The 62,701-nt window shown below is 29.7% G+C and overlaps 2 protein-coding genes across 4 annotated transcripts; both read right to left on the minus strand.

Annotated features, from left to right (window-relative positions):
* Nucleotides 1-27,743: 27,743 nt before the first annotated feature.
* Nucleotides 27,744-29,686, minus strand: LOC107452581 (intraflagellar transport protein 52 homolog). Its single transcript, XM_043045897.2, has one exon. The coding sequence runs from the start codon at nucleotides 29,005-29,007 to the stop codon at nucleotides 27,769-27,771; it is 1,239 nt and encodes a 412-aa protein (XP_042901831.1). The 5' UTR covers nucleotides 29,008-29,686; the 3' UTR covers nucleotides 27,744-27,768.
* Nucleotides 29,687-36,077: 6,391 nt separating this feature from the next.
* On the minus strand, nucleotides 36,078-57,853 carry LOC107448971 (dual specificity mitogen-activated protein kinase kinase lic). Of its 3 annotated transcripts, XM_043045883.2 has the most exons (10): nucleotides 57,309-57,623; nucleotides 56,541-56,579; nucleotides 55,499-55,578; nucleotides 52,822-52,987; nucleotides 52,608-52,727; nucleotides 50,828-50,944; nucleotides 49,334-49,513; nucleotides 46,255-46,332; nucleotides 44,122-44,261; nucleotides 36,078-41,706 (listed from the first exon to the last, which is right to left on the minus strand). In XM_043045883.2, the coding sequence occupies exons 3-10, from the start codon at nucleotides 55,564-55,566 to the stop codon at nucleotides 41,568-41,570; spliced, it is 1,008 nt and encodes a 335-aa protein (XP_042901817.1). In that variant the 5' UTR covers nucleotides 55,567-55,578; nucleotides 56,541-56,579; nucleotides 57,309-57,623; the 3' UTR covers nucleotides 36,078-41,567. The 3 variants fall into 3 exon arrangements, with proteins under 3 accessions (XP_042901817.1, XP_042901818.1, XP_042901816.1); XM_043045884.2 differs by lacking the exons at nucleotides 56,541-56,579; nucleotides 57,309-57,623 and adding an exon at nucleotides 57,712-57,853; XM_043045882.2 differs by lacking the exon at nucleotides 56,541-56,579 and having other exon boundaries at nucleotides 57,309-57,729.
* Nucleotides 57,854-62,701: the final 4,848 nt, after the last annotated feature.

The raw sequence follows: 62,701 nt of genomic DNA on the forward strand, positions 1-62,701 counted from the left end.
CATTTTAACCCGTTTTATCCCGACTTTTTATATTGAAGTGGCGCAAAAAGTGGATTTATGAAAGAAGTGGTATAATATGTTATTCAACTAAATGGCTAATATCAACTATTTGTTACCATTTCAGTTCGAAATACCCCTGCACCTTATAGTGATACATCTAGTGATAGAATCACTATCACTAATACTACTAATTTTTTTTAAATATTATTTCCTTATTAATAATGTGGGGTGATTAAATGAATCATCCCAATAAACTATAACCGTAAGATATTATCTGATTAAAAACTTCATTCGCTTCAAAAATATATAAATAGGAAGTATCAGTCGACACGTTTCAAGCGCTCAAAAACAGAAGCCTATTTTCGTGACTCACCAGACTTAAATAGAAATTTAAAAGAAGTGATTTGATATAAAACGTAAAGTTGCCAACAAAAAATGGAAAAATAAAAGTGAGAAACGAAACTGGAAAAACATCCGTAGCCAAGAGAGAAAATAGTTGAAAAACAGATGGAAAAAAACCGCAGTGGCCAAGAGGGGAAAATTAAAAAAGAATACATTTCCCCGCATTATGGGGAGGTGGTGAGGAACTCCCTTGCTAACGACATTGGTTAATCATCACCTTTTCATTAGGGGTGGAAATGCATTTTTCCCTGATTTGCCCCTTTCAACCACTGTGGTTTTCCTTGTTCTGTCTTTCATCTTTTTTCTCTCTTGGTTACTGTTGTTTTTCTAGTTTTGTTTCTCACCTTTACTTTTTCAATTTTCGTTGATAATTTTACATTTTATATTTCAAATCAGTTTTGTCTCTTTTCGTTCAAGTCAGGCAAGTCGTGAAAATTAACTCCTGTTTTGAGCGAAGGTTACGAATGAAGGTCTTTAATCGGATAAGGTGGGAATCTGCTTAGGAAAATACAGGTTAGAATTATAGAAGAATTAGATTCTATATTTAAAAGAATGCAGATTGAAATTAAACGCTCCGTGTGCATGACTGCCAGAAGATTAAAAAATATTGATGATTTAATTATCTTTAATTCTCAGGATTATATTATTTTATTAAATTATGTTTACCCCGAGGAATTAATCTTCCTTCGTAATCCTGATGATAATATTAATTTCAATTTTTTGGATTTGAAAGAAGAAAATATCTGCTTTGTTGATTTACACGATAAAAGAAAATGAATAGAATTAAAAGAATATGTAGTAATATTTATTTATCCAAAAAGCAAATCGATAAACTCTTTCAAAATTTGTTAAATAACAATGGATACCCAACTAAAGTAATAAAATTCTATATAAAATCATTGAGTTAATCGTATATTATTGTAGATATATTTACAAAAAATTTTCTTTGTTAATTTATATAGTTTTCCTATGTGTAAATCCATTTCGGCCAAATCCGTGGTTAAAATTATTTACCCAAAAAATTTTTTCTTTGTTAATTTATATAATTTTTCCATGGGCAAAACCATGGCTAAAATTATTTACTAAAAAGATTTCTTTGTTAATTTACATAATTTTTACATGTGCAAATCCATTTTGGGCAAATCCGTGGTTAAAATTATATGCGAAACAGGCAATTCATGTTTCTTTCTCTTTTATATTTTATATTTTTTTTTCTTAAATAATTATTTATTTTCTAAATTTATATTAATTATTAAAATTATAGTCAACTTCTTCAAATTATCCAGTAAAATATTACCTTGCGCACATCCATTTTCGGGCCCATCCTTGGTAACTAACAAATCAAACGCACTTCAGTAATGCAGTAAGAACGCACTTTAAAACAAAACTCTCCTAGTTACGCCTCTATCTCAATTTGTTTGCCCTCTTTTGTTTTCATATTTTGCAATCTGGCAATCATGTTACGAAAATATTTTAAATCATTCTCAAAAAATTTCCCGTTCATGTAAGTTCATTTGATTTCGCTACTCGCTTTATAGATTATGTTTTATTTTTTATTCTGTTTTTTTTCTTTATATTTTATTTTCTGTTTTTACGTGTTATTTTTACTTTTTTGTGTTCTATTTTATTTGTTGTAACTTTTGTAAAAAATTTTTGAGCGCTCCTCACACTGTTGTATTGATATATTTTGCTTTTGCTATATTGATACAATATTGGAAAGCATTTTTTTTTTTTTGCGGATATAATCGTGTGGGCTGATAAAGAGATTTAATCTTTTATTTTCCGGATTTTTTTAAAAGAATTCTCACATTATTAATATTAAAAGTTTCTTTAATCGCTTAAAATTTCAATTTTTGAGAAAAAGTGCCCGCATGTTTTGAAAAATGATTACTGTTAANTATATATATATATATATATTGAGAGAGAGAGCTTCGTCATCATATAGTTTTAATACGGTGACATACATTTAAAAAATGAAATACTCTCACTGACGGGAACCATTTTTTTTTAAATAAATGTTAGAAGAAATATTTTAAAGATCTTTTTCTCCAATGCCCACCCGATTGACACTCGTCATTCAGGTATCAATTGGGCAAATTTGTTGGCCACACTCTTTCAGGGGCACCATATTAAGGGAGCCAAGTTGCTCCTACAACAAGGACTAATAGTACAGTAAATGAAAGAATATCCATGCCTTGCCCAGGATTTGAACCCAGAACAATTTTGTCGCAAGGTCGACTCCCTAACCACTACACACAGGGGACCCCATCAGGGGGGAAGGTGGGCGCACGATGCGCCCACTTAAAACTTGGGGGGGGGGGATTTTTACACTAAATAAAACGAATAGTTTGGGGGGGGGATTTAGACGAGAGATTTTTTTTAAAGTACATAAATAAAAGAAATAACGTAGCACTATTTCGAACAAACTAACATGGAAGGGGGAAGTCATTAAATTTTTTGGGGGGGATGAATGCGCCTAAGAGCTTGGGGGGGGAAGGGGGCCACTGACTACACAACCCGATCGGCATATTTTAAAGGTAGCATCAGGGATATTTGCTAGCGTATATCTCTAATCAAAATTTGTTTATTCAGCGTTCTGTAATACTTAATTATTTTTTATTCGTTATGCCAGGTTATCTGAATCATCACCATGGTTACATAAGTGAACTACATCACCAAATTAGTATTCCTAATGTTATCTGAAACTCCGTGGTAATTTTGCTTATAGTTATGCTTTTAAAGATTGTTACTACAAATCTAAGTAATTTAAAATCAACAGTAAAGGAAATATAAAAAAAGTAAGCTCAGTACTGAAAAGTGAAATTAATAGAGAAATGGAACTAATTCGTTTTATAAACATAAAAAAAAACAATATTTATTGACGTCAATGCTAATTAATTTTGGTAATAGTTACTAATTGAAGTAAATTAATAAACTACGTACTGAAAAGCAAAATGAATGGAGAAATACTACTAATTCGTAAATAATCGGCGTAATTCGTAAATAATAGCAGCGTAAAAAATCGGCAAACTACTATTGACCTCAATGATACTTAAATAAGATTGGTAATAGGTGCTAATTGAAATTTCAAAAAAAATGAGTTAAGAATGAAAAAGCAAAATTAATGGAGAAAATGTACTTATACGTTATGGGGAGCAGTAAAAAGTCTCCATACTATTAATGACACCAATGATGCTTAATTTTGGTAAAAGGCTCACTGGATTCATGGTAACAGGTGCAGTTTCAATAGGTATCAAATATACTCTTATTTTGGTACAAAATATTTTATGAGTAAATTTGGTGCGGACCAAAGTAAATTTGGTGCACCAATACTGTATAGTATTATAATCGATTTGTTACTGCCCCTCGAAAGTATAAATTCGGGAGAGAATTGCTGGATGGAGGTAAATTTTATATGTCACAAGCAGTCTCGAGCAACAGCCCTTTGCCAGATGATACTGAATACAATTAATACTTATTTTTATGGGATGAACTACTAAATACGTGCTTTGCTGAATCTAATAACGTAAATCCACTGAGAAGGACTTTAAACAATAATAAATAAATAAAAAAAACATTGGAATTATCTTAGCTTTATTATCTGTGCCGGTATTTGTTTTAAAATTTTGTGCACTGTCTTGTAGAGTTTTACAGTACTGATTAATTGATGCTTAATTTTTCCCCCCATACGAAAAACGGGTATTCAGCTAGTATTTATACGAAATGCAAACTGTTAAACACATCGTTGTTCGGGTAAAAAAGTTATGTTAATAGGTTATCTGTACTAACAGTACGCATTACTTAAATTAAATGCATGGGTAATTATAGGTTATAGGGACCATGAAGTCAAGCTCACCAACACGTAAGAACAACACTAGATTCTGAATTTTACAGGTCACCGAGCAATAATGATAACTGCGCATATCGAAAACAAAAATATAGCCATAATATTGCGATCAATATAAGTAACATAGCATATCAAAAAATAGAATATTATACCTAATGATAATTATTGATATTATATGTTTATAGGTTATCTGTACTAACAATACGCATAACTCAAATTAAATGCTTGGGTTATTATCGGTTATAGGGACCATGAAGCCTAGTTCACCAACTCGTAAGAACAACACCAAATTCTGATTTTTACCGGTTACCGTTAATACTCATAAGTGTATCAAATACGACAGTATCTAGATCAGTACTGATAACAATGCATGTCGAAAATAAAAATATGGTGATCATTATTGCTCACCATAATTATAGAATATGATAATATTGCGATCAATATAAGTAGCATAACATATAAAAAAATAGAATATTGTACATAATGATAATTATTGATATTATATAAGAACATTATGAGTGCTTATAAATTTCTTGCGTTGTGAAATTATTAACTATTCTAAAGATATAAATTAATTAAATTGGAAATAAAATTGTTGTATAGTGTTTAAACAACGATATTTTTTGACGGTACATAGCGATATTAAAATTTGGCACTTACCGAACTATAGGGACCACTCGCGTTGGAGACAGTTCGCAAAAGTAATCGCTAATACGTGATCAGTATGACCGATAACTACACAGACTTGTGATTTTAATGTTTTATAAATATTTTGGTGAACAAAGCTATAGATACAGCTTTTTTGACTAGCTATAAATTTCTATCCTAAATCGGTATTATTTACTTAAAGTCTTTAATTTTTATTAATAAAGTTACGCTTTTCTTTGCCTAGACTTATATACATTTATAAAAACGCAGTTTATAAGGGAAATTATCACTGAAAACTTTAAGTGCGACTTTTAAACTTTTTACAAATTATCCGTCTGAATTAAGACTTAAAATATTTTAAGAATCTTTTCTTTTTATCAGCTGTTGCTCTTCCCAGAAACGAAAAAGCTACTTGCTTTTCCTTAAAACTCCTGAAAAAAATTGAGCTATGAAATTCCATCATAAATGTTTTAGTTTAATTAAGAAAATTAATTAGAATTTTAAAATTAAATATTCATGTTAATATGCAATTAAGTTTCTTTGAGCTTTCGAATATATTTCCCATACCAGTAAACTGCATTCTTTTATATTATTAGAGATATTATTTATGTAATTTTGTCCGTTATAGAACATTTTTTGAGGAATATTCTTATCTCTTTATTAAGCTTTAAAAAAATAAGTGTAATTACAGTACATTTCGACCCAACATATTCTTTTGCCAAATAATCGCCAGAGCTTAAAAATCTCATTCGGAAAGTTAAATATTGACAAAGTAACAAATTTTTTTTGCATTTTTTTTTTTTAAGAATGAAATCGTAATCCAAAATGAAGTCCCATTTTAGCCGGAAGTACCAAACAATTCTTCATTTCCGTTCGTATTAATTATGACTTCTGGATGGAGTTAATCGTTGCTATGGTAACAGATTACGAATTTGTAATGCTCGAATAATGCTCTTTTCATCTGGAATTCGAAGATATACAAAATGCCAGTCTCGTCAACCAAATCAATAAATTCTTTAAACTCAAAAGAGACTTTCAAAGTACAAATAAAGTAAATATACCGACAAACAAAATGTTTCTTCATTATCATATAAGTAAGAAGGTATTTTCGCATTGCAAAAAAAAAAAGAATAATTCACAAAAGATACATAATTCTTGCTTTAATCAAATGCCACTTCATGATGTGCTGCCACCAATTTTTAGAGATGCAGGAGGTTAAAGAACATTAGAATATAAAGAACAAGAATAAAAAACATTCCAGAACAAGCCATCAAATTCCACTCGATTGCTTGTTCTGGAATTTAGAAGTTCTTATTTCGTCTATTTATTCTAATTTTTGCCTTGATGGATATTATCCAATATGTTAACTTAAATGTGTTTTATGACCTTTTGTCGATCTTATGTGTTACCTGACCTTACATCAAATGTGTCTTAAAAGGAAACCAAAGCACATAAGAACAATAACTTCTGTTTAGAAGGCCCTGACAAATGATTTCAGGGTGATACCAATCTTAGTGCGTCGTTTACGAAGAATTTTTTAATCTGCAAGTAAATAGCGCGAAAGCAAAATAGCTTCGTGTGTAAAAAACAGATTATGAAGAAAAAAAAACAAGTTACGAAAAATTGTGGCTAAAAAAATAATGTCGTAAGAAAGTAAGGAAAGAATTATTATTAACATAGAAACGAGATTAAAAATTCAACTATCCAGTTAAACTTTTTTAAATCATCGAAAATAAAATTTTAAAAAAAACTTTATCTTAATTTATTCATCTTAAATTTTTAACTCAAAGCAAACTATTATGGTAATTCAATATTATTTTTTAAATTCCAGCAAATGACGAGTTTAACTTCACATCTGTGGTTTTTAGAAGAAAAAAACTCTGAGCTTAAATAAAAAAATTTCATATGGGCTAAGTATTCAATTTTATAACTGATCTGACAAATCAATGAAAATGTGTAATATGAGCATGAGTATATGATCTATCGTATGCATTTCTGATATTTAACACGTACATTGTGCCAAAAAGCGGACAACTCTGAATAACTTCTGATTTTAATGATCGGATTTTTACGTTGTAAGACTCATTCCTAATTGTTCAAAGGGATGACCTCAAATATGCTAATAAGTGCCGACGACATTATAAGATGCGGAATCAAACACAAAAACGTATTTTCTCTGTATAAACGTATCTTTTTTTGACGGTTTTGGATTTCTGACCCCAAAAATATAGGGGGTAACCGCAATATGGGAAATATGGTCCCAATAATTTGGTCAGGAGAGCGATTCAAAGTTCCTTAATATTAATTTTACTTTTTACGTTTTTCGCCATATCTCGAGTAATTTTTAAGCGAATAGAAAAGTTTTCGCGCTCAATTATAAAATGCTTTTATCCAAAGGTAATTCCATACGAGAAATAAATTTTAGTAAATATTTTTTTTATTACTATTTTATATAATAATTGTCGAAAATATTTGAATTGTCAGGGATATATATTTTTACATCATTTTGAAGAATGTAATTTAATACCGCAAAATACAAAATTTGAGCGAAGTCGGGTGAATAGCTGCTGAGAAATCGAATTTCAAATATACGACTTCTTTGAAATTCGATTTCTCAGGAACTATTCGACCGATTTCGCTCAAATTTTTCATTTTGCCATGTAAAAATACATACTTTAAAATTATGTAAAAAAATTTTATACTTTACAAATCAAAATTTTTACACTATTATTTAATAAAATAATAAAAAATAATAAATACTTACTAAAATTTATTTTTTCCATAGAATTATCTTTGAATAAACGAATTTTATAATTATGCTTAAAAAATTTCAGTTCGCTTAAAAAGAACTCTGGATTTGACCGAAATACGCAAAAAGTAAAACTAATATTAAGGGGATGAAACTCTTGACCAAACTATGGGAACCATAATTCCCAGACAACGGATACCATCTATACCTCGGTGGTCAAAAATTCGAATCCGTCGAAAAAAAGATATGCTTATTCAGAGAAGGTACGTTTTTGTGCCTGATTTCGTAACTTAAAATATCGTCTGCACTAAATAATTAGCATATTTTAGGTAACCCCCTCGAACCAATTAAGATTGAGTTCTAAAACATGAAGATCAGATCATTAAATCAAACGTTATTCAAGGTAATCCGTTTTTTTTTTTTTTTTTTTTTTTTTTTTTTTTTTTTTTTTTTTTTTTTTTTGAGCAATGTATATGAAATTGCACACAATGGAACACGATTTAAAAAATTTAAACATGATTTCTCGTATTATGATTTAACTTTTCCATTACCCAGTTTCTCCATAAAACCTCATATATATATATAGAATGTATGTCCACCAACACAATCGTTGCACAGTTTTCTTTTTTCTTACTTTCTTAAATCATGTAAAATGTCGAAAGCGAAACTTATTGAATAAATACTATTGTTTTGCTTCCCGTAAAATTATGGAGTTGCATCATAGTTAAATAATACTTTTAGTTCGCATTTAAAGAAACGGATGAAAGAATAATAAACATTGTTTCTTGCAGACAATTTTTTAACAGCGAAACAAAAGTGAAACTCTTTATCTCGCATTTGATTTGTTAAGGGCAAGCCAGCGTAAGACGCGATATTTTTAGTTGTCCAATCAAATCCAATGCACTTGCTACGCCATAGAGTTGTGTCTTTTTCAAGAACAAATATTCTCCTTATTTATCGGAAAGTGTCGCCAAGCCTAGGATTCCAGTAAAAACTACGAAACTATAACCTCTTTTTAAAAAAAAAATCCATGATATATATCCTAAAAAATAACATGAATTGAAATTATGCCATACATGTTTAACTTTTAAAAGCTTTTATATTGCTTTAAAAGCATATTTGTGTAATTTGATAATGACATAAAACGGAACTATATTCTGTCGTGGATGATTATTTAAATTCTATACAGCAATGGTTTTTTCTTGACTTGCAACGGAGTACAGAAGGGCATATCCTTCGATTTCTATGCAACCCCTTTCCAACCATTTAAAAAGTAATTGAAAAAGCTGCTTAAATTGGGTAAGAGACTTTATAATAGTTTTTCAAACTATTTCAATAAACTTAGAAAGAATTGTAAGATTAAATTTCTAAAATCAAAAAGTCAAAAATGGTAAAATTTCAAAATATTAAAAACTTTAACAATTTCATATTTTAAACAATTTCTTTTAACAAAAAGCATTTTTTTTAAAAATTAAATAAGAAGAGTAGTTTGTAAGTAGTAATTCCAAGGAAAAAATTGAAAATAAAGTCACTACAATTTTATTATAAAATTTCAAAAGTGTTAAACTTCAAGAGTATCTGATTTTAAAAATTATAAGAATTCAGCTAAATGTGCTCGAATCTTTTGATTTTTAAAACTAACTGAGACAATATTGTTCTTAATAAGACTTAAGAAATATTAAGTTATTATGAATTGATATAAAATTTAATTTTAAGCATAGCACATAGAGAGAGTATCATTGCAAAAATTTTTAAAATTACTTTTTAGTGATTTCGTTTGGTGAGACGTTCGACTTTAAAAAATGTTTTAAAGGTTTTAGTAGGTAGAGCCTATTATTAATAATGCTAAAAGTTACCTTTTTCGATGTACCTTTTCTAAGAAACTACTCATTTTCTATGGATATTTGTGATTGTATCACTTCAATGCTGTGATAATGTTTTAGTGTTAACAGGAATATTTTTTGAGTAATGAAATATTTTTGCTCAAATATGATAAAACTTTTTTTTAAAAAATTAAAAGTTTTCAGTTCATAATTTTTTTTAAAACTTTTCTGCCAAAGATATGTATTAACATTTATCGCAGTGTAAACATGCATATGAAAATATTCCATGAAGAAAAAAAACTGTAGCAATATCTTGTTTAGATGCTGAAAAAAGGTACATCGGAAAAGATCAGTTTTAGTGTTATTGTTGCATGCTCTACCGTCTCTCCTTAAAAATATGATAATAATGTATGGGATACATTTTTTTAGTGCTGATATGATCATTAGCTTCAAAACAGGATATCTTTTGATAAATATTTTTAGTTAAAAAAATTTATTTTTATATAAACTTTTTTCCTTGCATCTCAAATCTTAAGGTTTCCGATTACTAATTTTATTTTTTTTTTTCAAATATGCCTGAACTTACAAGACACTTGTTGCTCCCTCCCCGAAAAAAATGAATACTTAAACTATTAGAAATTCTTGAATTAGGTTGAAGAGTCCTTTAAAAAATAAGATGATCAAAAAACATCAAAGACTTTTTGTTGCCTCGCTATAGGATTTCCTGTAAAAGAGTTTATTCTACACATTCATTGTTTTCTCAATTTTCAATATTAGATAAAATTGTTTAAGGCCCTATCTCACACTTATTGCACCTTATTAAGGGTCTACTTCAGACAAGAAAGAGATTTACTTCCTCCATTTTAAACCTATGGAGAATTATCTGTCTAGAATTTTCTTTTTTCTTCAGTAACTAATTTATATTCTAAATAATTTTTGTTTCAATTTATTCGTTGAAAATGCATTCGTCTGAACTTAGTTAGCATTTTTTAAGCTTGTAAGTATTTTTAAAACTTGAACTTTGAAAGGGTTTTAAAACACGTTTGGGAATTGCAAATTAATACTTAACCAACGAGAAAGCAAAAAAAGCTATTACAGAAATTACAAATTACAGAAAATGACGGCGGATGTAATAAACAGCAGAACAATTTTAATTGAAAGTTGAAGCTTGAAGGTATTTCTACTCATAGTCTTTTAACTACTCTTTGCTACCTCTCTCATCAAAAACAGTTTTTCTGTTTATTATTGTCAACTTCCTGTACCGTGAAAGCGTTTTTAAATTTCCTTCGGTTCAATATTAATTATTAAAATTCATATCAAGGGTGTTCTTTACGAAGCACCCTGTATATCATGATCATTAAAAATAACCCGGTGTTCATCCTTAAAAATTTTAAAAAAAAAATTTAAAATAAAACTGATGTTAAATTAGTAAATAAACTTGAAAATTTAAAAAATAAAATTGATATTTGGTGTTCCCCCGTAACAACTATCACTTGTCAAAATATTACAAACTGAATCTAGTATTTCAAAAATTAAAGAAATTATCATTCTTCGTGAAACTGTTACGTAACAGTTTTTCCCCCCTTTCAATACTCCTTTAGCTCTTTCATCTCCGATTTACTAATCACTAATTCTATGATACATTTCGTATATCATTTAATATCCCAGGAATTATATATCCTTTATCTTCAATTAGAAGATGAAGTAAATGCCTTCAGCATCCTGTAAAAGTCCTTATCTTAACGGTTGATATTCCGTATTTGGTCATAACAAAATATAAGATCCATAATAATAATGGTGTCTCCTCATGTCATCCACTTAGTATCCCACCCCTCTCTCTCTCTCTCAGGGAACTCTAGGGAATACTTTATCCCTAAGAACAGGATATCTTGACATCTGGTCAGTTTCCTTTTACTGTAACTGATATTTTCTTAAGTTTCCCCGAGAAGGGGGGGGGGAGTTTATATGTTTGAGAAAAAAAAAATTATTCTTTCGTTCTTATTAACTTAAAGACGATTGAAAATCTTAGTGAATAAAGATTTGTTCTAAAAGACATTTTTGAAAGAAATTGTGATTGAATTAAAATTTTATTTTAGTCTTATTTAATTATTCATTATTTAGTCATATTTAACAACGGCCAGGTGGCTGAGCGATCAGCTTACCTGCTGACTAAGCTAACGGGTGTAGGTTCGAATCCTACTCAGGGCATGGATGTTTTTCTCTGTGTGTTGTCCTCTGTTGTGTGATGTGTGAATATGGCCCACCTTACAAACGGATATCCTGTGGAAGTGGATAATGTTGTTCCTCACTGAGGATTAGATTCACAGATGCCCACCGGTTAACGTTAAATGAGCAACACTTTCGCCATCTTACGAGACAGAGAACGAGAAAAACCCTACCGTTTGAAACAAAAATTCTCTATTTAACTATTTATAACTAAAATGATTATTTTAAAATGATTATTTATTATTGAAATGATTTTTTATTAAAATGAATATTATAATTTTTTAACTATTTATCAATATTTATAACTTATTTGATTTTACCAATTCGATAATTATCGCAGATCTCTGTGGATGAAGTTTCAATAAGTAAAGAATTTTTGCAACAGCCTATTGTGGGGCAAGGGATGATAGAGGTTGTGGCTCCATGCATAGCGTCACGACATACGGCATGATTGTGGCAATATGGTCAGCATTGAGCACTGGCAGCAATTACTTCCCAAACTCGATGGTACTCGATGGGCTGAAACTTTCAAGTTGCTATTACTGAGAATAAGGACCCAGTTCTTCCTCTTACCGTAGGATCGTAACACACGGAGAGGACTGATCGCAAGATACGACTTTCAGCAAATCACTGAAGTCAAACATCACTAGAGGGGTGAGTGACAAGTCAGTGTCCACTTTGAACCGAGGTAAAACTGTTTCTCATTATCTATCCTCGTTAAACTGTTCAACCGTAAAGTGTTCGACTTCGTGTGTAGGTCGTCAGGCTAACCAAAGCGGAAGAGTCATTCACTCTGCAGAGATTCACAATTTGAGATGGCTTGCGTTCGGATCATCTCCGATGGACCGGAGATTGCCAACAACAGTCCATTGTGCAGCTCTAGTATGACGTAAATAAAGTATTACTAATACTTCCATAGTCCTTCCCTTACAAAAATTTAAGTTGTTTTTCAGGTTTATTTGAGGCTGTTTTGAAGTGTCAAGGTTGATATAAGGTTTACTTGAAGTTGTTATTAGAAACAACTTTAAATTATAAACCTCTTAAGATGTATAATCAAGGTGTATGAAGCTGTTTTATTCACACTTGAAGTTGTTTTGAGGTTGTCGGAAATCTACTTTAGAACAACCAGCTTAGAGAGGTTATTTTTGAGGTGTAAATGAGTTTAAAATTGAGATTTATTAATGAGGTTATTGTAGGTGTAAGACATCTAACCTTAAAATCTTACTTTTTTGTAAGGGTTGCAGCATGCACCTTCCTGCACCGGGAATTATCTCAGGATGTGCTGATTTTATATTATTTTATATTAGATTAGAGGAGGATAGGTGCAGAAATAGCAAAAGAATTGTGGAGAGGAATTAAGAAAAAATTTAATAGAAGGAAACAAAGAATTTTTCTTTCATATTCCTTGATGAAAAAAAGTAAAAGACAATTTTTATCTTTTAACAATTGAGACAAAAAAAATGAATTGCTGTAAGCTGCAAATTGAGATTATTGCCTCTACATGTACCAAAGATTTTTAAAATCCCTGGAATTCTTTCTACAAAATTGAATCTAAAAAATAGTAATCTGCAGCCGACAAGCTATATTTAGCTAATAAGAATTAATTTTCAAAAATTTTAAATTCATTTTCTTTAGCAAACTGCAATTTTTATTAAAAAAATTGGAGGAAAAAAAATGTTCGAAATATTAATTTTAGAAAATTTTTGTAACGTGATATCAGGCTGTTTATACCATTTTGTCAAAGTATTATTATATAAAATTCTAATTAAAGTAACATAAATGACATTAATTCTCTTATGGGTAAAATTTAATAACCTTACATATGCAAATTTCGCTTTACAAATGTTAGATAAAATCTAATAATTACAACAATGTATCTCTTTTGTAACTGCGTTAGGATAGCAGATATATTTGGATTTATGAAGACTCTCTGCTGCAGATTAACTCATCAAATTTTGCTACCAGGCACATGGACAACCTAACCTACGGTCTAATCCAGAGAAGTTTTCTTTTCCAAGTCAAGCAAACGCAGGCTAATTTTTAATCAGAGAATTCTTTGAAAGTCCTGTTTTGTCTTGAAACAAAACTAAAGAAATAACATTAAAAATATTAAAGTGCGAATTCTTAGCATTTTAAGTTTTCTTGAAAATTATAAGAACATGATATGAATGTTTATTGTATCATAATATAAACTATTTTTCTATGATAATAATTAAGGATAGAAATTAATTTTTTCTTAAACAAACATTTTTTATAAAAGTATTTATACTCCCTAAACAGTAATTAATCAACAAATATTGTCCTGGACGTTAAGATCTATTATCTGAAGAGAACGGCCTGTTGGTGTAATGCTCTCAGGATTGTATAACGGCCGCCTTTACATCATAGAAAAACTGGTAACCATTAATCTGAAGTTGAGTGGGTCATCGCTATCGGAGATCGAACTCTGATTATTCACAATGACAGCTAGGTACCTTATAATGGTTTTCACAGATTTGTTTAATTTCACGTCAATGAAATACTTAATTCATAAAAGTAATTAAATTATGTCTCTAATTTTAAAATTTTATCTAATTAAAAATAAATTAAAGTATAAATAGGATAAGCTATTTGTTTCTTCCAAAACTATTTTTCAGCCTAAAATTTAAAATAAATTGCCATTTGGACAAAATATAAATTAGAAATTTATAGCTTACGATTTCTAAAGCTACTGTAGTTAGATTGGTGCCCGACAGGAAAGTTACGTGTCAAGACTAGATTTACACAGGTGTTCGTATGCTCATTTCTATAGAAATGTTTGTTGGACGAAATGGCAACAGCTGTTGCCTTGACGTCAGCTGCTGACGTCATTACGTTAACGGGACGATAAAAAGAAAAGAAGGAAGCGAACATCTCTTCTCTGGATGCATTTTGATGTTGACTGCAATGACCGAGAAGATCAGTTTGTCTTTCATGATTGACGACAATTTGAAAGTCTGCGAACTAACGTAAGAAAAATACTCAAGATGCTGAAGTAAGAACAACTTTGAATAATGACTTTCTTGTAAATTGGATATTCAGTGAAAAAGATATTTGTTTCTTCGCAAAAATGACGTGATTCATTTTTTTTTACTCATGTAACTTTTCGTTAAAGATGTATTGCACACATTTTGAAAGCAAGATGGAGTTCATTTGTGTATTTAATCATTCCTTTTTGTGATATTGTTAATAAAGTTTAAGATTTTTGTCAAAATGGATATGAAATTTACCCTAGAATGTTCTGGAATTTTCATATATATAGAGTTATATTTTCATGATGAGAAATAGGTTTCGAAGTTTAACCGGTTAGCACAAACGAAGGTAGTATTGTGAAGCAATGGATATGTAGCAGTTTTATTGTACAGTAGTAATTTCATTTATCCATACTGCGAAGTGCTAGTATTTTTTTTTCTGTCCTGAATTTTTAGTAAAAATATTGAATTAAATTTTATTTATAATCAGTTAATATCTCCAAGGTATCCAACGAAGAACAGACTTATTTTAAAATTAAGAATTTAGTAGACAAAGAGCAATATAGGTATGAAATAACTGGTATGTTTATTGTTAAAACTATTAAAAAAAATTCACAGAAGTTCGGAAATTTTGTTGCAAAAGTTGCTATCAGAGGACACTGGATGCTGTTCAGGGTTCATGAAAAAAATACAAATGCCATAGAACAATAAACTAACCTGTGATGTTCTCGTGTCCTAAGCACTCGCTATTCAATTCAGGTCATGGTTCCATTTTCTAATCCAGTACCAAATATTTTAACGTTTAGATGATAAAACTTTTGTCATCGATGGCTTAGAGTACCATCCGTTGGCAACTAAGTTCCAAAATTTCAGTATAAAACTTTTATAGTACCATTTATTTTATTCCGTTATTCGTACTTTGTTTTTAAGGTTTTTTATTTATTTATTTTATAACCGTCGTTGAATTTTTCCCCAATTTTTGAGTTTACGATTGCTAATGTTCAACTCCATAGCCTTGTAATATTAAACCCGATCCAGAAAGCAAGGGAACTCTCCCAGATCAAGTATTGGGGAAAATTTACCATACTGGAGGGACTTTTTAATGGAACTAATTTGCGCGACATGGAGAGGAAAACCACTAAAACCTTCCATGGTTAACCTGATGGCAAGGGGACTTTAACCAATGATCCGTCTACCACTGAGGATATTTTACGTCAGCACCGTAGTCAGCGTGAGTCGGGTACGAAATTAGTATTGACCAGCTATCCCTGGGATTCGAACCCGGTTCACCTCATTGGAAGGCAAACACTCTATCTTCTGAGTCACCAGGGATCAAGGTTTCTTACTTTGAAATGAGTCAGTCCTCCAATGGTTGTATTTATATGTACTTGTATTTATAATACAAAAAAAAAATTTTTTTTGATGTTCCACTTTGAAATATCCACTTTGCTGCCGCTGGATAGCTTGTATGCCAGATAATTGGATACCTGCAAGTGACATCACATGTGGGTATCAAACCTGATAGATTGATGAATCGTAGCATTTAATAATGCCCATGTGTGACGACGCTTGCAGGCAACTAATTAAATCGTGTCCAAACATTGTGATAATAAACCAAGCCTAGCTACCATGTCATCTTGTTTACACACAACCTGCTGATTTAACGGTCTTCTTCCTGATTGACCTAATTGTGATTGTTGTTTCCTCTGGAAATATTCTTCTAAATTAGTTATTTTCTATAAGTATAGCGTCGCATTTATGGACTTTTTTTCATTTCTAACTGTAGAACTTTCTCTTCGTCTCAGAATTTATTTTCGCTAAATAAATACTAATTCCATGACTCCGAGTTGCCATAATTGAACTTTCTTCCGTTTTTAATTTTCTTATCATTTTTTCAATTTTTCCTTGTCCCATACCATATACCTAGCAATTTTAAAATTGAATACTTATGAGTCATTAAATTGATTTCCAGCTCTTGTATTATTAAGTTGTGCATTGAATCTAATTAGTTTAATTCTTTAATGGAATCAATCAGCAATTTTCAAATTCAATTTATTTAATTCTTTGATGAAATGAATCTGCAATAACAACTTTTATTATCAATTCAATTATTCTAGTGGATCCACTCGATTTAATTCTTTTGTGGCATGAATCGGCAACTCTCAACTCTTTTCATCAATTCAATCGCAATAGGAGATCAAATCAATTTAATTATTTAAAAGAATGAATCGGCCATTTGTAACTTCCATCATCAATTTGATCGAGGTAGTAGATCCAATTAATTTAAGTTTTCAAAAGAATGAATCAGTAACTTTTAACTTCTATCATCATTCAATTGCGATAGTATATCCAATTGATTTAATTTTTCAAAAACAAATTTGGCACTTTTTATCTTTATTAACTCAATTTTATCGCTAATTGTGCGAGTGAAAACTTTATACCAAGTAATGTTCGGTTTACCCACTTCATTTAGCTTTTAAGGTTGCCAGGCGAAATATGATAAATGACATTAACTTACAAGCTTTCCTTTATAAACATTCCTATCACATATTCCCAAAGAATGCAACCAAAAATACTTGATATTACAAAAACGGTCATCCGCAATAAATACCAATACTTTTATCAAAGCCACCACACTCTCTTTATCTTAAAACGAAATTTTCTGGATCAAAAAAAAAGTCGCCAAATGACTGCAAAAAAAAACCCAGCCAAACAAAGCAGAAACTTAATTGCCAATTCCGAAAAAGGAACTTCTACGACAACGTGGATTCTTCATCACTCTTGGACAAAATGTGAAGTTAATGTGGCTTCAATAGCTCGGAAGGATTAAGGTCCGTGAAATGTCCTCCTGAAGTGTTGACAGGACCTCCAGTGACACGACCTACATAATTAATGTCCATTGGGCAGGGATGAAAGGACGATGTTCTTAATGGCATCTAAGAATACACATTCGGTTCGATGGAAGACAACTATGGACGATGTTGGGTAAGTGGATTATCTGGTAGATATGTGCTTATAATACTTGTCTGAAACTGCGTCTGGACAAAGAGATTAAAAGAAAGAAGAGATTCTGAGAGAAATTATGGAACAGGAAATGTATATGCTATATCCGTTTTATTATGATACTTATGGAAACTGTTGAGTTTTAAATTGTGTATGGTAGTTCAGGCTTGCTATGACATAATAGGTATTAAACCAGTAACAATATAAAATTACTTAAAAATAATTTAAAATATAATTAAAGATATAATGTAAAAATAAAATGAAATTGTGTGTTTACAGAGCAGCACTTCATCAGGGCATACACTGTCTGCAAACACACAGGAGCCTTTCTGTTGTTAGTAGCAAAGCCAAAACTAACAGTGCCCCGAGGCCCCTAATGACAATACGAGCATAAAGAATAATAATAATTACCCCACTATAATAGGTATTACACATTCCTAACTTTTAAATTTCTTTCATTTCATAAATTAAATTTTCTTAATCATTTTTAATCCTGTTATAAATAAATTAAATCAAATTATATCAGTTATATATATTTCAACCTCTTTTTTATAGAAAGATAATATTAATACTTTCATTCTTTTCCTATCAATCAATGTAACGACTAAATTTTAATTAATGATGTTTTTTATATGCTATTTTCGTAACTGTTGTAAGTTTGCAACAGTTACTCATAACTGTAAAATCAAGTTTAGCCTATCTAAAGCAATCGCTGTCTATGCTTATTCTGAAAATATGGCAAAACATCGATATGGACAAAAATTTCACAGTTTCGTGTATATGCAAAGCATTTGTGGTCTATATTTAAAGTTTAAAGCTGCATTATCTGGGCTCATAAAAATTTGAAAAAACTGAGAACAAGGCCATGATTTTGATGCTTTTCCTCTAAGAGGAAAAATGTCACCAAACTGACAATTTTCAAAAAAGTTCAATAACTTTTAAAATATTTTAGTTATTTGTGCGTTCTAATGCCCAGGTGATTTTCTACAGAAAGATGGCACATATAGTTTAAAATTATAGCTTTGTTTCAAGTGTAAGGCACTTAAACTGTGGCTTTTCCATTTTAGTCACAGATCTTCGAAAAACCATGTTAACCACAAAAATGCTTCGGCTTCAGGGTTATATTATATTCTAACGGTCTTTAGGGTGATTAGACATATTACTTAAAATTTAATGCTAATAACGCGGGGTTGCCTTTATTTCTGGTTGTATTATTTTTCAATAACTTGCCAGTTTTTGGATCTCTTCCCATGCTCCAAAGCGTTGGTTAGCAAGCATGCATTCTTTGGTAATTTGAATATGTTGACTTGAGGACTGGGGGTTGAGCTCCCTGAGTCCCCTCTGTCCGGCTGTTAAGAAAGGTCAGAATATTTCATAAAAATGAATGCTTAAAAACTATCTTTTGGTCGCTCGGCCTGTTGTTCTATTAGCATGTTATTTTGTCAGCTTATAACTGCAACCATCGTTATGATCTTTAAAAAATACAAGCAACAACAATGAAATCAAACATCAATGAAAACAATCTACGATGAAAATGATTATGATCTCAACGATTTCCTCGTTTTAATACAAAAACAATATACGGGATCATGCTATACCATGCACACGAAAGGTTTCTTTGTGAGAAACGTAAACATCTGATTATGAGAGTGGCAAGATTTGAGCTTCAGTTTTTTACAGTTCTGTAAAGAAATCTTTTTGAATAATAAGAGCGTTTTCTTTATTACTATTTTGAATTTCCACACCTGGCTCGCACCGAACGCAGTGCTGACGAAAAATATTCTCAGCGGTAGACGGATCACGGGTTAGAGTCCCTTAGCAATCAGACTCCGTGTGAGGTTTTCCTTTCCATGTAACGTAAATGCGCATTGGTTCCATCAAAAATGCCTCTATGAAGGCAAATATCTCCCGATACTTGATCCAGGAGTTCCCTTGTCCTCTGGATTGGGCTCAAAATCACAAGGCTACGGAGTTGAACATTGGTAGTCATAAACTCAAAATTGGGTCGGCTTTTCAACTATGGCTATAAAATAAAATAAAAAATAGTTCTTGAACAAAGAATTTTTTTCTATTTTAAAATTTTATTTTAATTTTCTTTTGTTGAATAAAATAAAGACACAATAAAGGGTAATAAAATAGTGTTCAATGGCTGTTTGTCAAAACTATTATAACAACCAATAAATTTCTCTAAGAAAACAAGAATAAAAAATTGTTTTCCTCTTAACATTATTGGAATACCATAAACTGCAGCTTAGTAACGGGAATGGTGTTTTGCGTTTTCAATTAAAGGGCATGACGATCCCCCGAAAAGAGGGACCGGACGTTCAAAATTTGCTTCTTTTAATCTGATCTACGACTATTTCCTTTTTAACCTTAGAAATAACCTTACACAAATTCGTCATTTTCCTGTGTTTTCTATATTTATTAATATGGTAGCTTCTGTAACGATAAAACTTCTCTAAATAGGTTACATGAAATAATAGCTTATTTATTTTATTCATATAACTACAACTAAAAAACAAAGTCTTCTAAATTTTTAGTCAAGTGCAGCATAAAAAAACTATTAAAATAACTGTTATATTGCGAAGCTGCGTTTCTGAACATGATGAACAACTCGCAGAGGGAAGAAAATAGGTTCTTTTTTAACTTTTTTTAATCAAAAAAGAGGGTTTTTAATCGTTAAACAATTAATTTCCTGAACCCTCTTAAGGGGCAGATATAAAATACACCATGGTCTCAATTTTTTTTGGACATAAATAAATTTTAAGTATTATTTTTAGTTTTATGTATTACTGACAACAGATATCACGCGTTATTTCAAAATGTTGAAATTTATATTTTCATATCCAACTCAAACATACTTTTTTGCAATGCCTAACAAAAAATAAGTTTAATTATTAATTAGAATTTTCTTTTAAAAACAATTTAGTTAATTGCATTGAGAGAATTCTTTTCTCTTTGAATCGTGAATAACTTGAGATTTAATAATATTTTCGTCACTTTATATTGTTGCTCAAAACTATGTTAATTTTTTTTTCTCTTTATCAATTCAAACAAAGTTTTCAAAAAAGGATTTGTTAATACTTTTCCAGTCAGTTTCACGGCATATCTTATGCAAAATGTTTTTACAATTCCTTGCAAAATGTTTTTACAATTTGGGCATCTATACTAATTCAATTGTAGATAGCTTATATACAGTGGTTCCAAAAAAAAAAATTTAGAATTACTTCCGTTCTAATGATTAAATTTGCACGTATTCTGTACAAATTTTAATTACTCAAAGAGCAGAAGAGAAATATGATAATAATAAAAGCTAACTAGATGTTACGTTACGAGAATAGATAATTGACATTCAATTATTTATGCCAGCAATGCTTACTTTTAGTTATAGGCACTTCTGGTATTGTAGTAACAGGTATCAAATATGCTAACATAGAATAGCAATATATTTCTTACAGTACCTGAAGTACCGGAAAAAATTTATTGATTATGATAAATTTCTTTTACTGAATATAGTTAATCTTTATTTTGATATGTTAAACTTCTAAAAACTTGCTTTCCTTAATCTAGTAATGTAAAGTCACCGGGAAAGGCAACAACGATATTAATTAAAAAATATAGTTACATTAGCTTTATTAACCCTTGATAAGGCCATGGAAAAAATATTTCCTACTAACTTCGTTAATTTTTAAATATCAATGGTAATAATCCATAATTTGTTTGTGCAACCATCTGTTAATAACTTCAGAATATACTAAAAACGATGGGATTTGTTTATTTAAATTTGGGTAACATTAAGGGTCGAGTGGGGTGAGGAAGAAATATTTTGACTGGTGTGTTAAGTGTTCGTTCATTTCTAATCGCGTTTATTTTATTTTATTTTATTTTATTTTATTTTATTTTATTTTATTTTATTTTATTTTATTTTATTTTATTTTATTTTATTTTTCAAACGTCGTTGAACTGAGAATATTTTACCACTGAGTTTTTATCACAATAATTACCACTGAGAATATTTCAAGTCCGTCAGTATGGTTATAAACACTGTCGTCTGTGCAAGCAGGATGCGGATTCGTATCGACCTGGCATCGCTGGGATTTGAACCCGGTTTACCTCATTGGAAGACAAATGCTCTATCCTCTGAGCCATTTGTAGCTATAAAACAGAATTTATAAATTCAGTTATTTACATACAGATACAGAAGTTCAAGTTTTTGGCCAATTATTTACAGTAGGCAAAAGCTTAAAAATTCCAGCCTCCTTCCCTCCAAAAAAGAAAATGGTCCAAAAAATCAAAATAGTTTTAGATTCTAAAGAAATTTCTTTTTATATATCGATCTTTATCCCAAAAATAATTTAACATAATATTACTGGACAAAGTGGCCTTACAAAGGACTAATACAGCAAAAAAATGAGGGAACAAAATTACTTAAACTTTTAGCTTGTTTGGCAAAGAAAAACAAACAATAAGGGAATCAGAAAATACTTTTCCTAGATTGATACGCATAAAAACAAAAACTCCAAACAATAATAAACACCAAAATAATTCTGACAATACTGGCCTTTCGAATTTAGTCTATTCCAGATTTAGTCTATTCCAAAATACCGAATTTAGTCTATTCCGAAATAAATAAGTGAAGTTTTTGTATTGCTTTTACGTTTTGTGTTTATTTATTTGATCATTTCTCATCGAGTATATTGGTGGTTATAGAATTTAAAAATTTGATTATTTATGTTCAGAAATTCAAATTTATGCCCAATTTTTTAAAGTGGTTAAAGTTTGAAAATCCTACCGAAAATATGGTTTTAAAAAAACTAATTTTAAGAGTTAAATGAGCTTTTTATAAATCCCACTAAAAACCAAAAGTATTTTAACATAACATCATTGGAAGAAAAATACCCATATAAAGCGTTAATTGTGTCTGTATATACCCTTGAGTTTTGCGTATGATTTCATAGGTCATAGAATGTAAAATTTTGGTTAGTTATAAGGCCAAAAATTCAAGTTTATGACCATTTTTTTAAAGTGGATGAAATTTTAAAAATCCTAACAAAAAATATGGTTTAAAAATCAAACTAATTTTATAAGTTAAATGAACTTTTTTATAAATTACACTAAAAACCAAAAGTATTTCAGCGTAACAAACTGGAGGAAAGATGTCTCTATAAAGGATAAATTGCGTATGTATGAGTTTTGTCTGTATGAATTTTGTGCATGATTTCATAGGTCATAGTCAAATGTAAAAATTTGGTTAGTTGCAAGCCCAGAAATTCAAGTTTATGGCCAATTTTTTAAAATATATGAAATTTCGAAAATATTACCAAAAAATATGGTTTTAATCAAACTAATTTTATAAAATAAATTAACTTTTTATAAATCACTCTAAAAGGCAAAAGCATTTTAACATAGCATTAATGCAAGAAAAAATGTCCCTATAAAGGGTCAGTAATGTCTGTATATACCATTGAGTTTTGTGCATAATTTCATAGGTTTAATTAACACAAATTTAATGACTAATTTTTTTTACCTCGTACAAAGAACAGGTATTTAGCTATATAAAAATATTTTAAAACCATACTTTATTGAATAAATAATGTTCATAAAAAATGTATATACTTAAATTTTAATTTTGTTTTATAAGTTATCTTAATAACTGAACCTTTCATTGTATTGTTCAAACCGTTTTGAGCAAACCCAATTAACTAAAACCAAAATAAAGTCTTCTTTCCAGAAAATTCAGAAACCCCTAAGCTGATGATAAAATTAGATAAAGCTCAACGTGCTTGTTTTCTTTAATTGGAACTACAAACAGAATAAATCAATTCTATTTTTAAGAAACTGCTTCATTTTCTCTTAACTAATTCTATTTCTTACATTTTTGACTAGTATTAGAAAATAGATAAATAATGGTGAAACAGCTTTTAAAATATCATGAAATGCCAGCTGATTCCTTTAAATTATTCATTTAGTTTATTAAATCTTTTTAAACTGATAACTTTTACCAGAAAAGATGCAGTTTTTATTTGTAAATAAGTAAAATGCTTTAAAAAAATAAACTCGCGATAAAAATATTTTTTATGCAAAATTTCATTAAATAAACTTAACTATTTTTCGGTTATTTTTAAATAATACATTAAAAATACATAAATTTTGATCTTTAGCATTTTTATATATTGAAGAATATTTTTATAAGGCAATAGGGTCATGAAACAAAATCCATTAGACTCAAATAATAAGAAACTTAAAATTTCTCCTCTTAATTAAAAGCTCCGACTAGCCAGGATAAATCCAATTATATTTACACATAGACAATTACTTTACTAAAGCACAGAAACAGGAAAAAAATAAAACATTTTTTTTAAGTGATAAAATAATACCAATTGCTGTCCAATATGTTGGATGTTTAGTCCAAGGAGGTTAAAGACGCAGAGGAGCTTTAATTATTTTAGAGAAAATAGAAAATGAACTTTCTTCAGATAAATAAGAATTCCAAGACCCCGAGCTATGATCTTTACTCAAACTATTTCCTCTCGTTTTTCTGTTTTCTCCGACTTTTAACTTCCTACCTCCTTTCTTTATATTCTTTCGATATACTATACTGGTTCATAGACCCATTCCTTCTCCTTTTTTTAACTGCGCATATTTTAGAAAAACCGCTTGAATTTGTTACAGTAAGCAGGTAATAACATTTGTATGGTATTTGAGACACAGTGTAGCTTCTTCTGGCTCTGGTGGTGTTGAAACATTCATTCTATTCCTCGCTTTTGTTTTTACATCATATATTACTTCTGACAACGTTTGATTTGTAACTTAAAAACTTATCGTTTTTTTCTATCTTCTTTATTATGAAGTACATAATTACATAAGATATTGGGGCTTTATAAACAATCACAACAAGAACAAAATGATTTAACATAACAATATTAACTTGTATTATTGTCGAACATAAAGCCTCATTTGAAATTCGAGCATGCTTATTTAGTCGAGAATCGGTCAAATTTTCGATGGCAAAACACTCCAATAGAAATAAATTGATACGGCAGCGATTTCAGTAAAACTTAGTTATAAAGATAACGTTTTTTTTTTCTTTGAAAATAGTCAGCAGACAATAAAAAAATATGACAACATATTTATTGTTACGCTAAATGGAAAATTTCATTCTATACTAAATTGTAACTTACGGTAAGTTTTAAAAAAAATAATGCTTTTTGCTTTGATATGAATGCAAATTTTAAGCAATTTACGTAGAATCAATAATTTGCTCAATAAGAACATGAGTTACATTCTTAAAAAATAATATTTTAAAAATGAAAAAGAAATTTTTAATCCTTTTTAAATTAAGGTAAATTAACTAGTGGAAAAAACTTAGCACCTATTTACTTCACCTGAAAAACATAGTTTAACCTAAAGTTACAATTTGCTTTGCTACGCAAAAGCTATAAGACTTAGAAACTTGAAATTACGAAAGTGTATGAAAAATATACATGAGGTACACTGGAATTTAAAAAAAACATTCGAGAATTATTAACTGTTAAACTTGTAAGAAAAAGCAACAAACGGGCCACTCGACAAGCCGAAGGAATGCAGCTACATAGTTGAAATATGATATGCTGAACATGTCATATTTGTTTATAAACTTAACAAAGCCTTTTTTTTTTCAAAAATTCCAATTTTAAGTATTTTTTGCGTTTTCTTTTCTGTTCTTTACGTTACATTTTGCTTTGTTGCACGAAATCTGTATCGTTTAGAAGCTTGAAATTAAGGAAGCATGAAGAAAAAAGCAAAGGGAACGAAAATTTAAGATTCGACATATAGTTCTTAAAAGTCATGGTGCCTCAGGGAATGGTGCGTTCGCCTCCCAATGAAGTGAAACCAAGTTCGATTCCCAGCGATGGCTGGTTGATACGAATTCTGCATCCGGCTCGCACCGACTACAGTGACGACTTAAAATATCCTTGGTAGAAGGATCATGAGTTAGAATCTTCTCGCCGTCAGGCTAACCGTGGGAAATTTTCGGGGTTTTCCTTTCCGTGTAATGCAAATGCGGGTTAGTTCCCCCAAAAAATCTCCCACAAAAGCAAATTTCTTCCAATAGTTGATACAGGAGTTCCCTTATCTGCTGGTTGTTGTTGTTGTAGTTCATTTACGTCGCTTTAGAGCTGCACAATGGGCTATTGGCGACGGTCTGGGAGACATCCCTGAGGATGATCCGAAGACATGCCATCACAATTTTGATCCTCTGCAGATGGGATGGCATCCCCGCTTCGGTAGCTCGACCACCTGCACGCGAAGTCGAGCACTTTATGGTAGAACAGTTTAACGAGGACCAATACCGCACACCCTCGGTCCCTACGCAGACTGATCCAAGTGGTCACCCACCCGCACACTGACCGTAGCCAGTGATGCTTCGCTTCGGTGATCTGCTGGGAACCGTGTCTTAACGATCAGTCCACTGCGGGACCCCTTGTCTTCTGGATTGGGTTCAAAATTACAAGGCTACGGAGTTTAACATCGGTAGACGTAAACTCAAATTTGGGTCCGCTGTTCAACAACAGTTATAAAATAGCATAAAATTGTTTCGAGAACTTGTAAACTTGTAGGGAAGAAATATTATGTTTGGTCGATCTGTAGGCTGTTGAAATGCAACTACGGAGTTAAAATTAGACGCGCTGAAAGAGTCATTTCTGTTTGTGAACTTGACGCAAATTTAGCTTCGAAATTCCAATTTGTAATTTTTAATCACGAAATTATAACGAAATTTAAAAAAATAATAATGATAAAAAGCGATGGAAACTATTCCCTATTTTAATTGTTTTAAATCTCGTCAACGAGTAAAATTACTCCTCATTTATTTCTCCTAATCGAGACCACAGTCTATCTTCCTTAGGTTAATTTTTCCCCACACTGATGATTATTTTTGAAATCTAGGTAATCGACTATTTCGTTGCGATTATCATAAGAGCAAAATATTCTTGCATAAAGCTATAACAATTGCATGTTTTGAAAACAAAATGTTCTGCACTTTTGTGAAAAATATTGACATTTAAGGAGAAAAAAACAATGATGAATGAAATCCAATTACGGGGGTTGACGAGAGGAGCAAGCAGGGGGTGAAACCTCCAAGTTGCGTTAATTATTTTTGAAGTTCATATGTTGACAGAAGGAAGAAAAGAATATATCTTGCCCTTATTTCTTTCCTTATAACGTCCGATGGGCGAAATCTATAAACTCCTAACTTTCATTTAAACTTTTCACATCATGGGTTTTGTACTCTTTGCTTTCCAGTTTTCTGTTAAATAACAAGTTTCTAAGGTTATTTACCGACTGCTTGCTGCCAAATGTGCTTGAAACTTTCTTCTACTGAAAGAAAAAAAACTCACATAAGGTAACTTAGTACCTTCATGTACAGAAATCTCGGACTTGCTGTGACTTGACAAAATAAACTAATGCTGTATAGTTAAATAAGACTGAATTGAGTATTTTCTCTTGAGAAGTTTTAACTTTTTCAAAACTCTATCTAAAAACCTTTATTAACTTCAATTATTTTATTTAAAGCATCAATATTTAATTTTTTTTTCAAAAATTGCCCCACCTTAATACACTTCAATTACTTTTAACGTTGAAGATTTAATATTTTTTAAATAAATATTTATTTTTCATACCACTTGAAATCTTCCTTCATTTCAATTATTTTTTTTAAAGTTTCAATAGATTTTAAAACATTTCGTTTTTTTTAAATACCGCACCTTTACACATTTCAGTTATTTTCAACGTTGTAGTTTCCATGTTTTTTAAGTATTTTTTTCCTTCAAAATCCCATTTAAGACATTCAACCACTTAAATTATTTTCAACATTTAGATTTCATATTTCTTTCAATATCTTTTTTTTCAAAAATTTTACGGCCACTTCAAATATTTTTAATGAAAACCAAATCTCAAGAACATCTACAAAGAAAGGGAAATATCGAAAATTTAAATAAATCTTCATAAATTTTTCTACATTTTATTATATTAAGGTTTTTTATTTTTATTTTTTTTTTTTGGGGGGNTCGGCAACATACATTTCGCGCAAAAGCATTTTTAAAAACAATTACTTTTGAAAAGAACTAATTCTTGTAAAAATTGAGATAAAATATCTTTTGCACTTCTTCCTGTACAACTTGGAAATAACAAAATATTCTCAACGCATGCTTTTATATAATACTCTAGTTCCTTGTCACAGTACTTATTAGTTAGTTGTTCTAGTTTAGTTAAAGGCGAAACGAAAAAATCGTCCAAATCCATCAGTTCTAATGGCGGAATTGACAAACTCCTAAATCTTGGTGGAATAAAAGCTGGCTGTATTTCTGGAAAAGGTACTTCAAACTTTGGCTTGATGATTGTTAATTCTTTCCGTATCATATTCATTTCTTTATATGCTGATAATATTTTAGGGAAAAATTTGTTATCAAATTGATAAAGCGGTGGTTTAGCAACTTGGAGCAGATTGCGAGAAATATGATCAACTTCTTGCAAACATGTGTATGGCAATGCAGACAAACAGCAAATATTTGGTATGACAGCATACTCCAAAACATCAGGACTTTGAATATCTGCTATATTTAATACAATAGTATCATCAATCATTATTGTAATCAACAAATGAAATATCTCCAGATTTTTTTCCTTCAAAATATAAGAATCACTAAACGCCAAAGTAGACCCAAAAGCTGTAACCCTTCCACCATTTGAGATGTTTCGGCAAATCACACAAATGGGTCTATGGAAAGGATAACACACACTACCAGTCGACAACAATACGATGTTTGTTTGGTTTATGTCTATGGTACACCCATGAGAATACAAAATAGGGAATTGTTTTGGTAATAAAGCATCGCCACCGTCACAATAAACCAACGAATACAAGGTTTTGTTGGCGATTCCATCAGAAATCTGGCATTCTTTAGGATCGTGGTATTTTGGGTGCCGCTGCACTCTAATTACACAATCACTGAAAAAGTCTATTCCGTACATTTTGAGATAGATAAACAAGTTGGAAGTTTTTTTACCTACGTGTCCCGTAACCAAAACTTTACCACCTTTCATAATATATTTTCGAAGGCAATTGATTTCCACCGATGTGAAATTTTCTCTGGGGCACAAAAACACAATTATTTTTGATTTCCTGAGTACCTCTTTTGATATCTCACCATTATTCACTGCAACTAGGAAACCCATAGAAATAAGTTTTCTGCAACAGACTTTAACATCTTCTAAGTTTAGAACTTCTTTCTTAGAAACGTTAAATGTTATTGTGTTTCCTAATTCAGTATTCTTCATGATTTCCTCTCAATAATGAATTAAATGCATAAAATATTGCTATTTATTTCACAATTAAACACACTTTGTAAAAGTAAAAATTACCTTATTCTTTGCATTTAATAAGCAGTTGATGTCATTTTTTTTAATTTGTACTCATCATCTATCCAAAAAAATAAACAAACTCTACCGGAAGTCTTGAAGTTCACTTCTGGCGTCATGTCATTAACGTGACTATTTCTTTATTTTTTGAAGTGATACTTCTTATGCGACTTCCAACAAGGTTGCGTTAAACGTTTAACGCTACATTTTTATTGGCCGGGAAATCACGTGGTAGGATCCAGTTTTCCCTCATTCATTTCCATATTGTTTTGGTTCTCACTAGCATAAAAATCATAAAAGTATTGTTTTTCTATAAATATTTTTTTAGTTTGTTTTGATACACATATAATTTAATAGGGTAGTATTTTTTATTTTCAAATTTAGTGGATAACAATTGTAAAAAATGAGTGAAAACAATCCCACGGACAATGCGACGGATTTAAGGTTATGTCAAGGTACGTCTCTTGTGAATATCAATTGATTGTTAGGTTTTCTCTTTTCTAATTGCCATTTATATTTCACCAAATGCAGCCATGAGGGATATTAAATTATTTATTGCAAAATCTTTATTGCCACTATCCACTGCAGGTTCACAAGCTCTGGCAGACGGTGAAGAAATTTATTATTGTAAGCGGCCTGTGGTCCTTGCAGGAGATTTTAATGTGAATTTCTCGTTACCTGAAGCTGAAACATTATTAACTTTCCTTAAAGACAAATTTGGATTGGAAATGATAAGTGGTAGGAATGATCCAACAACCAAAGGGGTAACTACCATTGATGCATTTTTTGCAAGAAATATTGAAAAAATAGAACTCAAGCATTTTGTATCTTACTTTAGTTAGCATAATCCCATTGTAAATGTTATAGATTTGGATATTTCTCCACTCGAAAATGATAATTAAAAGATGCGACCAATTGTGAATTGTAAGCATTGTTAATAAAGTTTGTCTTAAAGAAACAATATGATTTCACTAAAAATCAATTTCTTCAGAAAATTTGTCGTTGTCCGAGCAAAGATCTTATTTTCCCTTTAACGAATGCCCAGTAGGTATTGTGCAGATTATCTAGGTAGTTTTCTGATTAACTAGCCAATTTGAGAAATGAGACAATTTTTTTGGCACTTTAACTAATCAATCAAGTTAATCCGCACTCTAGCTAGAAATTCTGAAAAATAACTGATAGACTGACTAATAACTTATTAGACAGACTGATAACAGCTGGTAAAAATGACTAATAACTCTGCGTACCTGATAAAGTACATTCCTAAATTTTTTGACACATCCCTAGAGCAAAAAATATTTATTCTAAATTTTCCAAAGAATTGCCTAAAAATGTAAGTCTATTTTATCAATAAATCCTGTACCGAAAACTTTTTATTCCGCGAGCAATACAAATACGCTAAACAAAAAGGAACACGACGAGACCTCCTTCGACCTCAATCATGCTGCCTGATGTGTAATTTCTCTCTTTTCTGAGCACTCCCCCCCTCCCAAAAAGGGGGGGACAGAAGCAAGGTACAAGGATGCAGCAAAAGAATGATTGGAAAAGAGAAGAGATGTGACTCTGTTGCTATGACAACATTTCCAGATTATCTGTCGTGTCGGGTTATGTGAGATGGAGCATCTATCTCTGTCATTCTGACGTTCGGTCAATTGGCCAGCGATGACAGAAATGACCGCAAATTCGAGAAGAAAATGTCGGTTCACCTTATTTCTGAGTCCAGATAACAAAATATTTCGTGTGCCAAATATATAATAAATAATCGTCAACGTGTCATTAATTCTAGATTTTAAATTGTGTGTAACATATGTTGCCGCATATGTTAAGTGCAGAAATCACTAATTCTGAAGATTGTATAGGTAATGGGCAGATTGACTGCGATGATTCGTTAAAGTACTTAGAAAGTCTCCTATTTTAAATTACCTACTTAATCTAAAAACTATCTTATTAATACGCACATTACCTACAAATCACTCATTAAAGTGAAAATAAGATCTTAGCTGGAACAAAACAGCAACGTTTCTTTACACTTAAATAAACATAATGCGCTATTTATTTTTGGATAAATAAAAACTAATCACATTAGCGAATAAAATCAATCATCAATCACTTTAAAAACAATAATACAAAGAATTAAACGGTTTGAAATATTATTACAATTTTGGCAATTAACATTACGTAATATCTAAAGAATCAAGTCAATAAATACAATCAAACAGTAAAGAAACTGCTTAATAGAATAAGAAAAGCAAATTTTTTAACTTTAACGATACAGAAATCGCTTACGCACCCTCATTATCTAAGTAAACTTTTGATTCCACACTTTAATGAATTACCAATCCGCAGATTAGCTTGGTGGTAACCTTATAAATGTTTTATGGTTAAACTTTTATGTTGTTGTTGTTTCTAATCCCCAAGAGGTCCATTCTAACTAGACCAAATCCATAAGTTCAAAAATGTCGAGAAAGTCTAAATACAGATGAGGTTTTGAAAAAACCTCGCCGATCTTAAAATTGATACAGTTTAGAATATGCTCGGATGAAGCCGGAGCAGTCCTACATTTAGTGCTAAGTCCAAAAGTCTTTCGTCCCTGAACATACGAGAGACACCTCAAGTGACCACTGCAAAGCGAGAGAAACAAGTTTGCTGGCCTCTAAGTCCCTCAAAAAGCAAGACACATCCAGGGCGTTTTCTGAAATACCAACTATGCAGAGGAAGAACCCTCCAGAAGTCCATAAACATTTTTTTACACTCTGGAATCTAAAATTTTATATTTCTCCGTAGCAAACTGCTGCCAAGTATAGCTGCTCAAAGTGTCAGATGTTAAAAAAATAGCTTAACACTATAGAATGATGAATGATTTACAAAAAGAATTTATCATATTTCACTCAAATACATCACAATAATTCATAACGAAATAAAACAAACATACTGTTTTTTTGGAGGGGGGGGGGGAATTATGAGCTTACAAGTTAGCAATTTAATATGCAGTTTGGTATGTCTCTATGCTGAACATAATTATACTTTTTTCTAAGTTCAGAAAAAACCATTATCCCTATGGAGAAAGTCTGATTGCACATCAAATGGAAGCAAAGCTCCCAGCACTAACATATATCAATATCGCCAACTCTGTAAACGACGTTACACAACCTTCTTTTTCTTGCCTTTTTATTAGCAACAATAATCAATTAACAAGCAATACTTATTAAAAAAGATATCTTAAATACCGAACAAATATATGTCTTTCTATTCGCATTTAAAGAAACTGATGAAAGAATAATAATAATTGTTTCTGGCAAACGATTTTTTTTTTCACTTTGATTTGTTACGAGCATATGACGCGCCATTTTTAGTCGTCCAATCAAATCCAATGCTCTTGCAACGTCATAAAGCTGTAACGAATGTTCTTAAATATCGGAATATGTCGCCAAGTCTAGGATTCCAGTAGGACTACGAAATAATATGCTTTTTTTAATAATTCTATGATATACATCGTAAAAGATAGCACGAGTTACATTTCTGTCTGACATGTTTAACTTTTAAACACTCTTAACTGTGTTTTGAAAGCATGTTTATTTGTATAATTTGATTGCGCTTTGATTTCCATATTTCCAACGCATAGTTAGAATAAGTTATATCGAATTAAGCATTTATAAAGCATGAATTTGCCTATACCTCGTAAAATTTATTACCACTTTCAATATTAACCCTTTGACGCAGAATGTTTGTTAAAAATATTTTCCTCCTTTTTTCATTATTTTGTATTATTTAGGTCAACTAAACTGAGAAATATTACATTCAGCGCTTTAATAATTTATGGTTATGAAATAGAGCATGAAACACCGGCGTCTTCTTCTGCGTTTAGGTTAAAATCTTCCAAACACGGCTCACTTCCAAACTATAATTTTTCAAATTTGCAGTTATTTAAATCAAAGAGAAACGATTATTCGCGTCATTGAAATTTCCTTAATCAATTATTGATGAATATTTGATAATGAATAGGGAAAAAAATGTTCGAAATATTTTTATTGCATTTTGTATTTTAGTACAAATGTAATTGCAATAATCTAACAGACTTTTTTTTAGTAGATGGATTTTCAAAATTGAAAAATGCCAAATTATATTTTTACATGTGATTAAAGTGCCAGAAAAATACAGGGTGTTCCAAAATTATCTTTACATCACCTGGCTTGAAATTGATTACAGACTGGAAGTGCTTAGGGCCACCAATGGTGCGCATGTTGAAGTGTACTAAACAAAACTTTATTAGTTGCAGTAATACATGCAAAAGACAGAATATAAATATCTTGTTTATTTTCGAAGTTATGAATTTTTGAAGTTGTAAAGAGAATTTTGGAACACCCTGTATATATGTTACCGTGAATGACAGAAATCAAGAGAATGTCTACTTTCACCGGTGAATGTCCGAAATATTTGTTATTTCCAATTTGATATTAATTTATTCGTGGATATTATATTTATTAGATATTTTAATATCTGCTGAGGATAGATTAGAAGAAACATCAGTGCTCGAAGTACCAGACAGTGGCACTGAACCTTAAAAAACAATGTAGGGTATATCGGGCAAATGTATACCAGGCAGTGACACTTAACTAGACCTAGTATGTATTTCGGGTATTTACCAAGTGTGACTATGTGATTGTCAACATTCTCCGGTGGAAATCAACAACCACCAATTTCGGTCATTCACAGTAACATACATTAATAAGAGACACCGGTGTTCCATTTGCACATTTGTATCCCATTTGTTTTAAAAAAATCTTTCGTTCAAAGGGAATTAAATGGCGTGTATGAATTTAGGACACACTGTATACAAAAGTGCTTTTATTTCACACATCAAGCAACATATTTTTGTTCGAAGTAGTTTAAGTTTCGTAGGGTTAAATAATAGATCAGTGGGGGAGCAACCTGCGGCTCGCGAGCCACATGTGGCTCTTTGAAGGATTATCTGTGGCTCTCGATAAATGTACTCGAGTTCCCTTTTAATTTTTGTGCTGTTATATTTTAAAAAATTATTATCGTTCGGTATGTGTTTCAAAATGTCTTTTTGATTTTCAACTGAATTCATTTGAAATTAATATAATTCAAGGTGAGTGTTTTCCATTTCCAATATAATTATGACCCAAAAAGCATCTGGAGAATTAGAATTAATAAAGATGCAAGAAGATCAAGCTNACCTTTTAAAAACGTATTTAATTGCGGCTCGCGAAAAATTTCAAATTTTGAAAAATGGCTAGACTATCAAGGAGCTTGACCACCCCTGTAATAGAGAATGGAATTCGGTTTCGGGATTTAACACTCAGTTTTTTTCAGCTCATCATTTTCTTGCACATAAATCTAACTTTAGGAAGCCTTCTAAAAATCTCCTCACGTCTCCAAGAACTGGCGTAACTTAAGAGATTGGGAAGTTGGCTACCATATTCCATACAGGCGATTATTTTCCCATTAAAGCTCTATTTTTTCTCCCATCCTTCGTAAAAAAAATATCTATGTTTTGTCGGATTAAAGACTCGCACTGAACACTTTAAGATCCACACATCATTGACTTTTAAGGTTAAATTTGGGCTCGATCAATGGTATTAATGTTGGACATCATTTATTTCCGCTGCCAGATCGTGTTTTTTGTGAAATAAATCTATAAGACGATATTCTATAAGTACCAAGTTGATCCCCCCTCCTCCTTGTCAGATTTTATGGTTGAAAAATTTTATGAAATACAGTGTGACCCAAACTGTAAGAGAAAATACAGATACTTCTATGAAAAAAAGTAAGCTGCTGAATTTATAATTATAGTTATATAATAATAAAATTATATTAGGAGGACCGGAAAGTAATGTCGTTTAGGAGCATTAAATATTTGTTAGTTTTAAAAACCAATTCATTTTTTTCGATCCGGCATTGAAAGGTTGTTGATAACGGGGATGAATACATTATTGATTAAAAATAAAATCTTGATAACAAATATCAAATGCACAGAAACGACATTACTTTCTGGTCCCCCTAATAATTCTATTGTATTAGTTTACCTCCCTCTCTATAGCGAAAATCTACCTGGATGTAGGTTCGCCACTAACTCGAAAACAAAAGCTGCGATTTGGGTCGTGTTATCGTAGATTAATTAGGAAAATATCGCATATAAATTTTTGACAATGCTTCGCCATATTAAAATTTGTACTCATTAATCATAGGTGTTAATGTTTCTGTGGGTGACAACTCTAAAAAGCAGTCGCCTGCGCATGCTCCATTTAACCGATAAGTAGAGAAGACGATAGGTCAACAGTATATAGATGAATCACACATATATAAATTATGCATATTGTCCCGTAAATGTGGCAACCAGTATTTTTTTTATGAAGGGAAAATGAGTAGACAGAGGGTGTACGGCAGTGGTGGAAAACACTCTCTTCATATGCTTCAGTGAGCAGCTAAAATGATCATCGCTTGGCAACGCACCTTATAAAGGTAAGATCCACTGTTTGAAGTGAAAGAAGCCCAATCACCAAACTCAAACGAAGAGAGTGATTGACCCAACATAAAGCTGGGTCAATTTCAGTTGGGGTGTTGGGCAGTCCTGACGGTCCGGGGGAAAAAATGATGGTTAGTGATGGAAAATTATAAATATGTTGGATCATGATGGATTATTTTTGTTGTCCCATTATAAAAATCCATCATATTATGATGGGTATGCTATGCTGGCCCAACATGAAAAGGTATCAAATCCTAGCTTGAGATATTAGGCAGATTTGATGGTCCCATCAAGCTGTATGATGGTTTTTGATGAAAGTTCAAGATGATAACCACATTTATGTTGGTTCATCAATGGAAAATCATGATTTTTTTTGTCTTTGATATATATATATAACGCTTATATGCATATTTTGAAACTTTAGCATTTTTTAAAAAACAGTTTATACACATTTTCTTCAAAGTCAGATTTAAGCAACCAAAGATAATAAAAACACAAAAGCTAGATATCTAATATTTTAATAATTATTTTACAACAGTCATGGGTAAAATAGCAGCTATTCCTTTTAATCAGCAACATTTTTGATTTGTACTCCAAGCAACTAACAATGAAATAAACAATAACAAATGACAAGAGATATTTGTGCGATTACTAAAAATAGGCTATTTACAGAACAATGAGAAAAAGTCACATTCTATGTATTGCAAAAATAGACTTCATATCATACAAAACTATAAATTTCCAAACATCACTAAGCCACATTCAAATAACTATCAACAGAAGGGCCTGCAACAAATTTCATTAAGATCATTTCTTTCTATTTTATAAAAAAAAAGTCCCATATAATATATTACAGGCTGGTATGAGAATGATTTGAAGTTCCTTTCACTTAATTACTTATTTATTTATTGTAATAGAATTAATAGTGGTTATCCATCACATAACCATTATTAACATCATAAAAGTTATTTAATTAATTCATAACTATTTAAAATTATTTGCCCTAGAGTAATTCTTATATCTTTTTCTCTCACCACAAAATCAGTAATTTTTTTTTCCAGCAATTAATTCATCATATTTTGGAAAGATTAGTTCTTTGTTTCCTTAGCATTAAGACTTTAAAAAACAATTTAATGATAACTTTGCCACCTATTAAATTTTATCTCTTTTTTGCACTTGAAATAAATATTTCTTTAGACTAACATTTTTACGAGTGTAGTTTCAACTTTATTCAGAACGAAAATTTCACAAATAAAAACATTCAGAAATTTTATTATTTTACCCCTTCTTAGAAAATAAACATTGCTTTTAGTAAACTAATTTTTTTTTTATTAAATCTAAATTGGCAGTAAAAACGCTAGATAAGTGGAAATTCTATTTCAGCATGATTCGAACTTAAAAAAGCTAATATATATATATATATATATAAGTACATAAGCATAAACTGAAGATTTCACACTAAAGAACTATCTAACCCAGCGGTTCTCAATTTTTTTTTTGGAAATGGAACCCTAATTGATTCAACTTCTTTTTACAGAACCCTAACTTTATAAAAAAAAGTATATAAAGATAATTATGAACATTAAACAATAATATATTATTTTATTTTAAGATTATTTAAAAATATGAATGATTTTTTTCATCGTTTTATGATTAATAATCCAAAATTAGATCCTACAGCTAAATTCACAGCTCTGGAGCTTTGTCTAGCCTAGTACTAAATCTGATTTTGGTGTACATACATAAACTGAAAAGGAATAAAATTAACCAAATTACAGTTTCTTTGAAATGAAAATTAAAAAGACTTCACTGAACACAATTTAGGAACCGCTGATCAAATCTATTTATAATAGTTCTTACCCAAACAAGCAATATTTATATGGATGTTAAAATGTTACAAATGCATAACAGAGGTTTGGGTGGGCTTTAAAAAATTTAGTAAAAATTTTATTTTTGCTATTTTACAATTTTTAAACATCAAGGGAGAAAAAAATGATGGGAAATTTAGTGCAAGCCCTGAATAATTTCATTCATTATACACTAAAAAATTTGGAAACACATATAATTGCACTTCAAATCAACAAAAATAATTTCTGATCAACATCTGGAATAAACATATTTTTGAACCACTAATGGTGCATTTAATATAAATTCCACTTATTTATACTTATATTTAGATTATCGATCACTATAGCTATCATTCGTTTTCTAATGCTAAAACATTTTCCAATTCTAACAAATTTAAGAGAGATACCTAATTTTAAAACAACCTATTTTTAAAGTGATCTGTCAGATTTCAAAACTTGACATCTCAAATGGGCTCTTACCAAGATTTGGGCCATAACTCTCAAGTAATAGACATAAAAGCTTTATGATTTATATCATATTTATGATTGGCAGGAAGCAGTATAAGGCATTTATATTTATACATTTGGTGCTTGAAATAAATCTCTATTTGAATCAGACTCTACTTAATGAGTGAAATGCTGCGTTCACATTTGTCTAAGGGTTAAATATATTTATTTATTAGAAATGAATCAAAATAAATATAAAATCTCCAGCATGCAATTTAAATTTTATGAACATCTAAGTAATATGTTCAGAAATGAAATTCACATTAAAAAAAAAAAAAAAAATTGANCATTTATGTTTAAAAAACATGGCTTCTAAAATTTCAATTCCAATATTCAATATTTGAAATGATAAAATACCAAATCTTTAAAACAAACTGTAGCATGAAAAGATAGTTTTAATAAAAAAAATTCTCATAATTAAATTCAGAATAAACGTTTTTTAGATAAGCTCAAGCAAATCATACAGTTATATTACAACACAGATATTGCTTGTAACTTTTCAGTATCAGTACAAATAAAATATCTAATTTCTGTAGCATGAAATGGTAGCATTCATTAAATGAAATTTTCAATAGTTACAATTAAAACTGAAAAATACTAAAGAACATAATAATACAGAATTTATGACAACCAATTTTTGGTCCCAGAAAAAAAAATGATATGTTACAAAACTTTATTAATGTTATTTTCAAAACTTTGGATTTTATTAGTCTATACTACAAAAAATGCTTATCCTAATCACAATTCACATTTCTATCTGAAAGTTTGTTATTTTTTTAATTAACATAAACATATGTAACATGTATAACATAATAACATGTTTAATTTACATAAACATATGCATGACTTAAATCATATACTTTAATTTAATATATCCTCTATTATTAAAACAAATGATAACTTGTTAAAATGCCTAATAACTTTTTTTAAGAAAATAGCCTCTAAATTATTGTCAGAGAATGTATCAATGATAGGTTCTAGCAATATTTATAAAATATTCAGCTTTAATTCTTAAGGACTTTATATGTTGAAAGTCACATTTTGGCTGGCATTACTCATCCCAGGTTATTTTAATAATGCGAAGAGAAATAATCACCACCAGTCTACTTAGTTACAAAATTAGGCTGTTCCAACAGCCACATTTCATGTTATTATTTAGGCATAAAGGATTTGACAAATGAATTATTTGTATAACTGAATGATTAATTTATGAATTATTCATTTCACCACTTTATTTTTCTCAATGTTCCTAAAAATGTATATCAGGGACTGTGATTAAGGGACATTGCACTGAATAATACAAAAATAAATTATGTTTATCAAATTAATCAAAAAAAATTTATATTTAATTTGATAAACAAAATTTATTATTAGCAATTATTAATTTATTATAAGCAAAAATTTTCCACATATTTTCAACTAAATTCAGCATTTAAAATAAGTATTCAATTAATAAAATAATTTAGTATGCACAAAATATTTTTCAATATGAATCCATGCATAATAATATTGTTTATAACAAAACTGCCCCCTCAAGTCCTGCAGTCGGCCTCACCGCGGCGAGGGGGTGTCCCTGGGCGGAACCAGTGAAGAACGTCGGGAGAATATTTTTCTGGTAGGGCCACACAAGGCGTGAAAGCCGTTCCACTGTGCTCAGCTAACAACTGCAGGTAAATCCAGAGGTCAAGTCAGTCTTCTACCCTAGTGGTTCCTCTAACTAAAAAGAAGCTGCAAACAATCCTTAGTCAGAAGGTTCAGTCGCAATCGGCCATGACCAGATTTCGTAGTGGCCATCTTAAGTGCATAAGGTTTCAAATTGGGGAGAAGACTTTCCAATCTTGTTCCTACTCACAACCTGCTTTTTTTTGCCTTGGCGCTTCTTATAAGCAGCTGCTGGTTGATCGGGACTTTCTGCAGATATATGGGGAACTGACGCAATGGGGCCTTCTGGACCTGATCTAGGCTTTCCTCCTCCAGGGGGATGGGCAACAACATAACAAAACTGCCCCCCCCCAAAAAAAAAAACTTCATAAGCCACTTTGAAAATGTCATTTATGGCAGTGAGCAAAAATAAGTTGAGGCTCACTTTAGTCCTATCCCAGTATCAATAATATTCTTTTATGCCCGAGATATAATATGGGCGATAAAAGCAGTAACTTGAAAAGACAAAGGCAAAACAAAGTGTATAACTGAGATTACTTAATGGCAGATAGAGAGATATTACTGTTAAATTTTTTACAATTTTTTTATACTTAGACAAAATACCATTTGGTTTGAAAACAGTAACGAAGTATATGAAAACTTCGCCCTAAGTTTGCCACAGTCCAAAGACCTCTTTCAGATGATGAGCTTGTGCCAGCTTTGCTCATTATCAGGCAACGCCATATTATCTCTAGTCCACGTGGATATGCATATTAATTCTGGAGCATAAATTAAAAACTGAATCGAATTATATTTTTCTTTCGTCAACAGTAAAATAATCTTTCATTTATAACAGTTATATAAATAACTGTAAATATAAATACCAATTAGACAACTAAAATTTTATTTTACTCATTGTATAACCAGCGCATATTTGCATTTGTTTATTGTGGATTTTGTTAACACATTGTTGACCGATGACGAGTTAACTCGTTATTGCACTTGCATTATCTATCTCAATTTATGAAATTTAGAAAAGCTTTGTGCATCATGTCCAAAGTTTAATTTCATTTCATTCAATACAACTAAACTTTACTAGAGTTTATTTTTGAATGTTTTGCTTTGCTTTCATACTCAACTACAAAATAATAGCCGGTGTCATGACATAGTTTCCGTATAAAATTGCCAGACAACAAAAGAGGGCTATGGGTTGGCCAGAATGTGACATTCAAATAATAACAAGAAGCAATACATCTTTCAATACTATACTCATAAGTGAAATGAGCTAAGAAAAAATATTATACCCCCAATTGCTTTAAGTGAAATAAATAAAAAAAACTGATTTTAAAGAGTTAACACTACATTCACTAAACATATCAAAAATATAATACACCCAATGCAATGATGTTATTATATAATCCTATTCCTATTTCTAAAAATCATTAAATTATAAAAAATATATACAGGTAAAAAGTGTTAATACCATAAAACAAAACAAATTCTTTCTCTAACAAAATATATATAGGTAATTCATGTATTTAACAATCACTTTCTTTTAAAATATAACCCCAACATTATAAGCAACAACCACAATGTCAGACTTTTTCTTAAGTAGCATAAGATTATTGTCAAGTAATTTTCCAAATACAGTTCATTAAAAAAAATTATAGTTATTAATAAAATTCTATATACATGCACAATTGAAACAAATACATTAAAGTAAATCAATGTTAACAAAATTTAAAATTTTTTTATAAATTAATTAAAAGATTTTCAAGATAAAAACAATTGTCAATTTAGCATAAAAGATTAAATTAATTTAAAGGTAAATAAATAATTTAAAAAGGGGAGGAATCATAGCAAAACTCCTTTTGATTATACAAGACATTGCTGGGCTTTTAGATACTCATTATATTTTATAATTATATGGGTATTAAATATGCAAATAGTGGGAGATGAATATTCTAGTTCAAATATGTTTATGAACGTAGGCTAGTTTACGGTATCAATTGAAATATATCTAAAACAAATGATACATATCTCGAGATATCATAGTTATGTGTAGAATCTGATGATATAAATGGATGCTGTAGAAGTTGAGGGTAATTAGGCCTTAGTGTGTAGTCTTTTTGTAAACTGCAAAGAAAGAAAAATGCATATCAAAACCAGGGTGGACATTTAGTATGGAAGAAACTAAAAATAACCTATACAATTGTTTTGAAATAAGTATTATAAAAATTGCTTAAATTCAAACAAATTACATTTTACAAATCACCAGAAATTTACAAGTGTTTCTCTAATGCACTTTTAAAAAAATTATTAATTTCATGTTATTTATTTTAGTTTTAGATAAAAATTTTAAAGTCTAAATCCCATATTATTTAGTTGGTTTGAATGTTCATACTTAACAGTACTTGATTTAGAAAACTAGTATGCTATTTGTAATTGTGGTTTGTAGTAATGTATTGTGCACAAAATTAAAAACAAAACACCCTTATTAACTGTTTATCTAATGATCGGATCCTCACATTTTAGGACTCAATCTTACTGACTTGAACGGGTTACCTCAAATATAATTAATTTCAGACAATAATTTAAGTTAAGAAATCAGACACAAAAATATAAGGTATACAATTTTTCCCATAATTTTAAAAAATGCAATTTTGAATGGCAAAATATGAGTGAAATCAATCGAAGAATTTCTGAGAAATCAAATTTTGAAAAAGCCGTAATTTTAAATTCAATTTTTTTAGCAGCTATTTGACCGATTTTGCTCCAATTTTGTATTTTGACGTAAAAATATAATATTCTTTAAAATTTTATACCTTACAATTCCAAATTTTCTACTATTATTATAAAATAAACTAATAAAAAAAGTTTTAAGAACAACATATTAGCAAACATTCATGTTTGTAACCCAGGTGTGTGTTCACAGTTAATCAAATAATGGTAATCAAAATTATAGTATTGCAGCTTCAAGTGCAATATTTAAGTAAAAACAAGCATTGAAAGGGTGAAAATGGTGTTGCATTCGTAAAGAGAAAAACAACCAGAGTCATAAATTACAGCTGCTGAACTACAAATGCAAGATAAAGTTCAAATTTTAATTAATAGGTTCAGCACCCATGTAAGCAGTTTCTTCTCCTGGACTGTTTTGTTTCTAATAACAGCAATGATATTGATAGAAAGTAAAGAACTTCAGTTTTTTCAGTCTTGCCTTCATATGACGAATGGGAATGAATTATCCTCAGTCACTTATTAAGTCAATCTGTAACAGATAACATGTAACAACTCTTATCAGCTTTAAACCTGATAATCAACAAATGAGGGTGGTCCCCACAGAACACTTACACCCCTTAAGGAAAAAGAATGAAGCAGAGCTTTGACTACTTTATGAGCAGTATGCATGATTTTAGAATAGTTGTCTGTTGTTTAGTTTTGTTACTGATAAGAGTTTCAAAAAATAATGTATGCACACTAATAAGAACTAATTCGTGCGCTTTGAACTTTGTTTTATGCATTCTTTTTTCAATATTGTATAAACTCCCGAGTTAAAAGTCTGCTTGTGCCTGGTTTATTTTAGCCATCTGATTTTGCAAAACCACAAAACAAAAAAAAGTTTACTTTTTTCCTACAAAATTAAAAAAAAGGGTAAAAGAAGAAAATGTGAAGAAAAATGCTAATAATTTATATTAAAATTTATCATTTATATTAAAAAAATTGATGTTGTGTGTCTTTTTTAAGCATTTAGCCGATTATCGGCTCTTCGTGGGCTACTCAATTCCATGGATAATGAGGAATTTACCGTATTTGATATTCAAATGGATTTTATCCGCTTGAATTGGAAAAAAAACTATTTAAACCGCAAACAAGAGATACATAAGGAGCCATTTAAAGATTACATAAGCACCTAAGGATACCCAGTTTTGGTTATTTTTATTAAAAAGGGGCAGGGGGTCTGAGAATTGTCTTTACTGTCAAATATCCCTCATAAATTTGAGAGATAAAAACTTCAAAAAGCAAACAATAATCGTTGAAAAAATATTTCAATGGAAGAAAAAAATCTTAAGTATTGAGATTTATTTTCTTCAGTCGAACATTATTCTTTTAAGCTCTTTCAAATATAAAAAAATAATTTTTCAAGAACACAATAATGGAGTGCAATCTTGAGCATCATATGAATCAAAAGAAGAACATTGAATAAAAGCAAAGTTTTAAAAAATTATGCTTCAGAAATTTAATTAAACAGAATTTTAAGAAATGAACTGTGATATTTTATGGATACTATCATAAAGATTTTTATCAATCATTGCTAGATATATTCTTATCAATTATTACTAGATATATTCTTATCAATTATTGCTAGATATATTCTTATCAATCATTTTCTTCTTATCATTCATAGCTAGAACTCAAAATCTTATGCAATCTTTATGCAGTTTGCTTATCTTTGCTTACAAGGGGAAAGAAAATTTTAAAAAAAAAAAAATGCTTAAATAACATTTGAACAGCCCCCAAACAGCAATTATTGTAATGATAAAAGTTAATTACCACCGGGATATAAAATCTTCAAATTCTTCAGAAAATTTACCACTTTTGAGCCTAGGTGGATCATCCTGCACTACTTGCTTGAGTTGCTCAAAAGGATTACCCCATGTATGATAAGGAAACTCCAACATAGAGAGTTCATACTAAAAACAATGAAACAATCAGTTAAAAGCAGAAAAAAAGACATTATTTTTGTTTTATCAAACTTTTCATACCAGCAAATAAAATAGTGTATGATTATTTCATACACTATAATGTCACTATAATTCATGTCTACTATATATATTCATTTCTACTTTAATGAACCCAAGATGTAGTGAAAGTTTTTAGCGGTTCCATAATAATTTCTATTTAACAAATGTTGTTTCATACACTTATAGTAAACATCAGATGAATTGGTTGTTGTTGTTGTTTCTAATGCTACTGGCCACATTAGTAAGCCTGCTGAGCGAAGCCGAGCAATTTTAAGGCAGAGAGTGCGTTTCTTGTTTTTCAGTGGCGCCATCTATGGCCAGAATCCAACTTCAGCCACATCATACGTCACACCTGTTTATAAGGCGGAGCCATTCACACATCCATTCACTCATCCACAGATCTTAATCTTGACCTGAATTAGAGAACGATCGATCTCCAATCCAGTACCCCCAGAGGTATTGATTTGTTATGGGAACATTGAGGACTTTGCGACTCGACAGAATTTAACGTGCATCAGTCACCAACTACACGGGGTGTCTTCAGCCGGCGGGGTTCGAACTCTCGGACATGGGCCCAGCGCCCTACCGACCAGGCTATCCCAGCAGAGAAATTGGTAGTTTGTTTATAGTGGACTCAAATTTCTTTTTTACAGTCATTTAAATAAAAATAATTTTTTGCTGTCATGTCAAAAATGGCGAAAATCAAAAAGATAAACATATGTATTAAACTCCAGAAATGATGAAAATGGAAAAAACAAACAATTAAAAAATTTGTAATTGGGAGACAACCATTTTATTACATAGAAAATAATTTTAATGTTATTTAATCTTCTGATTAAAAATTTCATTGTAAAGGAACTTTGTTGCATATTTACTTAGTTGGCAATTTACAAAGCAAATAATGTACTATTTCAACCACTAATTTCCTTATTACTACTAAATGTTGCTTAAAAAAATTTTGATATAGTGAATTATTGTTTTAAGTGAACTTATTGCTGGATCTGCAGATTTTTCACTATAGAGGAGTGGGACTGTAACAGAAATTAAAACCTTACTTTTAAAATCCATACTTATAAAGAGAACAAATAAATCCTTATTTTTATAAATACCAGAATCTTTTGATAAAAGATACAATATATATATTGATTAAATGGTTTATTTATATGTTTGTTATAAAAACAATTTTATCCCATGGATTTTTTTTAAAGAAAACCAAAAATCCACAAGTATGAAAAACGTTAACTAGAGAAACATGCAAATTAAATATTAAGGGCTTTACTTATTCTTTATCTATATTTGCTTGAAAACAATATCTGCTGTATTTTTTTCATTTATATAACTTTGAGTGTGCAGTATCTTTATGTAAATAAATTAAATCATGTCTACCAATATTTTATTGTCTTCTTCTCTAAACTATTATACTGTTATTAAGTCTATTATTATTATAATATTATATTATTTATTATTATATTATTATTATAATATTATATTATTATTATAATATTATTATTTCATTTAAATATTTTTTTTTCCTGAAAGTCTTACCACTGCCATAAGTAAAATTAGTCCTACATTGTAAAAATAAATGCTTAAACAAAATAAGTGAAAGAAAAAAATACTTAAACAATATGAATTTTTCACTTTTATTTTTATNAAATCCAGCACCAGAAGTGGACTTGCATGTACATCTTCCTGAGCTAACCTCAAACAATCGAGGATATATACAGGGGAAGGCGGTAACAGATAAGTAGTAGAGACAAATAGGGGCAGCGAAACATTTTTATGGATTTTTCACGAAAAGCAAGAATATCAGCACAACTAACAAGATCAAAGGTATACCGGACAAAAAAAAAGATCAAAAATATATCTGAATAAGATCAAAGTGAGAGGTAAGTATAGGAAGCAAAGTGGAAGTAGAGTCATTTCAAAATATGCAACTTACCATAGTTATACCCAAACTCCAAACATCAGATCTAATATCATAACCTTTCTGATTAGCAGCAGGATTGATGCGTTCTGGCTGTAGACATTAAAAAATATATATATTAACAATCCATGTTTAAATATAACACTTAAAATTAAAAGAATTTGAAGATATAATTGAATTTGAAGATCAAAATATAATCAAATAAACTGATTGTTCTCAATTTTATTTTGATATGCTAACTTTTGTTCAATGATTCTGCTAGACTTTGAGCACTACAGGTTCTTTAGTCCCAGTACTTCCAAATTTTTTCCAATTACCTTCTGATTTCAATTCCCCATCCAATTTCACTTCCCCATTCAATTCCAATTTTCCATCCAATTTCCCATCCACTTACAATTCCCCATCCACTTCCAATTACCCACCCACTTCCAATTACCCATCCACTTCCAATTCCTCATCAAATTCAGTTTCCCCATCCAATTATCTTTTTACTAAAAGGATATCCTCATTTAAAACATAAATTATCTACCTCACAATCCATCCATTAACCCTTTGATGGTTATAAACGAGTTCAGCTCGCAATCGCATCGTGCTTCATAATGTGCACAAACAAGTTCCGCTCGAGCAAGATTTCGACCGAAATGGTTAGAAACGAGCACTACTCGTATAGTAAAATTTTTACCCAATGCGCGCTGACGAGCTGAGCTCGTCCGTCATTATTATTCTGCATTGATTATGTTACAAACGAATCCTACTCACAAATTTAGTTAGTTTTATTGTCTACAGATGGCAGTACGGGTTCCATGAATTTCTTTTCATAATGAAAGGGGAATTTATTTTTTTTAACCTAGTACTTTTTATGCGTATTTTGGCGTGTTTTTTAGGGTGTTTGTAAAGTAAAATGGCTCAAAAGCGAAAGTTAGATAATTATGATGATGATTCTGATTGTGATACAGAAAGCTTATCAAGTTTTGAGTCTGATTAAAAAGATTTTTAGGTAATTAGTGTATTTAAATGTTTCATAAAGTTTTACATTAGTTGTATCTAACTAGTCCTTTCAATTTAATATTTGTCTTACATTTGTAATTAACTATTATTATTTATATAATTGATTATAATCATTTATAATTTACTATTTAATAATTATCATTTGTTTATTATTTTAAAGTACGTAAAAACTCTTATTTATGTACTACAAATACTTTAAGAAATTTTTAAAAAGAGTGAGGCTAGCTATCTACGGCATCGCCAGAGAAGGGTGACATTTTCGGAAGAAAAGTGGGGGGAAACAGTTGCCTCTTTTGACGACTGTTTACTCGTAATACTGCACGAATTAAGTAAATGAAACTGCTCATTTCCCTAGCCGTCAAAGGGTTAATATAAATATTCATTATTTTTCTATCTAAAGATATACAAAACAAAGAATTTCAAAACAAGAAGAGTTATATTTGAATAATTAAGTCTTATAATTGGACTGCTCAAACACCTGCATCCAGGTAGAGCAATTCCTTGATGTAGAATTATTCCTTATAATTAGGATGTAAGTTGATACTCAAAATTATTATCACTTTCTTCTCCAGCTTTTGATAAAAAAATGTAAAGAATCTAATATAAATGTAACGTTCGATTAGAATTTTGCATGCATAAATCTGTTATAACACTTTGTTATCTGTTATCAAATTCTATTCTATAAATTAAGTGGACTAGGAAACATGTCATAACTCAATTTTCACCTCTGCTGCATTATTTTTAGTATATATGACAGGTTATAGCGCATAAGCAGTCATAGTATTAACTTACAAAAATTATAATAATTTTTATTCATAATAAATTAAATTTAGAATTTTGAATAATACTGAGTAAAAGGGAAAAATATCAATTTCATAAAAAAATTATGTCAGACCTAAATTTATATCTATACGGCGAAAATATATTAATATTTAAAAAGCTATTTTTCTACCAAATATATTTTTAAAAAAACACAATTAAAAATAATGCATATTTTTAAAATACATGCTTATAATTTTTGTCAAAAATTCTACAAAAATACAGAATATAATAATTTGTATACAACTTTTGCTATGTTTTTTTTAATGTCTGCTCACATAAAATACACATAAATAATATAATTATTTAAATCAATAGGAATATAAAATTTGGAGATAATAGACGTTGCTTACCTGCCTACTTGTTGCTTTGTCGTTTAGTAATAAAGTAAAAATTAAAGTAAGAAGAGTTTTATAAACAAATAAGTTACTTTTCCAACAAATAGAAGCATTACAATCAAGTGATAGAATTTATGTACATATCTTTGGTAATATTATTAGGAAATGTTGGTAATGTTATTATTTGTAGGGAATCACAAGATTTTCAGCAGTAAATGTGTATTTAATAGAAGTTTCCTCGAGAAGAAATAAGGGTTTTTTAAGAGGTAGCAAATATATTTGAAAAGATTAGAATAAATACAAAATATATATATATATATAATAATAAAAATAACGCAAGACTGCACAAATTGGCAGGTATAGTGTTGATTTCCTTTTCATGATAATAGTAACTTCCAATTGCAATCTTAATGTATTGACTGAAAACTATTGTAACATAACAGTGGTTGAAATTAAGAAAATTTAGTCACTTCTCCACAGACACATGGCTAAAAGAAATTACTAGTATGTACATATTTTCACTTGTTTATTTACTTGTCTCTATTGGAATTTTGTTTAAGTAGTTAATAAAGTGAATTTAAATGAAAAATTATAATACAAAAATGTGTAATGTTCACAATTATAATGAAATATACTATTTTGAGATAATAACTCAGATCATAACACAAAACAGAAAATCAAAAATATTACACCTTCCCTTTACAACAGTTGATGTTCCGGGGACCACAGATTAATTTAGAGTGGTCTGTGTCAAATTTTTGGGGTCTTAGGCCAATGCAACAGCATTAATTTCGAGTCCTGTTTCAATACTAGATACATTTCATAGTAAAAAACCACACAAAACCAGTTTATTTTCGAACAAAGCACTCATAATCAACATGAATGAACAATGGAAGTAAAAAAAATAATAATAATAATAATTTACTCACAGCCATATAAGGTTTGCAGCCTGCCTCAATAGTCTTTGCAACAGAATCCACTAAATGTCCAGAAATTCCAAAATCACAAATTTTAACTTCCCCACTTCTACTTATTAAAATGTTGGATGGCTTCACATCACGATGAATAACTTTCAGTTTAACCTGAAGATAGTACAGAGCACTCACAACCTAGAGAAATGCATAAAATTTTACACACAATAAATCAGGAGATAGCAGGTTTAAGCACAGAGGGGGAAAAAAAGGCAACCCATGGAAAAAAGAACCCTTTGAATAAAGAGAAAACTATAGGATAAAACAAATTTAAGAAATTTCTTAATTAAAACAACTATTATTTCAAATAAAAGAGTCTTCTAATTTTTTATTATTATTAAACTAATAACATATCATAATTAAATTTTGTCAATGCAATCAAACTAACAAATCTCATATTAAACATCTGCACAACTACAATACGAATAGCATACTATTTTATTATTATTATTGTAATCAAATACTGTTAAACATGAATACTCAAACTAATCCTTAAATAATATGAAAATAGTTATTTCTTAAAAATAATAGAATCAAAAAACTTAATTTTCTCACACTAAATTAAATTTCAATTTAAATTAAAACTACTCTTATAATACTTAATGCTTAACAATTGTATCATTTATGCCGACATAAAACTGAACTTTAATTTTAATTGAGTTTTAAACATGAACTCCAATATTTTTTGATCTATTTAAACTTCAATATGATTTTTTTTTTAAATTCACAGACTTGTAATTCTTAATTATTATATTATGTACAACTTTTGAGCCTATGACACACATTAAACTATTTCCCCATTTTTTTCCAAATATCATTTTATATGCCTTAAAAGCCACTCAATAAACATTTTCTTAAACCACTAATTTTCTCATATTTTACTCTTTTTTAAGTCAACAATGTTTTTTACTAGATGGCCCTGGTAATCTAGTAAATATATAATTGCAAAACAATTTTTCTTCGTCAGATTTCACTTCTTTTAAGTGCAGAAATAAGCAGAAGTTTTGTTTCAACTATATAAGTGTGTCACACACAAACTTTGCAAGTACTATTTTTTTTTTCACTTTAAAATTATAAGATAAAAATGAAAGAATAAGTGGCAATGAGTAATATCTTCAGCACGCACAATTTTTTTAAAAATTACACAATTTTTCCATTTAAAATATCAGTCTTTTTTAGCTACCAGTATAGTTAGAAATACCATAAAATATTTTCCTATCAATAATTATATCTTTTATAACCCAGTTTCCTGATCATTTTCTGGCAAAATGAATCTGTAACTGTAATTTTTACAGTATATAAAAATTAACAAACGTAAATTCAAAATTAAAAATAGCATTGACAGTTGATTTTATCTTGTACAATCCCTTTGAAAATAAAATAGTTGTTCAAACATATGTTTACATAATAAAGCATATAAAAGAAATTGGCAAGTGATAAATAAATACTTACAGCAAATGCAATTTTTGCTAATATTTCTTCAGGAATAGTTTCATCAGCTGTTTTGACTTTTGGATAAAACTTGTCTAAAGATGTATCCATAACTTCCATACAAATCCAGACATCACCCTAAATTTGATAAAATAAAAATATTCAAATCAGAATGTAAAAAAGTAAAGCAGTTGAAAGCAAATACCTGCACAAAGTAAAAGTAAGAAAGATGAAGATATGGTTTTCAAATAAATTCACCCTAACTACCAAACGAAATTAACCTGATTTTACAAATCAATTGCATTTAAAGACATTTGCCAAATAAGTAGTCAAAAGAAATTGAAATTTTAATAAATGTGCTTCAAAAACCACTATAATATTCCAAAAATTTAAGAAAAAAATTGTCAACTAATTACTTTTTTCGAATGGTTCATTCACAAAACAATCCTTAAAGAAAATATATTTCACACTTTTAATTTTTTTTTCAAATAACCTTGAATTATTATTGCATTTAAAGTAACTCACTTATACTATAAAATTATTCAATCATCGAGAGTAAAAAGTTCCAATTTTTTCTTGTCTGATTTTGGCCAATTTCCCTGGTTTTTATAATTCCTGACATAAATTTTATTACTTTTTTAGTTCTGTCTAATTCATGTACATCAAATACATTGTTTGATAAATTTATTGCTTTTCAAGCTGAAAAGAAACTTGAGAAAGAAAAATATCTGAAGAATAAACTATAAAAGCACATTACCTACATGACAAGATTTAGATAGATAAAAACATAAATAAAAAATTTAAAAATATATAATAAACATTTTATTTAAGACTGTTACTTATAACAGAAAAAAAATACTATAAGAGTAGCTCATATCTAATACTGTGAAAGTCGTAACTAATACTTAAGAAGCTATAGCTAAGAATGTGGAAAATATTTGTTGTCAATTAATATAAATATCTGAAATGAAATACAGTAGGAAAGCGATTATACGGAACGATCGGGACCATCGCTATTCCGGATAACTGTTTTTTCCGGTTTTCTGAATCGCTACAAAAAGCTATTTTTTTAAATTGTTGAACCCAACAAAAAAAAAAAATTTGGAAATAATCTTAAAAAGAAGAAAAAACGATGAAGTAATACACTAATGATTATTTCCAAAATGATGGTAAGGTAAACATCTTTCAAAAAAGAAAGAAAAATCCTAAAATCTTATGAGGAAAAAAAAAAAATTTTTTTTTAAATGGCGGGAAAATTTATCTAATTTCGTTCCAGTTTTTTGGTTTTCCGGTTTTCTGATTTCCGGATAACAGGTCCTGTACTGTAATTGTTTTCGTAATATTTAAGAAAAAAAATTCTAATTTTAATAAAAATACTGTTTTTTTAATAAAATTTAAATCAAATTTTTATCCCAAAATTCTATTTTAAAAACGATAAAATCTTTACAAATATAATAAACATTGATGGCAAAAAACTTTTAATAGATATCTATTTAATTAATATAAATTAATAAATTGAATAAATTGTGTATCAGAAAATATTTTTCAAGACTTTGTACTAATTCTTTCGGGAAAAATATTAGAAATTTAGGTACCTCAATCTTTTATTATTAATTCCTAATGATCCTTTAATTCAATTAAATTTCCTGATTTTTTCAAATTAATGAAATTGTCAGACTTTTTCCTCTCTGTTTTTAGGCTACTTACACTTATCTACACTTATATCTTCAATCCAACAGCAAAACTCATTTAATTAAAATTAAAAATAAATAAATAAATAAAATAAATAAAGAATAATTACTTCTCGGAATAATGCCCCATAAAATTGAACAGTATATGGGCAATCACTACTTCTCATGGATATGTCCAAATCCATTAAAAGTCTTTTTTGCTCTTCATTATTAACTGTAGCTGTGATCCTCTGGAACAAGTATAAATAAAAAAATATCACTTTCCAACTCTTTTTTGTAACTATCACATGGTAAAAAAATTTTCAAAAAAAATATTGAAATTACTTTAACTGCCATTTCAGTTCGACTTGGCCTGTGCAGCATCTTTTCTACAATACCGTATGCTCCACGGCCCAACTCGCATATAGTTTCTAAGTCATCAGCAGCTACTTCAAATACTCTGTCAGCAATCGTAATAGTAGTTCGAGTGTCCAAATTTCTTGGTGGAACTCTAAAATAAATCAATAAAAAATATTTGACTTTAAGATCCAATATACTGAAAAGTACCAAGTTTTCAAAAGTAATTATTATTATTTATTTATTTATTGTTATTTTTTATTTATCTTTTAATTTTTTTGAAGTTTTGTGAAAGTGTTCCATTTCAATATTTCTTCATACCACATCATTTTCCATGAGAAAGCTAATACTTCACATAACCCATATTTTTTTAACAATAGTTAAATGCTTAATCATAAACAGGTTAAAAATAATTTAAGGCTAACTTAGTTATGTCTTTTATTTATATAGATAACTAAAATCTTGTAATGTTTGGTTTAGTTATTATATTTCCTGAATATACATGAACTTTTAAAACCTAATTACAATAAAGCTGGGATTCGTCTCAGTAACCAGTAATTTGGTCACACAAAAAAATATATATATTCTGTAAATAAAACATAATACTAGGCTTAAAAAATTTAAAAATGAGTGAAAATGTAAACACAAGGAATGAAATGCATTTAAAATACTGGTAAAACTTTACTACAGCAAAAATAAAATTTCTTACACCACATCAATAATCTTTTACGTTGGCACTATTAATTTGACAATGTTAAAATGTGTTATCTGTGTTGATTTCAAGCACTTGTAATTTTCATTTGCAGTATTATTTTAAAAGGTTTAAATTATATTTTATTATAAATGATGATAGCAAAAAATCTCAGAAGTACTTGTTTAAATTATTCTAATTCACACTAATTTTTAATTGGTTAATTTGCTTGATAACAAGTATGAATTTAGAGGTAAACTTATAGGGTCGGGTATGGTAAAGTGGGTATGAAATCAATCTTTTTTTAAAAAAGTCTTTTAAAACGAAATTTATTTTACTGAAAATTTTGATGCATTTAATATACATTGCATTCATGGAACATAGAGATTCCTATACAGGTGATTTAAAAACCACACATTGAGATTCATATTCACACAATTTAAACAAATAAAATCTTACACTGATATTTTTATTAAAATGTTGATAACATTCTGTAAACAAATCCTACATACACTTTTTTCTTGCTCAAATTTCAAGTATTTTTTCAAATATTTAAAAAGTGTGTTTGCACATAACATTATTAGTTTTTTTGGTTTTGGTTTTTTGTCAAACTCATCCCTGTGTTATGAATCAAATTTCAAGTATTTTTTCAATTATTTAAAAAGTGTGTTTGCACATAACATTTTCAGTTTTTTGGGTTTTGGTTTTTTATCAAACTTATCCCTGTGGTATGAATCAATTTAGAGTTCTCTAAAAATTAAACAGTTTTTAAAAAATGAGTGATTTTCAAACGAATTTTGCCAAAATCAGATGGCGATATAAGGGTTGAAACTAGTTACAAGAGTTAATCAATGCATTCAGTGAGAATGTTTTCAATGAGAAAGCTTTTTAATCGTGATTTTGTTTCTACAGAAAGTTTTTCATATCCTCTAAGTCTGCACCGTGAAATACAACAAAGTCTGAAAATAATAATGGTAAGTTAGTGCAGGACCACTAAAATTTGACTTAGACTTCCAGAAATTATATTATCAGAAGTCCTTAGAATTAGCAATCAATGTAAGGGGCTGATTTGGATGTGTGATTTTTAGTTATACATTTTGGTTTGCATTTTTGTGATAAAATAGCTTATTTTATCCCAATTGGAAACATTGCACATTCTCTGTATTATAATTTTTTTTTTATTTAAATTCACTTTGTTAGCACAGTTTTCCCACTCAATTTCAACAAAAAAAAAATTTCCTGACTTTTCCAGGTATACTAGGTAAATTTCAATGAAAATTGCGACTACATTTTTATCAAAAAACTTTGATTCTTTTATCTGTTATGTGAAACATTAGATTTTCGGTGTAAAAAAAAAAATATTATTAAATAAGGAAGGAAACATTTCAGTTTGACTAAAATGGAAAATATTTACAAAAAATAATTGCAATAGATGTTAGAATTAATTAACTCAAATCTCAATAACTGGTTACTCTTACTGACAATTTTAAGACTGGCTATTTTCCAGGTATGATATAGGGAATATTCCAGGTTTTTGTAAAAAAAATTGCAACTTTCCCTGACTACTCCCTGATTTTTGGAATTAAAATAAAATACCCTGACAATTCCAGGTTTTCCCTGTTTTCCCTGACTCGTGAGAACCCTGTAAGCTTAATTAAGAAAAAAATATTTTTAAGAAAACTAATGTAAATATGCAAGTAGACCAGTGAAAATAAGTACTGACTAGTAGCATACTTTAGTTACTGGTCTAATAAATCAGAGACTATATTTTCTTAATATACCTTGATCTACATACTCAACCTATTTTAATGAAACCAAAACTGTATTAATAGAATAATTATTTAATATCTAATAATAAAATTAATTATTTATCTCACATGTAAACTTAAAGTTTAATAAATTTCTGAGTACAGAATATTTATTCATCTGAAAATAACCGTAAAAAAATATTTAAAAAAAATAAAAAAATCATACACAGGTGTTGGAACACTGACATCTTCATTAAACTTCAACTTAGGAGGTCTATTCTTTTTTCCAGCCATCAAATTCTGCAACTATGGGGAAAAAAAGATGGTAAACAAAATTAAACCATATACTATAAAAATGACATTAGTAAGATTCTTGAACAAATTTTACAAAAAATGAAGATAACGCTAATTATCATTAAATGATAAGATTTCNTTTATTTAATTCAATAAACAAATCATCAAGAAATATTAAATATTTTGTTTGGTGTACGCAAAAGTAATACAGTGAAACCTCCGGAAAAGACCACTCCTATTTACGATCACTTTTGGAAGGCACGGAATTTTTCTATACAGTTTGTGTTGAAAAAAACCTTTAGGAGAGACCATTAAAATCTCTCCCAGCGACCGGGCAAACATCTACACCAAATGTGGAAATGGTCAAATAAGTGAATGCGAAAAAATATCAAAAGAAAGAATTTAACAAAACAAATATGTCAATTAAAATTTATTCAAAATATTTGTGCCAGGCTCTTTATGACGATTCAACCTCACGTTGCAGTCACAGTACACTAAAGATGATGCTATCAATGATTTTAGAGTTGAAAACTAAGCTAGAACAAAAAAAGTTTTTTGGGGAAAAACAAAGCATCTCAAACAAACCTCTTTTCATCTTTAAAAGCTAGCTTATGTTTATGACATAAAATTAAAAGTGAACCTAAATAATAAAACATAATTGTTTATTTATTTAAAATAGCTTTATAATTCATAATTGGTAACTTTGTTTTTACACAAAATCATTTATCATAGTAAATTGGTTTTTACACAAAATCATTTTCAGTTTTCTGTAAGAATTAAAAAATTGCCAAAATAAGACAGACACCAAATTGTAAATTTTACCATTTTTTCCGGCATTAAAATTTTAATGTTTAAAAAATTTGGTACTTTTCCATTTTGGCAGCGCAAGCAGTTTCGGCTATTTTATCTATGTATTTATTTTTAAAAAAAACTTCATTTAAAAATAAATAATAAAAAAAAGAAGTTAAATTTACTTGCACTCAGCAGGTTCGCATTAGCAACTTCAGCATCACCTGCACCAAAAAAATAGAAAAGTACAAAGATTGTTAAAGTTTTTGTCATAAGTTATTGGTTTAGTAGCTTAAATTTAATTATTGAATGAAACTTGCAAAAAAATTTAGATGTACAAATATAAAAATGGCAAATACTTATAAATATATTTTTAAAGAACACTAAAAGAAAACAATTTATTTTGAAATATTATAATGAATATTTTTCTTGGTTACACCCCCTTGCAAAAAGTTCTGTGGTTGCCCTTGAGCAAAGCTAATATTAATGCACCTTAATGAAACTAAATAACATGCAACAAATAAAATTATAAAGTCTCATTCAAGCACTTCATTATAAAATAAGCATTTCTTTTTGTTTTATTCCCCTTATTTTATTACAATTGCGGAGAAACATAAGATATGGTCATAAAAATTTAGTTTATCACCCCAAGCAAAATACATAATTAGTAAATATTTTAATATCACTCCAACATTGTAAAATTTACTTGATCTCATTATGATACTGTATAGGTATTTGTGTTACTTGGGACTACAAAAGGTAGCAATTAATAGTATTTTCAAATAATGAAGGAACTGTTTGAGTAATAAGTTTAAGTTAGTAATAAAATTGAGAACGATTTAGAAAAATGAGTTTTAGTAAGTTAAAAGGTTATTTTACACTTACGACAAGTAATAAACATTTTAAAATATGCAAAAGTTAAAGGATTGTATAATAAACTAGTGTATACTCACCAGAAGGCCGACCAATATTTCAGTCAGATAAGTTTAAAAATAAAAATAAAATTTCAAGTTGAAAAGAAGAAAAACTAAATCGAATTAAATAACGGTTGGAAGAATTAAATATTTATATTATACACATCATGACGCTTTGATATTAAATTAAGAGTATTTTTAATTCAATTAAATTCAAGAATAGAGGATAATTCGTTTGCCTCTTAATAATAATAAACAGGCCTAGATAAACAGTTAAAGATTTTTTGTCTGCTAAAAAATTAATGCTTGTTTTGCCCCCCAAAAAAGGCTAAATTTTTTAAATTAATTTTACTAATTTCTCTTTAGCATGTGTTAATGCAATGTGTCAATTAGTTATTTATTTATTAAGTACATGTGAACAAGAAATTAAATAAATTTTTACTTATTTTTCAAGATGGCTGTTGCTTGGCCTGACGGAATTTATAATCAAATATGCCTATTTGATTGGCTGTTATTATCATCGTTTTCATCGTTAAAGCTTTATCCTTGTTTCTGATTTGAAACATTTGGCATATCTATCCCTCGTTGGCGAACATAATAAATTTCCAAATTTGTTTCCCTCCTCGTTCTTGATTGGTTTTCATTCTTGCTTACCGTTGTGCCCCGCAGTGGACTGATCATTAAGATACGACTCCCGGCAAATCACCGAAATTAAGCATCACAGGCTGCGGCCAGTATGCGGGTGGGTGACCACTTGGATCAGTCTGTGTAGGGATCGAGGGTGTGCGGTATTGGTCCTCGCTAAACTGTTCCACAGTAAAGTGCTCGACTTCGCGTGCAGGTAGTTGGGCTGGGTCGGGGGTGCCTTCCCCTCTACAGAGGATCAAAATTGTGATGGCTTGTCTTCGGATCATCCCTATAGGGATGTTTCCCAGATCGTGGCCAATAGCCCAATGTGCAGCTCTAGTGCGACGTAAATTAACCACTACTACCTCGTTCTTGAATATCTTGTTTAATCTTGAAAGAGGGGATGTGAGTGACAATCCGGGGCAAAAAAGTGGTGAGGAATTGTTTTAGGAATTTGTTGTTTCTTTGTCTGCTGATCTTGAACATTTTATACTGGTGTAAGGGGCACAGGGGGGAGAATGCTTGTAAGTGAGAAGGTTTTTAAAGGTCTGCATTATTTTTTTCTCTCAATATGAAAAACATAAGCTTTCAAATTGCAATTTTAATGTTTAAAACTATTTGACAAAAGTTTATGAAGTTAAATTACTTAACAATAATGTTAATGACAGAGACATCGTGAACTTATCTTTTAAAAAACAGGGGGACAGTTCTTATTTTTTTGAATGAGATTTCGAATTTGATCGAATCATAAATAAGTATGCAATTCATTTGCTTTAATAAAAAAAAAAAAGTACGTTTTGTTGCTAGCACATTCACAATATATTAATTTTTTCTATTACTATAATATTGATTTAATGAATTTATACTTAGTTATCTAGTCAATGAGCAACGATTGATCATTAAATAAGGCTCTAACCTGAAGCGGAGAACTGCGGTCTGATCCTCAGGCCTGCCCGTTCGCAATGCTGGCCACATTTCTTCATTTTCGTACCGGAATCTTTCAAGAATGATTGCCAGAATACAAAATATTAAAACGGAAGTGTAGATGGTGTTAGAAGTGTAAATAGAGGGATTTTTATGGCGAGTTATTACTGCAGAACAGTACGCGTTTGATTTGTTGGTTACCAAGGATTGGCCCGAAGATGGATGCGCGCAAGGTAGTAGTATTATAATTCATTAATTAAAATAATTATATTTCAAAGTTTATAATTATTACGATTGATATTTAACTAAACACTTTTAATTATTTTTGAAAATTAACATTTATACAAAAAGAAAAAAAAGAAACAGAGAAACGTGAATAAATCTCATTTTTTAATTGATGTAGAGCAGTGATTCCCAAAGTGGTCTATATCGACCCCCAGGGATCGACGACAACCTGCAAGGGGTCTATGTCAAGTGAAAAAAAATTGGGGGTCCATGAAATGAAAATGGGGGTCAACGATAATGGATCTCATGTAAACAGGTCGCGACTTTTAATTTTGGCATTTCATGAATGGAATAATCAACCTACACTGATAGTACCTATTTACTTACATTACACTACGTACCTCATAATATAAAGACATATATCTACCTAACTACATAATCTATATAAGTTGCTATGATGTAAAAATTTTATTAAAATTTAAGTTATTAGGACTATTTTTTGATATATGAAACTGAATTATTATAAACTAGCAGTTGCCTGCAGCTCCGCCCATACAACGTTTTTATTTTCTCTGCGTGTAAGGTTTTATTTTGTAACAAAAAAGTATTTTTCCTCGGTAAATTGTAGCCCAGCCCGTGTCAACTCTTTAGCTAGCTAGACCTCCAATTTTATCTGCGCTCAAGATCACGGAGATTTGTTGCTTAGTTTTTACGTGAAAACGTAATAAACAGACCGACAATACACTACTACGGTTTTGTATACAAACTTATTCCCGCAATTATAATATTAGTAGCTGAGTGCGGGTTTTATAGTGCACTATTTTATTCCATTTACATATAAATTAAATTAAATAAGTTTGAATTTAATTAATAAACGTATAAACTTAACATGTGTTTTTTTTTCTTAAGTTTTTCACACTACACTTCACTACAATTAGAAATTTAAACCGTTCACAGTGAGTAGCACTATACCAGCTGTCAAAAATACATTTGAAAATTATATAATCTACCCAAAACTGAAAAACATTGCAAGAGGTCTACGAAACAAAACAGTTCAGGAACCCACTGATGTAGAGGATGCACATGTGGATAGGGGGAAAATAGAGAAATGGTATGCCTTACTAAGTTAATTTGTAAATAAAATCCGTAAATATTCTCTTTGGAATGGATGGTACACCAGTTCTTCTTCTAAATCCAGTGTTCTTAGATTGTCAAACTTCAGAAAAACTTTCAGAGCAGTCGGCCATTTCGATTTTCCCAAATGACAATTTCGTTATTTTAATAGGTATGTTATATAATTTTATCCTGGATTTCTTCAAGTGAAAACATTGTTTAAACTAATTACTAAGCTGTGATCCATTATTGCAAAATATTACAAAATTATTCCAACAAATTTATGAACATTTTTAACTTTTTTACTTAATTTTTTTTCCAAATTAAATAAGATTAAATTGTATAATTAAAATTAATTAAAATGAAATTTATTAAAATGAAATTTTTTTAAGAATAAAAATAATTTCCTCTTAAATTTATGTGACAAAAAAGACATCGCTATATAACGTTAACGAATAAATTATTTTTCTTTAATTTCTTCTTATTGTGTCATATATTCTGTTATTTTAATTTTTTCAAGTACAGTTGATTATTTTTCGAATCCAGTTGTAATTAATATATTCGTAAAATGCGCTTTCATCAAATTACAATAATTATTATTAATTAAATCTTTTCCTTTTTTTAAAAAAAATATCAACCGACAATAAGAGCGAAGCCGGTGAGGTTTGTTATGGACAATGTCAACCTTCATCTATGAAAAGGTACCCCACCATAAACTCGAGTTAACATGTCTTATATACAAATGAATTGTAGTTGTAATTTTGTAGTGGTAGATACGCTACTGTACTCCCCCACCAGAATTATATCTGTGATAGAATTCGATGAACGGATACCACTGGTTGATTTATTGCTGTTTTGTGAGAAGCCGGGAGAGCTGTATTAAGATTACCGTATTTTTTTGAGTGTTGAATGTGAGAGGTGTATTAACTTCACGGTCGTAGTCGCTCCTGTGTTGCCGTTAGCAGTCGAGTGCATGTAAGCCGACGTTGTGAGTGATCGAGACGAGACTGAGTAGCAACAGTGCGAGGAGGTGGATAATGTCGCAGTCACAAGTAGCAAGACAACTGTTCGATGTGGACCATCCATCGAAATGGGCGTTACTGTCAAGGTAGGCGTGTTCACATCACGTCCGGGTCACCAATGTGGTGAGGGTGATCAACACCGCCTTCATAATATTCTTGTAAATTGTAATATCAATTTTAAAAAGATCAATAATAGTAATGTTTTCCTGAGCAGTACCTCACAAATATTAAGAAATGTAAAAGCAAAATCTAAAACTTTTAACAAATGTGAAACATCCAAAATTTAATAAAGGCAATAAAATAAGATGTGAATACATTAAATTCTTTAAATTTCTTGCATTTGATCATTAAAAACCAAACAAATAAATAGTTTTGAGTTTAAACAACAAAAAAAAATACTTTAAATTAAAGCATAACGATCCGATAATAATGCTGCATAAATTAATGAAAGAGATACCCAATTAAATACCATGCAACCGAAATTAAAATACATGCAAAAAAAGAATATGCGGGATTAAAATTTTCGCGATAGCAAGCTCCGAATTCGCTATCTAGGGAGAAGACAAGTTCTATGGCTTGACCCTCCCCCCTCCTTCTCTTCTCAGTTCCATAGGATATTTTCTATAGCGATTTAAGATATTTTCTCCTTTCTTAATATTTTTCGCATTTAATTCTCACAAATAATTTTTTGAAATTTCCACGACGCTTTCTTTTGGAGCTATGTTCAATGTAGTTTTCCGTCCAATATAATTTTCTAACTTAAAAGTTTTTAATCTATTTGAAAATCAGAACGGAAACTAATGTACTTACTTCTCCTATGACTCACAATACGCTATTGGGGAAAGCATCCGAAGTGTAGCCATGGGTCAACGGCGGATTACCCACTAGACCATGGCCTCTGGCCCCCAATGATTAAGGGCCTCCTTAAAAAAAATTTTTGAAAAAATATTAAGAAAAACAATGATGTTTTTAAAAGAAAAATCTATTTCAAATCTATATCAATAAAATACGATAATTTTTTTAGTTCTAATTTAACGAAATAAAGTAAAATTTAATTTATTATTATTTATTTTAATTTTAAATATGCTTTCTTAAATGAAAAGATATATAAATACTTTTATATTTAAATAAATAAAAAATATATGAAATAAAATTTTAATCTTAGAGCCCCAAAAATTTGAATGGCCTAGAGCCTAACGTGCGCTTAATCCACCCCTGCCATGGGTAGAGTTCTGCTCTATACCACCTGTAGCCCATTTCAATCGTCTATACATACCTAATGACAGATATTAGCAGTGAGGTAACTGCAATGAATGGCCCATTGATAAAGGCATCGCACTAGAAGCCATTCAAAATTAATTCGGCAAATAATTCAACACTCATATCCCGCAAAGTCATAATTTTATTTTAATAACAAGAATATTACAGGTATTCTTGATCTTGAGAACATTGTAGATATTTTTGTCGATCTTTTTTTTCCAAGAAAATATACATTTCTTCGTTATTTCGTTTCATCACTCC

The sequence above is a fragment of the Parasteatoda tepidariorum genome, chromosome 10, assembly GCF_043381705.1.
Source record: "Parasteatoda tepidariorum isolate YZ-2023 chromosome 10, CAS_Ptep_4.0, whole genome shotgun sequence".
NCBI classification, from domain to species: Eukaryota; Metazoa; Arthropoda; class Arachnida; order Araneae; family Theridiidae; genus Parasteatoda; species Parasteatoda tepidariorum.

Excerpts from the sequence above, each read along its gene's own strand:
- LOC107448971 (XM_043045884.2), bottom strand. The coding sequence starts at position 55,566 with ATGGCTGGAAAAAAGAATAGACCTCCTAAGTTGAAGTTTAATGAAGAT. Across the intron at positions 52,728-52,821 it reads GAACTGAAATGGCAGTTAAA|AGGATCACAGCTACAGTTAA; the intron begins GTAATTTCAATA and ends TACTTGTTCCAG. Across the intron at positions 49,514-50,827 it reads TAGCAAAAATTGCATTTGCT|GTTGTGAGTGCTCTGTACTA; the intron begins GTAAGTATTTAT and ends GCATTTCTCTAG.
- LOC107452581 (XM_043045897.2), bottom strand. The coding sequence starts at position 29,007 with ATGAAGAATACTGAATTAGGAAACACAATAACATTTAACGTTTCTAAG.